The sequence below is a fragment of the Lagenorhynchus albirostris genome, chromosome 4 (assembly GCF_949774975.1).
Source record: "Lagenorhynchus albirostris chromosome 4, mLagAlb1.1, whole genome shotgun sequence".
Taxonomy (NCBI): Eukaryota; Metazoa; Chordata; class Mammalia; order Artiodactyla; family Delphinidae; genus Lagenorhynchus; species Lagenorhynchus albirostris.
The window spans coordinates 62,162,642-62,227,488 of NC_083098.1; the positions used below are offsets into that span (position 1 = coordinate 62,162,642).

Sequence of the window (64,847 nt, forward strand, 5' to 3'; positions counted from 1 at the left end):
TTCTTCTTTCTACTAATTTTGGGCATAGTTTGTTCTTCTTTTTCTACTTCCTTGAGGTGTAAAGTTAGGTTTTATTTGAGATCTTTCTTCTTTTTTAATGTAAGTGTTGATCATTAAAAACTTTCCTCTTGGAACAGCTTTTGCTGCATCTCACAAGTTTTGGTATCTTGTATTTTCATTCTTGTTTATCTTAAGATATTTTCTAATTTCACTTTTAATTTCTTCTTTGATCCATTGATTTTTCAAGAGTGTGTTGTTTCATTTCCACATATTTGAATATTTTCCAGTGTTCCTTCTACTATTAATTCCTAGTTTCATTCCATTGTAATAGAAAAGGATACTTGGTATGTTTTCAATCTTCTTAAATTTGTTAGGACTTGTGTTTGACCTAATATGTGATCTATTGTGAAGAACATTCTGTTGCTTTTAAGAAGAATATGTATTCTACTGCTGTTGGGTGCTATGTTTTATATATGTCTGCTAGGTCCATATGGTCTATTGTTTCATTTGAGTATGCTACTTCTTTATTGATCTTCTGTCTATATTTCTATCTATTATTGATAGTGGGATATTGAATACTATTATTGTATTGCTATCTATTTCTCTCTTCAGTTCTGTCAATGTTTGCTTCACATATTTGGGTGTTCTGATACTGGGTGTGTATATACTTACAATTTTTTATTTTCCTGGTGTATTGATACTTTTATCATTATCTAGTGTCCTTCTTTGTCTTTTCAGCAGTTTTTTATTTAAAATCTATTTTGTCTATGTTGTCCAATATCATTACAACTGCTCTCTTTATTTTAGTGTTTGATCTTTTAAAAAAATTTATTGAAATATAGTTGATTTATAATATTGTTAGTTTCAGGTGTACAGCAAAGTGAGTCAGTCATATATATATATATATATATATATATATGCTGTTTTTAAGATTCTTTTCCATTATAGGTTATTATAAGATACTGAATATAGTTCCCTGTACTATACAGTAGGTCCTTGTTTTATATATATATATATATATATATAATATATATATATATATACTAGCGTGTGTATTTTAATCCCTAACTCCTAATTTATCCCTCCCTTCCCCCTTTGATAACTATAAATTTGTTTTCTATGTCTGTGAGTCTGTTTCTGTTTTGTAGATAAGTTCATTTGTATCATTTTTTTTAGATTGTACATATAAGCGATATACGATACTTGTCTTTGTTTGACTTACTTCACTTAGTATGATCATCTCTAGGTCCATCCATGTTGTTGCAAATGGCATCATTTCATTCTTTTTATGGCTGAGTAATATTCCATTGTGTATATGTACCACATCTTCTTTATTCATTTATCTGTCAATGGACACAGGTTGCTTCCATTTCTTGGCTATTGTAAATAGTGTTACTATGAACATTGGGGTGCATGTATCTTTTCAAATGAAAGATAAAACTATAATGACTGTTCTCTTTTGGTACCATTTGCATGGAATAACATTTTTCATCCCGTCACTTTCAGTCTGTGTGTCCATATAGCTGAAGTGAGTCTCTTGTAGACAGCATATAGTTAAGTGTTTTTTAAAAAAATAATCATTCCGTGAAGTCATTTGCTGGCTCTAAGAATTAGCTAGACCTGGGAGGAGCAGCTCCAGGATCCCTCCAGGATCAAGGTCCCAAATACCAGAGCATCAAGTACACAGACAATAAGGAAACATAGTCAATACAAACACATAAAGAGAAAGAACACTATGTGAACAAGAAGATAGCCATCTAAATGCCAAGAAGAGAGATCCCAGAGAAAACAACTCTGGAAACACCTTGATTTCAGACTTCTAGACTTTAGAACTCAGAAAAAAAAATTTACTGTCTAAACCACACAATCTGTGGTACTTTCTTATGGCAGCCCTAGAAACCTAATCCAATGAGCATTGTAATTTACCACCACTATTAGATGTGGGGACTGATAGTCATGATTTCAATTCAGCTACATCATATAAGGTATTATTTTACAACTTCCATACAGGATTTGTTTCTTCATCCATGAGTTATGAGTTCAAGGTCTTAACCTAATCTGTTCTGTTTTTGTGTTTTTCAATTTAGTCAGAAGCACTCATCTCCAACTGAAACTTCCATTAAAATCACAGTGAGCTAATTTGAACTCACAAAGCTTACTCACTACAAACATTTCAACACATTTCAAATTATAACACATTTCAAACCAAGGTTATTTGAAGAGTCATGATACAACTTTATATAGACTGAATTGTGTCCCTCCCCAAATTTCATATGTTGAAGCCTTAACCAGCTTTGTGACAGTGTTTAGAGACAGGGCCTATAAGAATGTAATTAAGGTTAAATGAGGTCATAAATGTGGAGCCCTAATCCAATGGATTAGTGTCCTTTTAGGAAGAGACTATAGAGCTTGCTCTCTCTCTCTCTTTCTCTCTCTCTCTCTACACCATGCGAGGACACAAGAAAAAAGCAGCTGTCTGCAATCCAGAAAGAGAGCCCTCAGCTCTCACCAAAACCAGAATCAGCCAGCACCTCGATTTTTGGTATCCCAGCTTCCAGAACTGTGAAAAAATAAAATTCCTGTTGTTCAAGCCACCTTGTCTATGGTATTTTGTTATGGCAACCTGAGAAGAATAATACACCACTATATGAAAACATTACAATGTTTTAGCTTCTTCTGTCAAGGAAAGTATCTATATATTAATCAAATATGATAACAACCTCAGATTCTAACTATATAGTCTATTTCCTGAGGCCATGACTGCTACCAAATCAGAATCACTGAGTTTCCATGCAGATAAAAATTTCACCTCAGACATTTCAAATTGGGATACTTTAATGAAAAGAGTACTTAACAAATATCTGGACAATGTGAAGGGAACTGAAAGGAATAGTGAGGCACCCAAAGGCTAGCAAAAGTGGAAGCCATTAATATCCCATTAGGCTAAACCATAAAGTAAAGCAGTAACGTTCCAAGAAATTAGTGAGATTTGGAACATGGAGGAAGAAACAGATGGCAAAAAATGTAGTAATGGAAGGATAAAGAGATTGCTGAAGCCACGGTCCCAATCCAGGAATAGAACAGTGACAAAATACAATTACCCTTCCCCCATTGTCTAAATCTAGCCAGAAGCCACATAGCAGAGGAATTTAGTAGATATAGTGCACAAAGCTGAGCATCCTGAGATCCAAAATTAGAAAATAAAATTGAGGATAATAGATCTGGAGAGATAAATGAAGAGTAATTAAAGCATTCCAGGGTCACCATTGAGAGCAGAGACAGAGGAACAGGAGCTATGAAGTGAGAATAAGAAAGAGTGGCTAGTTATTAGGAGCAAAACTGGGGGTTCTGTTGTTAGGGAAGCAGGAGAGGATGATTCAAGAATAAAGGAATTAACAATTGTGAAATAATTTAAGTATTCTAATTGATACATGGTATAAAACCAAGGAAATTTGTGCCTTCGTTGACGTGAACTTGAACATGAAAAAAAAATCAATAAAAAGCACACTGCCATACAATGGCTATATCTGAGAAGTAGCTGAGCTGAACTTTGAATCATAGGCTAAACCACAAAATACTTATATAAACTAATTTTTGCAACAGCTCCCTTTAGAGCCATTGAAACAAAAACACTTAAAATATATTTGGATATTTTCTCATAAAACTGATTTAAATTTTAAAAATCATTTCCTTTAGTAAATGCTGTCTGGATGTATTAATTTTCTATTTCAAAGATAGAGTATAAGATTTTTTCACATTTCCTTCAAGTTCTACAGGCACTCAAGTGTTTTAAACTCAAGCTAGGCACTGCTTATGCTCTTCCATATACTGAGAAACACTCTCTTCATCTTACCTACCATCAAATTACAGCTGGCAGCACTTCAGAAACCTTCCAGCACTCCTGGTGAACTCTGTGTCCTTTGCCAGCTCTAGACAGTGACCTCTGCTCCTGTTCTACTGGGAGTGTGTCCAGGATTTATGAACCACTTCATACTCCCCTGTCTCCATCTGAGGCTCCACTTCTCTTTCTCCATATTCCGCCATCCTCATGTAGTAGTAAGAGAGGCTTGTGTCAATTGCAGTCACCACTCATAGTAAATGAGTAGGGGCTCCACAAAATAGAATTATTTTTGATTTCCACCTCCAGTGATAAGGACCAAACACTTATCAAAGTAAAAAAAATAAGTTCTTTTCATATAATCTTATCTTTTTCCCGTCATTTTTCTAAAATGTCAATGTAATCTCATATCTAATTCAGTGATGACCCTCGGGACTTTTGTTAGAAGTTAACACTACCTTTTTAAAACTCTTTCACTAACGTTTCAATTGTCCGGCTTCCTAAGTGCTGTCAGTCCTGTTTGTTTCCTTGTATATAACTGCTGGTCCTACCCATTAGCTTTTTGGAAAAGCAAACAAAGTGCTTGCACAGGCCACAGAATGACAAATACCACTACAGGCCACAGAATGACAAATACCACTACAACTGAGACTGTGAAGTGGAAATCTTTATATCTTGCTTTGGCGTTACTCATTTGGAATTAATAAAATAGCAGAGATGTGACCCATTCATTATCTCTGACTAATGAGGCAAAGTCTGTGTGGCTGTACAACTGTGTGAATAAAGCAGTTTGATTACAAAATATCCCATGTTTAACTTTCTTGATATGTTTTCTGATTTACGGACTTTTTTTGCAATAACTGTAGCTTGTTCGTTTTCACCATTGTAATATCCCATTACATCAATATACCACAATTATTTACCCAAATTTGTGTGTATAACTGTATTGTAAATCCAAAAAAGATTTCAATACCACATTTTCTTTATCACAACGCTGTAGATATAATCAAAATATCCACCTCAAGTTTTCACTTAATTTTACGCTTTTCATGTACTTCTATCAAAGTTTCCCTTATAGTTAAGGTGATGTTATTAGTTGCACTCACATAGAATTATTATAGTTTCCCAGTGAACTGAAAATTTTAATATTTTTTTCTCAGTGACTTTTGTTTTTGATAATGTGTTTTTAGTCTAAGTAAATTATTTTCTAATATCAATATAACAATATCTGCATTCTTTAGTCAAGTATATATGTGATATATTTTTCATATATTTACTTTAAATGTGTAAATGTTGTAATGCTTTAGCTGTTGTCTTTCTATCTAAAATATAATTAGATTTTTTTTTCTCTTTTTTTTTTTTTTCCGGTACGCTGACCTCTCACTGTTGTGTCTCTCCCATTGCGGAACACAGTCTCCTCCAGATGCACAGGCTCAGCGGCCATGGCTCACGGGCCCAGCCGCTCCGCGGCATGTGGGATCCTCCCGGACCGGGGCACGAACCCGTGTCCCCGGCATCAGCAGGCAGACTCTCAACCACTGCGTCACCAGGGAAGCCCATATAATTAGATATTTTTTAATCTACTGTTTATGGGTATTTTCTAAACACAAAATTTTAATCTGCATTTATTTATTTGGAAACTACTATATTTCATTGTCATTATCTTTTCATGGGTTTTCTGGATTTCAGATTATATTTTCCCATTTTTCTTTTGTTTTCAGAATTGGATGCTTCTTGTTTTGCTGTGCTTTTCTTTTTTTAATTTTTTTCTACTTATTTGGAAGTTACACACTATACTAATATCTAGGTATACCTTTTACCCAGTGCATAACTGAATTTTTATAACCTATGTAAGCTTTACATCTTTTACTTGGAAATTTTTATCCAGTGGTATATTCTAGTGAAACTGACATATTTTACTTTTATAATCATTTTATATATTTCTATTTCTCTGATTTTTAAAAATTATTTTTCTTTTTGGCTTTTTATTATGTTCTTATGGACTAGAAGTTTTATTATATCTTTTATTAAAGTATAAATGAATTACAAAATTATATTTGTTTAAGGTGTACAACAAAATGATTCAACATTTTTATGCATTACTAAATGATCATTAGTATAAGTCTAGTTACAACATGTCACCGTACAAAGATTCTACGATATTATTGACTATATTCCCTATGTTGTACATTACATCACTTTGACTTATTTATTTTATAACTGGAAGTTTGTACCTTTTAATCTCCTTCACCTATTTCACTCATTCCCCCAGCCCTCTCCCCTCTGGAAACCACCTGTTTGTTTTCTATATCTATCTATGAGTCTGTTTCTGTTTTCTCACGTTTGTTTGCTTTATTTTTAGATTTCACATATAAGGGAATTAAATGATATTTGTCTTTCTCTGTCTGACTTATTTCACCAAGCATAATACCTTCTAGGTCTATCCATGTTGTCACAAATGGCAAGAATTCTTTCTTTTATATGACTAATATTCCATTGTGTTTATGTATATATACATAAATGTGTGTGTATATATATATATATATACACACACACATATATACATGCACACGCATATACCACACTTCCTTATCCAGTCATTTATTGGTAGGCATTTAAGTTGCTTTCATACCTTGGCTACTAAAAATAATGCTGCAATGAAAATAAGGGTGCATATATCTTTCTGAAATAGAGTTTTAATTTTCTTTGGATAAATACCCAGAAGTGGAATTGTTGGATCATATGGTAGCTCTATTCTTAATTTTTTGAGTAAACTATATACTATTTTCCATAAAGGCTACACCAATTTACATTCCCAAAAAAAGTGCATGTGGGTCAAATAAATAGTTATACAGAAAGTGGAAATACTCTTCATATATTATCTAGTTTAAATTCCACTAAAACTTTAAAAATAAGCACTTCTTTAAAGTTGGTGTGTATACCACCTAGCTTGTTTTTATTCCTTAATTATTTAATTCTCTATATTTCTGCATTCTCTCCTAATTACTCACAAACTCTGAACTCTGATATTTATTTTAGCAAAAAAAAATTATCCTAATCTTAACCACCTGTCTCTACAATCTCAAATGTACAACGTTTTGTTCTTATTATTGAGAAAACTAATATATTTATTAACTTGAAGTTAATGATTATTACTACTATAACTTTATGAAAGCTAAACAAAAATCTTAGATGCAACTATTCAATATACAAATGATTTCCCAGAAGATAAACATGGAGCATGACAGGTCTTTCTTCAAATGATGAGTTTGTTAAATATATCTGACTTGTTATATATGTATCATCTTTCAAATGGTGCAAAATCCTCCTTTCATGCCTTGATACAAACCCAACACTTTGAAAATTCATTTCAAAACACATCAACACTCAAGATTCAAATTTGTTCCTATATACCACTGTACAAGTTTGCTAGAGCCAACGCTGCAAAGTAGTATAAGCTGGGTGGCTTAAACAATAAAAATGTATTTTCTCACAATTCTGAAGGCTTGAAGTCTAAAGTCAAGGTGTTAGCAAGGTTGGTTTCCTCTAAGATCTCTCTCCTTGGTTTACATATGGTCATCTTCCTCTGATGGCTTCACATGGTCTTCTAACAAGTCTTCCATATAAGGTGGGCCCTATATGACCTTCTTTTACCTTAATTCCTCTTTCAAAGTCCTATCTCCAAATAAACTCACATTCTGAGGCACTTGAGGTTAGTACTTTTTGGAGGGACACAATACAGCCCATAACAAACACCATTTAAAATTTCAAAATAAATTCTATATTTTGACCAAAACATCAGTAGTAAATTAGAGTATGATTCCTCAAAGTATACCACTATTGTCACTCCAATATTAAGAAAATACAACAGTGAGAGAAAATATTCTACTCAAATAAATATTTTTTTCAGATTTGAAAAAGCATGATACTCACATTGATTACAATAACTCTAAAAATGATTGTAGCATTGAAACAGTACCTAGTATACAAAAAATGTCATATATATACATATGTATGTATATATATTGGGTGGGCCAAAAAGTGCCTTCGGTTTTTTAAGTAAAAATAAAAGACACATTTTTCATTTTCATCAAGAACTTTATTGAACAACGTATCCAAACTTTTGTTCCACTACCTTCTGCCATTTTTCAGGCAACTTCATAATTCCATCTTCCCAAAACTCTTTATCTTTTTGAGTAAAGAACAGTTCCAGGTGACATTTACAGTCTTCCAGGGAATTGAAATTTTTTCCATTAAGAGAATTTTGTAAAGACCGAAATAAATGGAAATCTGAAGGTGCAATGTCTGGTGAATACAGCAGATGAATCAGAACTTCCCAGCCAAGCTGTAACAGTTTTTGCCTGGTCATCAAACAAACATGCGGTCTTGAGTTATCCTGATGGAAGATTTTGCGTTTTCTGTTGACTAATTCTGGACACATTTCGTTGAGTGCCATTTTCAGTTGGTCTAGTTGGGAGCAGTACTTGTTGGAATTATCGTTTGGCTTTCCAGGAGAAGCTCATAATAGGGGACTCCCTTCCAATCCCACCATACACACAATGTCACCTCCTTTGGGTGAAGACTGGTCTTTGGTGTAGTTGGTGGTGGTTCATTTCCCTTGCTCCATGATCTCTTCTGTTCCATATTTTTGTACAGTATCCACTTTTCATCATCCATCACAATTTGTTTTAAAAAGGGAACGTTTTCATTACATTTCAGTAGAGAATCGTATGAGGAAATATGGTCAAGGTTTTTTCAGCTTAACTTATGAGGAACCCAAACATGAAAGCAATTCATATAACCAAGCTGGTGCAAATTAATTTCAACGCCTGATTTGGATATTTTGAGTATGTTGGCTATCTACCTCATGGTATAACGTTGATTTTTCTCAATTATTGTTTCAATATGATCGGTATCAACTTCAACTGGTCTACCTACCATGTAGCATTGTCCAGTGAGAAATCTCCAGCACGAAACATCGCAAACCACTTTTGACACATTCGATCAGTCACAGCACCTTCTCCACATGCTACACAAATCTTTTTTCACGTTTCAGTTATGTTTTTACTTTTCTTGAAATAATAAACATAATATGCCAAAAATGTTGTTTCTTTTCTTCCCTTTTCAATATTACAATGGCTACACAAAAATTCACCAATTTTGATGTCTTTTTTTAAATGCACGCTGATATGACAGCTGTCACATGCAATCTAACAAAATTGTTTTGAATGAAGTTAAAGGCAACTAAGTGCTACTGGAGCCATCTTACAGAAAAAACTGAACGAATTTTTTTGCCCACCCTATATATATATATATATATATATATATATATATATATATATATATATAGTCACCAAGAACTATGGTTCCTGTAAAATACTAATAGCCAGATACTAGTATATAAAATGTGAAGTTCTGACATTGTATATATTTTTAGGAAATAAAACAAAATCCAAAACCATTTTTGTTACTGTTGAAAGTCAAACATGCCAAATAACTTAGCTATGGGCACTATCACCAAGTATAGCCAAACTTGTATGAGATGATCACTGGATACAAAGCTGGTGAACTAGGACCTGACACAGGTAAGAAAGTTGTACTCGTTCTAGGACAGGGTAGAAAACATGAAAACACCCTTCTACATAATTCACATTTCTTCCCCAGCCTCACTCTCCCTCCCCCAAAGCTTTCACAAAATGCCAGTGCCCAAAAAGAATCATAATTCTATAACTATAAAGATAAAAGTTTCTCCCAAACTTCCTTGATGTTGGGCTATAGGTGAATTTTAAAGTATGCATCAGCTAAACAAGGCCATCAGTCACCCATCTGGAAGACTGGTGCACAGTTTCCTCCTAGGCTAGCGGTATTAGAAAGTACTGCAGTTTTTGAATGGAGCCAGATTTATATGTTAGCTCTATAAAAGATTGAGCAACTGTAGCAGCAAATACAAAATTATGAAACAAAATAATTTTATTTAAAAATTCATTTCTGTTACATTAAAACAATTATTTTCCCTTCACATCTGTTTCCTTTAACCAGACATCAATTTCTTCTATTGCTGAATTATGGTCTATTACACTGCTGTGGAAAAAGGCAAATATAAATTCTGGAAAGTTTAAGTTTAATCTTAAAAATGTGAATTCAGGAATGTTAAAGTAAAAAAAAAGTCTGTTCTAAAAGTATCTCTCACATGTATATATATATTTAAATACTAAAATAGGCTACCTAGGATTTTTATAAAATGGCTCTTGAAAAGATAGCAGAGGCCCAAAGAAGCCATATAGTATTTTCTAACTGGGCATAAGTGTCACAAGGGCACCCTACAAAAAGACAGACAATCTCTAGCTGATGCAACAGGAAGCACCAGCAACAACAGAAAAAATCAAATACATTATTGGGACCTGAACTGCCTCAACGAAGGAACGCCCTAGCTAGGCCTACAGGCCTGTGGTTCTTCAAAAGCCTGCAGAGTCACACGAAGAACTGGGCTTTAGATGCAGTCGGAACGCAAGCCAACTTTCTCCCGGAGGCAGGGTGAATTCAGGCAAGAGGTCCTAGATGGAATGCCAAGCCGAGTGTTTTTCTCAGTGCAGCTCAGATTAGGGCAATGAGTCAGATTTCCACGGCATGGTGGACCTGCCAGAACGGTGTTCGTGAACCTCTGGGAGTGCTGGGGTTTTCAAGCTGTCCCAAGAAAGATTTCAGTGTGTTGCCCTACACTCGGCATACACAGAGTGGCTCTGAAGGGCTACGGGCCTGGATGTTGCTTATCAGGTCCAGGGGGGCCTGGGGGTACTCAGCGTTCTGGATGGGAATAGGGTGCCCAGGCAAGGCTCCTAGGTGTCCTGAAACGCATACGGCCATGAAGATAATGCAAATTTTACTCTGTTAGGGGTTGTTGTCTTTAAAAAAAAAAACTTGAAATATAAGCATTAGAAGCCATCGTTTTGTATAAGGAAAATGAATAAAGTTTATCATCTTACTCCTTCCAAACACCTGATGGCATTCACTTCAGACACCTGAAAGATGAAGAGCAGTGCAACTTTCAATAATTTAATGGACCAGTCTCAGTATGAAAGACTTTACGTAGCATTTGTCAACTTGAAAATTAAATTGATAACTGAAATAAAAGAAAGCACTTAGAGAAAACATAATTATAAACTAATCATAGAAAAGTTTCTTTCTAGAAAAAACAAGTGTTTCTAGGAACTGCATGAAAGGTTTCCCATCTTTAAATGAACACAGTCTCTGCTAATACCAAGGAAATAGCATGTGTTTTGAGGAGATGACAGCGCCTCTTAATGTAGGGAACATTGATACTTCCACAGCAGATGATATAATTTAGTAACTTAAACATTCATTTACAGGATGATTTCTTAACTTGTTTAATTGAATAGTGACGTCTTGATATGGTTAGACCAGTATTTGGGAAAACAAGGACAATTTAATAAACGTCATGACACTGTAGGGCCTCAAATCCTCAAGAAACAATTTTATCAATAAATCATCACAATTGAGCCTAGGGCTTTAAGTTTAATCAGCAAAATTATTCAGTTTAAAAGAGAAAGGTAATAATCAAAGAATCTGATTTTATAAACCAGGCACTTCAAACTGAAATTTAAAAATTTTAGTTTAAAAAAAATTTTGTTAAGTTTTCTGTTTTCAACCAACTGTCTGAACGCTTAAATTCTTTATAAACCATTATGTACGAGAATCTTGGTATTCGTCGAAACTGGCCTGGCCCCTAGGCAGAGAGAGATACGTAACCGAAGTAGCACATATACTTTAAGGCAGTCTCGTTTTTTGGATACTGCCAAATCGAGATGCCAATAACATCATCGCCTGACATCTCTGCAGAGACAATTTGTAAAGATATGGAAATATTACCTTTTTATCATAAAAATATAATCACTATGATGTAGTAGAAATATCTAACTGTATTAGTTGAGTTTGAAGTTAGAAAATAAAAGTACAACTATGATGTCACTAACAGTCTTCCTCCCATAATTTGACATAGGCTTAACTCTCCATTAATAAATCTTAACATATTTATAATCTAAAAATGAAATACCCATAGAATGTCTGCTCCTTAGTAGAAGCTGGAAATTGGTTCAATTCCACTTCATTGTTAATCTGAGCCATTATTGCTTTTGGCAAATTATTCTTGCCAAGGACCTACCAAATAAAAATACACTATGTCACCAACATTTTGTCAAGCAAAAATGACACTGAAAGAAAAAAATGGGTATAGGCAAAATAAGGAATAACTTAATTTAAATTTTGATGATTTGAGCTTAAAGCCTATAGGAGTAGGCTTAGCTGTAAATATTCTTCATAGACATGGTTACTGTAATAAAGCTCCCCCGCAATTCTGTTCCACTGATTCAGAAAAGAAAATCTAGTTTGTATGTATGTTTCTCTCAGTAACTTTCAAAATCTAAATATATTATAAATAAATCATCTTATGTCAATAACTTACACTGAAAACCACATTTACTACCTTTTAGCAACTTTGGGTACTTTCCAGATGTGAATTTTACTAGTTTTTTCCCTCACTTGGATCTATATTTCAAAGCTATAACTTCACATTTTGCAGATGACTGAAAATAGAGTAAGTACTACACAAAAGTTTCTAATTCTTTTCATCAGTTCCTTAAATCTCAAAGTCCTTTCAGTTACAATATTATAATTTTGAGATTGTTCATTCATCAAATAATAAGAATAATTCTCTCTGTGTGGTATACTAGTACAAATTGCCATTACATTATAAAGTAATGTATTTCTCAGGGGCTACAAAGCTAAAAGAAACTAAAACATGATCTGAGAATCTTCAAAGTAATAGCCACTAAACTAGATAACTGCCTTCTATTTAGATTAATTATGAGAAAAAAATAATAAGAGATAAAATAAAAGACTGAAAGAGTTAATACAGCTTCCAAAGTCTCCCAGGGAATCATTTATACATCAGGAGAGACTGGTTCAGTAGTTAGAAGGTAACAGAGTCACCAATGATAAGTAGATAAGTACATTAGATGTGTTGGCTTGTTCATTCCACTTGGTAAAATAGTTTAACAAAATGGAAGGGTTTTTTTTGTTTTTAAAACCAAGGGGCATGTGTCATAACATGGAACCAGAATGCAAGTTCCGTAAGCCAGAATGGTTGCTGAAATGTTAAAATGTAAGAATGAATGTAGCTATTTAAACATTTTAGTATACTTTGTCTCACTGAAATTGAGAACTTTAAAAACTGGCAATGTAACTAAATATATAACTATGTATTTAAAATAGAAATTAATAAGATTACTTTAAATTCAAAGTAAGAAATACCCATTTAAATATATTTGTGGGTGATAACCTCCAACTGTACCCTTTTCTCAAAAACTTAAAGGTCAGAAAAATGAAAACTAATATTAATGGGTTTTTTCTGAATTAGTACAATCATTGACATGCTAGATGTTTTCCACTGCTAGAATACACCCTTAAAAATGGAAAGAATGACTGCAGGAGCTGTAATATCCAGTATCACAGCAAACATCTTTGCTCATTTCTAAAGTATGGATATCATACCTATTTGATAGCTTTAAAATGAAAAATAAATGCTTTTCCTATATAAAATGCTTGGTTTAAAAAGGCCATTTATCTTGCATCCTAAAATTTAAGCCCTTTAAATATCACAAAGTTACCCTCTTGGACCTTTAAGAAAGATATCTATCCTAAAGTATTCTAAACAGGATTTTTTTTTTAATGTTTAGTTATACTGGTTATTTCTAATGGATGGGATAATATAACTGACTTTCATCTCTTTGCAATGTTTTCCATATATTCTGATAAATACATCCAGGCATCCTTCTCTTAAATGAGTTTTAAATAAATCTAAATAACATTATATACAATTATTCCTTGCAGATCAGTTTCTTAAAACAGATCCATAAGCTAAATATCCTTAAATTGTATCATGAAAAATGTAGGGCCTCACTGAAATAGAAAAAAAGAAAAGGCCTTTGTTTGTATCATATGGTAATTACCAGTTAGTTACCTGTATTGATAAGATTTGGGGAGCAGAAAACCAGAAATAGGCATTTTCACAGTAGATTCAAATGTTTCATAAAACTTGGAATCTGTATAATTTGTAATTACCAAAGAAAATCTAAAGTTTCCAATTGGTAAAAAATAGACAGTGATGGTAATCCTATATTTTGAAAACACAGAACACCTCAGAGCTGCCAAAATTGTGTAAGACTCTCTTAATGCAAAATTCTCAGGACAGGTGGTGTGCTAAAACATTTTCAACCAACAAATCTCCAAACGGTTCTGATATATTTATTCTCATTAACCCTATTTCTTTTCCTTCTTTTTTTTTCCTTTTTCTTTTTTAAAAAAATAACTCTTAGAACTGAGGGCAACAGTGACTCCTGGTCATAATTTTACCATTCTTTGTCTTGTCCATATAAGATTTTAAAATTAACTTTGAGGTTTATCTACTGGTATGCATAACAGTTACCAAAGAATCTATGTGACATTAAAAATAAAACTTCATGATCTTTCCAGTTGAGAGACAGCAGTACTGCTATTAATAAGTATCACAGTCTGTTGAAAAAAGCATAAATAATGGAAGGCCATCATAACCAGTATATGTTGATTTTCCTAAAGGTACTATGTTTTGGAGCAAAGAGGAAGCAACAGATTCATGAGTGAGAAAAGGAGTTGGAAACCAGTAAAAAACCAGCAGAATATGGAGAGACAGAAAGAACTGTCTAGCCTAAAAAATCTTCAGGGAGTTCACTTTCCCTTTCTTTACATCTGTAAGGGATAAAATAAGTTATAGAATTAGCCAATTAAAAATGAAACAGTTAAATTACTATAACTTAAAAAAATTATTAGTAAGGTTTAGCACCCAGACAAAACTGAGATCTTGTGTTTTGAATAAGAAACTGTATTTTCTTTTTCTAATCTAACCAGGTGCTTTCATAATTATTAAACTTCAGGTATATACATAGAAAAAAAGTTACTCAAAAGTTTATTGTTGGGCTTCCCTGGTGGCGCAGTGGTTGAGAGTCTGCCTGCCGATGCAGGGGACACGGGTTTGTGCCCCGGTCCGGTAGGATCCCCCTTGCCGCGGAGCGGCTGGGCCCGTGAGCCATGGCCACTGAGCCTGCGCGTCAAGCTCTTCAAATGAAAAATTAAAGTGACTTTAGGATTTTCCTCTGGGTTGTAGTCTAATAAATGACAGACCATTTGTAACACCTGTTAGGGTACCAATGAAAAGAAATACACACACACATACTCACACACACATATACACTTAAATATGCATAATTCCAGAAGGTTTATACTTAAGTGTTTTAAAGTAATTATAATAATATAATATATTACATTATATTAATACCAAACCACAGGAGAAAGATTTGAAAACCTCAGTTTTTGTAATTCGTTTCACATTGTTGGTCATTTCTGGATCTGAAACATTCCTTATTCATTAAAGTCCAGAGATATAAATGGATTTATATTGTGGTAATAATTTTGCTCTTCAAAAGTAAAATAAAATAATAAAATTGTCTACCCTGACAGGCTTTAAACAGAAATCTGTTTTCAAACCATTTTTCCATACCCAGAAACTAATATTGTCATCATGTACATCAATATTAATCTTCTTTATTCAAACCACAAATACCACAAAAATTGCTTGAGAAAAAAATATACCTATGCTGTTTGGTAGCTTTTCTCTAAATGTATTCTATAACATCACCTCATGGTAGATAAGCTTCAAACTTTAATCACTAACACTTATTTTCCTCATAAAAGTCCCATAGAGCTTCACCTGTATTTTTAATCTGTAATAAATTCTCATTCTAGCTGTTCTTTGCTGCAGCAAATTATGATCTACAGTGAATTCTGCTTTTAAATATAAATCTTGATTGTAGAACTTAGAATGTGAACATGATGCTAGAGATATAGTTTGCTCAATACAGAATAGAATAGGCTACTCTATGCTATATTAGGAATGACCTATCTTAGAGACTTGGTTCAAATTTCAGTTAACAGAATGCTCACTGCTAGGCAAGGGATGTCAACAGGTTGGCAGAATAGGATGTCCCTCACTCATATCCACCCACAGCAACAATAATATGGCAGTCATCCACAAACAAGAGTGCTTTTGTGGGAGATTTGGGATCTAGATGGTGAAACCCCTATGGAGCCCAAGACTGTGGAGGGCCATGTTTTTTTTTTTTTAAACATCTTTATTGGAGTATAATTGCTTTACAATGGTGTGTTAGTTTCTGCTTTATAACAAAGTGAATCAGTTATACATATACATATGTTCCCGTATCTCTTCCCTCTTGCATCTCCCTCCCTCCCACCCTCCCTATCCCACCCCCTAGGTGGTCACAAAGCACTGAGCTGACCTCCCTGTACTATGCGGCTGCTTCCCACTAGCTATCTATTTTACGTTTGGTAGTGTATATATGTCCATGCCACTCTCTCACTTTGTCACAGCTTACCCTTCCCCCTCCCCATATCCTCAAGTCCATTCTCTAGTAGGTCTGTGTCTTTATTCCCATCTTGCCCCTAGGTTCTTCATGACCTTTTTTTTTTTCTTAGATTCCATATATATGTGTTAGCATATGGTATTTCTTTTTCTCTTTCTGACTTACTTCACTCTGTATGACAGACTTTAGGTCCATCCACCTCATCACAAATAACTCAATTTCATTTCTTTTTATGGCTGAGTAATATTCCATTGTATATATGTGCCACATCTTCTTTATCCATTCATCTGCCGATGGACACTTAGGTTGCTTCCATGTCCTGGCTACTGTAAATAGAGCTGCATTTAAAAAGGTAGGTCTGGTAGGTCTGCACCCTGGTGGTAGGCTGGCCAACTATGATCCTAGTTACAGATCTGGAAACAGCCCCATGTTCCTATGGATTTGGTTAGAGCCCTGATTGGCCTTCATCTTGCTACTAGCATCATTCACCAAAGGACTCAGAGCCACACCTGCCCGTGCCTCAGGTCTGCCGATCTTGGTCCCTACTGCGGATCCTGAAGCAGCCCTATAACCTAGCTTCAGCCCCTCAACTAACCAACCTTAGCTGCAGCTGTGGTCTATATGTACTCCTGCCAGCCCAGGGACCCAGTGGGAGTCATGCCCATCTGTGCCCCTGGAGGCAGGTTCCCTGACCTCAACCTAACTGCAGGTCCTGCAACCCCTTTGATTCAGCTCCAATCCCTCCTAGTCACAGTCATGCCTGCCCAGGGATCTGGCAGGACACACCCTTATTCATGCCCCCAGAGGCAGGCCTTCAGATCTTGGACCTGGCTGTGAACCTTAAAAGCAGCTCTGTGACCCTGTTCCAGCCTCACTCAGTTGTGGTCCAGGGCTAGTCCTGCCTGCCCAAGGACCCACTCAGTGACCCTGTAGGAGTCCTCCCAGGAACCTGAAGAGAGTCAACCTACACAAACACCTGTAACAGTTCTGCTGTATGCGGACCCAATGACGAACATGTTAGAGACCATGACAGTGTTAATCATAAAAAAAGAAAAATGATAAATTGAAGCACATTAAAACAAATAGCTTCCACTCATTAAAGACATCATAGAAAGAGTGAATAGACAAGGCACAGAGTGAATGGGGTTTACAATGGATTTTAACATATGCCCCATCACCCAGAAGTAGCTAGCCTAATTGAAAGATGGAATGGCTCACTGATGAGTTACAGCAACACTTGGAAGGCAACACCCTGAAAAGATTTTTTGTTTGTTTTATAGGAGGCAGTGTATGCTTTAATTCAGAGACTATTATATAGTGATATCTCCCCATATCCCGCATACGTAAGTGCCAGAATCAAGAAGTGGAAGTGGGATTATACTCTTACACCTGCAGAATTTTTGCTTCCCATTCCATCGACTGACCTCAGTTCTCAATGGGGAACCTTTCTGTCACCAAGTCCAAACTTGTACTGTTCATCACACAAAAGGCCAACAAATTGAAAGATGACGTGTTGGGGCAAGGACTGAGGAGATGGTGGACTAGTGTCCCAAAGAACCATCTTACTCAAGCTAGAATTCAGGTTTCTTTTATACTGAAAGAGAATTGGATGTGGCTGGTTGGTGCAAACTTCTTGGTGCTGGCCAGACCCAGAGGGGATGTGATAATCCTTTGCTCTTGCACCTGTCCACATAGGTCTAGTCACAATATTCCTATAAACCTCCAAAAAGACAAATATTATTCTCTGTTTTGCAACTTTTTATCTCTATGTGAATGAAAAGTTTTATACCTTTAAAGATCAAGCCTGGGAGGCAGAGCCTTGAGAAAGGGCTATTATGTATATTCCAGGCTATAAGCAACATTCTTTTACAAAGGGACAGAGCCAGTATCACTAAGCACAGGCAACAGAGCACAAAGGTTAGAGCTAAAGGAATGGGTCCAATATGGAGTCAGGTTTGTTCTTCTTATTTGATTTCCACCAGGGGACTCAATAATGGTTCCACTGAATTGGAAGATGAGACTACCACCTAGTCACTTGGGGCTTTTTTTGCCTCTCAACCAAAAGGCAAAAAAAAAGAAAAGTTAATCTATTGTATGGAGTGACTCATTCTGATTATCAAGGGGAAGTTTAGCTGCTGTGACAAAATGGAGATAAATAGGACGATGTCTTGAACTCAGGGGATTCTCTGGAATGCCTCTTTTGCTTCAAAACCAAGTTGCAAATCTTAATGGAACACTAACAGCAACCAAGTAAGGCAAGTTGGTTAAAGAAGCACACCTTGTAGGAGTGGAGATTTGGATCACCCCTCCAGGTAAAGAACCCAGAGAAGTTTCTGGCTGAAGACAAGGAAGTATGAGATGGGCACGAAAGAAGAAAACCACAGATATCAACTATGACATAATAACCAATTTACAGAAATGAGGACTAAAGTATTTTTGATATTTTCTCTTTTCTTGTTACATGTATGTGTTATTTGTATATACTAACTGTTTTCTTCTTCTCTCTCCTTCCCATTTTATTTCATATATGAGCGGTTAGAGATTAACTCACAATATAATCTTTGAATAACAGAATATTTATGGACATGATGACTGAATTTAAAGTGTTTTTTAAATGTTTATCTTGGAGAAATTATACATATAAAAGTCAATTATTTACTTACATTCAAATGTAAAATTTAAGTGAATAAAAGTCAATGCACAGAATAAATGGAACAGGACTGAAGTAAGAATATTATTATGTACTGAATAAGTCTAATTTTATAGAACCATTACCTCTAATGATTAATTACCTTGGCCACACATCTCCATGTTGGAATCAGATGGCCCAGCATGTAACAAGTTCTCTGATTTTGGACAAGATACATATTACCTATAAAAATATTACTACCTATAAAATCTGGATGGCTTAGGGTCACTATAAGGATAAAATGAGATAATGTACACAACGAACTCAGTTCAGTGAAATTGGTAGACATTTAATAAATGTAAGTCATCCATTCATTCATTTTTCTCATTCAACTTATTTACCTTGCACTTACAGTGGAATAGACAGTCTGTTAGGTACTGACACCTCTTTTCATGGAAATTAAAGTCATTTATAGGAGGAGGTGACAGATATTAAACTTCCACTTCAACAATTTTTACCTAAATTGGTCTCACTTCTCCAAACCTGTTTGTTTCTTTTACAGCATTTATGATCATTTTTCCCTTGGTTTTTGCCTGTTTCCTTTTTCTATCTTCTTTTTTAGACTATAAACTTAAAAAGGCAGGGATTCTTTCTGAACTGTCTCTCAGTCATCACAATGCACAGCACAGTGTATAACATCTATAAATAATTGTTGTTGAAGATTTTTAAATAAACAAATTATCATTCTAATACATAATTACATATAAGTACTCTAAAAAGTTGTAACAAGAGACTCTAAAAAAAATAACGAACAGAAGTGACAAATGAGAAGAAAACAGAAACAAAAGAAGATGCCAAGTTTTCCACTCTAAAGGAGAAAATGGAAAAACTGTTGCAGAACAAAACTTGGGTTCATTCACCTGATGTGCAGAAAAGCTAATCTACTGACACCCATTGGTGATGAAGTGGACTACAGCATTTATTGCAAGGCATCAAACAAGGAGAAGAGACAGCTAATGCTCAAAAGACCTGAACTCCCTAATGACTTTCAGAAAACGGTTTTTAAAAAAAATTATGGGACTTCCCTGGTGGTGCAATGGTTAAGAATCCACCTGCCAATGCAGGGGACACAGGTTTGAGCCCTGGTCTGGGAGGATCCCACATGCCGCAGAGCAGCTAAGCCCATGCACCACAACTACTAAGCCTGTGCTCTAGAGCCTGCAAGCCACAAGTACTGAGCCCACGTGCCACAACTACTGAAGCCCATGTGCCTAGAGGCTGTGCTCTGCAACAGAAGCCACTGCAATGAGAAGCCCACACACCGCAACGAAGGGTAGCCCCCACTCGCCACACCTAGAGAAAGCCCACGTGCAGCAACAAAGACTCAATGCAGCCAAAAATAAATAAATTTATTTTTTAAAAAAATGCACCTCAATACATAAGGCAAATACTGACAACCATAAAAGGGGAAATCGACAGTAACACATTCATAGTAGGGGACTTTAACACCCCACTTTCACCAATGGACAGATCATCCAAAATGAAAATAAATAAGGAAACACAAGCTTTAAATGATACATTAAACGAGATGGAGTTAATTGATATTTATAGGACATTCCATCCAAAAACAACAGAATACACATTTTTCTCAAGTGCTCATGGAACATTCTCCAGGATAGATCATATCTTGGGTCACAAATCAAGCCTTGGTAAATTTAAGAAAATTGAAATTGTATCAAGTATCTTTTCTGACCACAACGCTATGAGACTAGATATCAATTACAGGAAAAGATCTGTAAAAAATACAAACACATGGAGGCTAAACAATACACTACTTAATAATGAAGTGACCACTGAAGAAATCAAAGAGGAAATCAAAAAATACCTAGAAACAAATGACAATGGAGACACAACGACCCAAAACCTGTGGGATGCAGCAAAAGCAGTTCTAAGGGGGAAGTTTATAGCAATACAAGCCCACCTTAAGAAGCAGGAAACATCTCGAATAAACAACCTAACCTTGCACCTCAAGCAATTAGAGAAAGAAGAACAAAAAAACCCCAAAGCTAGCAGAAGGAAAGAAATCATAAAAATCAGATCAGAAATAAATGAAAAAGAAATGAAGGAAACAATAGCAAAGATCAATAAAACTAAAAGCTGGTTCTTTGAGAAGATAAACAAAATAGATAAACCACTAGCCAGACTCATCAAGAAAAAAAGGGAGAAGACTCAAATCAATAGAATTAGAAATGAAAAAGGAGAGGTAACAACTGACACTGCAGAAATAAAAGAGATCATGAGAGATTACTACAAGCAACTCTATGCCAATAAAATGGACAATCTGGAAGAAATGGACAAATTCTTGGAAATGCACAACCTGCCAAGACTGAATCAGGAAGAAATAGAAAATATGAACAGACCAATCACAAGCACTGAAATTGAAACTGTGAGTAAAAATCTTCCAACAAAGAAAAGCCCAGGACCAGATGGCTTCACAGGTGAATTCTATCAAACATTTAGAGAAGAGCTAACAGCTATCCTTCTCAAACTCTTCCAAAATATAGCAGAGGGAGGAACACTCCTAAACTCCTTCTACGAGGCCACCATCACCTTGATACCAAAACCAGACAAGGATGTCACAAAGAAAGAAAACTACAGGCCAATATCACTGATGAACATAGATGCAAAAATCCTCAACAAAATACTAGCAAACAGAATCCAACAGCACATTAAAAGGATCATACACCATGATCAAGTGGGGTTTATTCCAGGAATGCAAGGATTCTTCAATATACGCAAATCTATCAATGTGATAAACCATATTAACAAACTGAAGGAGAAAAACCATATGATCATCTCAATAGATGCAGAGAAAGCTTTTGACAAAATTCAACACCCATTTATGATAAAAACCCTGCAGAAAGTAGGCATAGAGGGAACTTTCCTCAACATAATAAAGGCCATATATGACAAGCCCACAGCAAACATCATCCTCAATGGTGAAAAACTGAAAGCATTTCCACTAAGATCAGGAACAAGACAAGGTTGCCCACTCTCACCACTCTTATTCAACATAGTTTTGGAAGTTTTAGCCACAGCAATCAGAGAAGAAAAGAAAATAAAAGGAATCCAAATCGGAAAAGAAGAAGTAAAGCTGTCACTGTTTGCAGATGACATGATCCTATACATAGAGAACCCTAAAGATGCTACCAGAAAACTACTAGAGCTAATCAATGAATTTGGTAAAGTGGCAGGATACAAAATTAATGCACAGAAATCTCTGGCATTCCTATATACTAATGATGAAAAATCTGAAAGTGAAATCAAGAAAACACTCCCATTTACCATTGCAACAAAAAGAATAAAATATCTAGGAATAAACCTACCTAAGGAGACAAAAGATCTGTATGCAGAAAATTATAAGACACTGATGAAAGAAATTAAAGACGATACAAATAGATGGAGAGATATACCATGTTCTTGGATTGGAAGAATCAACATTGTGAAAATGACTGTACTACCGAAAGCAATCTATAGATTCAATGCAATCCCTATCAAACTACCACTGGCATTTTTCACAGAACTAGAACAAAAAATTTTGCAATTTGTATGGAAACACAAAAGACCCCGAATAGCCAAAGCAATTTTGAGAACGAAAGAAGGAACTGGAGGAATCAGGCTCCCAGACTTCAGACTATACTACAAAGCTACAGTTATCAAGACGGTATGGTACTGGCACAAAAACAGAAAGATAGATCAATGGAACAGGATAGAAAGCCCAGAGATAAACCCACGCACATATGGTCACCTTATCTTTGACAAAGGAGGCAGAAATGTACAGTGGAGAAAGGACAGCCTATTCAATAAGTGGTGCTGGGAAAACTGGACAGCTACATGTAAAGGTATGAAATTAGATCACTCCCTAACACCATACACAAAAATAAGCTCAAAATGGATTAAAGACCTAAATGTAAGGCCAGAAACTATCAAACTCTTAGAGGAAAACATAGGCAGAACACTCTATGACATAAATCACAGCAAGGTCCTTTTTGACCCACCTCCTAGAGAAATGGAAATAAAAACAAGAGTAAACAAATGGGACCTAATGAAACTTAAAAGCTTTTGCGCAGCAAAGGAAACCATAAAGAAGACCAAAAGACAACCCTCAGAATGGGAGAAAATATTTGCAAATGAAGCAACTGACAAAGGATTGATCTCCAAAATTTATAAGCAGCTCATGCAGCTTAATAACAAAAAAACAAACAACCCAATCCAAAAATGGGCAGAATACCTAAATAGACATTTCTCCAAAGAAGATATACAGAGTGCCAACAAACACATGAAAGAATGCTCAACATCACTAATCATGAGAGAAATGCAAATCAAAACTACAATGAGATATCATCTCACACCAGTCAGAATGGCCATCATCAAAAAATCTAGAAACAATAAATGCTGGAGAGGGTGTGGAGAAAAGGGAACCCTCTTACACTGTTGGTGGGAATGTAAATTGATACAGCCACTGTGGAGAACAGTATGGAGGTTCCTTAAAAAGCTACAAATAGAACTACCATATGACCCAGCAATCCCACTACTGGGCATATACCCTGAGAAAACCATAATTCAAAAAGAGTCATGTACCAAAATGTTCATTGCAGCTCTATTTACAATAGCCCGGAGATGGAAACAACCTAAGTGTCCATCATCGGATGAATGGATAAAGAAGATGTGGCACATATATACAATGGAATATTACTCAGCCATAAAAAGAGACGAAATTGAGCTATTTGTAATGAGGTGGATAGACCTAGAGTCTGTCATACAGAGTGAAGTAAGTCAGAAAGAGAGAGACAAATACCGTATGCTAACACATATATATGAAATTAAAAAAAAAATGTCATGAAAAACCTAGGGGTGAAACAGGAATAAAGACACAGACTTATTAGAGAATGGACTTGAGGCTATGGGGAGGGGGAAGGGTAAACGGTGACAAAGCGATAAAGAGGCATGGACATATATACACTACCAAACGTAAGGTAGATAGCTAGTGGGAAGCAGCCGCATAGCACAGGGAGATCAGCTTGGTGCTTTGTGACCGCCTGGAGGGGTGGGATAGGGAGGGTGGGAGGGAGGGAGACGCAAGCGGGAAGAGATATGGGAATATATGTATGTATATAACTGATTCATTTTGTTGTGAAGCTGAAGCTAACATACCATTGTGAAGCAATTATACTCCAATAAAAAAAATTATTGAACTAAAAAAAAAAAAAAAAAAAAAAACTGAAAAATACAATTACCAACATTAAAAACTCAACGGATAAGCTCAACAGAAGAATAGAAGGGACGGAGGAAAAGAATCAATGAACTTGAAGATCAAACAATATAAATGACCCAAGTTGAAAAGAGTAATTTGGGTAAATACAATAGACTTTCCTTCTCCTCTTGTTTTCTAAATTATGTTTGAAAATTAAAGCAAAAGGCATAATATTGTCAAAAAAAAAAAAAAAAAAAAAAAAAAAAAAAAGAACATTTGGATCTAAATCTCCCTGCCTTAACATCTCAAAGTGTGCATATTCTCTCCTTCTGGCAGTAAGTGATGGCCTCATTCTTATCTGCAATATTTGGCAGAATTATCAGTATGAGAAACACTACAGAGACCATTCTGTTCAAAAGAACATTCAAATAAAACCAGAGAAAAGGATCCAAACAATCTAGTCTTATTTGAATATGCATCAGATGATGATGGATTTTCTTAATATTATTTAGAAATTATTATGGATTTGTGTTTAACTTCACACACCCTTTTTTTGATATCCTCTAAAAGAAGTTTGGTAACTCTCATTCTGAGGTTTGTTTTTTCCTAACTTATTTTATTGACTTTATTGACATTTTTTTTCCATCAAGGCACTTGCATTTCATTTTACTCCTCAATACAAAGTACACAACTCAAAGTTCAGCCCAACCTACTATAAATTGATTGGGAGGGTCAAGTACAAATCTTTGGATTGTGAGTTTCATGCACTTGGTTTAAGCCCAGATTTAGTTTGAGCAAACTTAATATCATGAAGACTGTGAAAGGCTTCTGTGTCTTTTTCATGCTGCATCTATGGTTCTTTGACTTTGGAAGGACTGGGAAGGTACTTGTATGGCCCATGGATTTTAGTCATTGGATTAATCTAAAAGTTATTCTGGAAGAACTCCACCTTCATGGACATGAGATAACCATCCTGGTACCTTCAACAAGTTCTCTGCTTGATCATACCAAGATTCCCTTTAATGTGGAGATACTTCAACTTTCAATAAGTAAAGAAAGTTTCATGGAAGAATTCAGTGCTGATCTCTATACACTTTCTTTTGAACTGCCGAAACTTTCATGGTGGGACAGGCAAGTGAAAATGACAAAAGTTATAAAAAATTTTTTAGCATCAGCTAAAAGAGTATGTGACAGTGCTGTCACAAACAAGGATTTACTCAGCAGGCTACAGGCAGCTAAATTTGATATCTGTATTGCTGACCCTTTAAGCTTTTGTGGGGAATTGGTGGCTGAACTCCTCAATATTCCGTTTATATACTCTTTTCGGTTTTCCTATGGGAATGTCATTGAGAGATTGTGTGCCAGGCTTCCTATGCCTTCTTCATATGTTCCTGGCATCACATCAAGACTGACAGACAACATGACTTTTATACAGAGGCTGGAGAACTGGTTATTGTATACAATGAGTGATATGATGTCTTCATACTATGCATTTGCAGAATGGGATGAGTATTACAGCAAGATTTTAGGTAAGAGAAATTTGCATGTAATAATGATTCATATTTCATATGTAAAATGTGAATATTTATCTGACTGTAGGAAAACTTACAAAAGACTTTTTTTTTTAAGTGAGGACCCAAGCTCCTGTTGCTTAACTGTTTTGAGTGAAAACAATAAAAACAGCTCTTTTTCTTTCTTTTTTTAAATTTTTCTTTTTCTTTTTTTTTTTTTTAGATCATTGAGTACTGCAAACATATCAGAGAAGGAATATTCTCTATATTTCTCCATAAATTCTATTTGATGCTACTAATTTTTTTTCCAGAGTATCTGGAAAAGCCAAATCTGACGTGTGCTTAAGTTCCATAACCTTAGACTACTTCTCTCTTGTTTACTTCTCCTTTTATACACTTGTTTTCTTTCTGATTAACCTGCTGTCTCTCAGGCTTTCTGTTTGCATCCTATCAAGGCTTGATTGACTGATTCCTGGGGTTGGAAAGTGGTAAGCATGAAACTGGAAAATAAATAAATATATCTTGATTTCATTTGCTCTTGTCTTCAAAAGGAGAAACAAGGAAGATTTTTCTCTAAAGGACCATGTTTCTAGACTTTTAAACTTATCCCATTGTTATCTTGTTATTGTTCTATTCATAATTGCATTAGAGGTCAACTAGAGAGCTTTGACCCTGAGCACAAAGCTTTTCTCAATTTAAGCAAGTCTGTAACCACTTTAATTTTTCTTTTGCATAATTGATTTTTTATTAAAGAAACTTTTATTTAATTGTGTTAAGGATGATTTTGCATAGTATATTAGTTATCTTAGAGGAAGCAGTATCCTATTTATATTATTTAGATTTTTTGAGATATAATTAATATATAACATTGTATTAGTTTCAGGTGTGGATGAAAAAGTTAATCAATAGTCAATCTAAGAAATGGACAACTTTATTTGAGCCAATGTGGGGGTTATAACCCAGGAGACAGTCTTTCAGAAAGCTCTGAGGAATGTTTCACCCATTAGAAGTCAAAGCACAGTTATATGTTTTTGAGACAAAGGGTTTTACATCAAAGGGTTATACATCAGAGTAATGTATTGACAGTTTACATAGGCCAACAAAGCGAGTAATGAGTTACTGTGACCCTTTAGGGGATTAAGGAAGGAATGTTATATCCTAAGGAGTTACCTTGTTGGCACCAGGAGGAAACTGGCTTTTTTGTTTGTTTCATTTTTTTTTTGTTTATGAGCAGACATTCCTGTGTCTTCTAAGGAGATCTTGTTAATGTACAATGCAGATGCAAAATGGACACTAAAGGGGAGCAGGGTAGTAGCTCAAATGGCAGAGAAAATTTTACTTTAAATTTTTCTTGTCCTGCCTTAAAATCATTTTGTTTCATCACAGGTGGACAACATAATGATTTTATATTTGTACATATAGTGAAATGATCACCACTATAACTCTAGTTAACATTCATCACCACACATAGTTAAAAGTCTTTTTTATCTTGAGATGAAAACTTTAGATCTATTCTCTTAGCACATTTCAAATATTCAATACAGTATTATTAGCTATAGTCACCATACTATACATTACATCCCCAGAACTGAAAGTTTATAACTTTCATCCACCTTTACCTATCTATAGTGCCCACCCTCCAACCGTAGGATCTTGCAACAACCAATCTATTCTCTGAAACGTTTTTTTCTTTTTTTTTCTTTGACGTTCCACATCTAAATGATATCAAACAGTATTTGTCTTTCTCAGTCTGACTTACTTCATTTACCACAATTTCAAGTTCCATTCTTGTTTATGCAAATGGAAGGTTGTCCCTTTTTTTCATGACTTAATATTACTCCATTGTTTATATAACCATGCTTTCTTTATCCATCACCCATTGGAAAACAGATTGTTTCCATATTATGGCTATTGTAAATAATGATGCAATGGACATGAGAGTACAGTAGGAATTTTATTTTGAGTTTTTTGAGGAACATCCATACTATTTTCCAAAGTACCTGCACCAATTTACATTCCCACCAACAGTGCACAAGTGCTCCCTTTTCTCCACATCCTCACCAGTATTTGTTAACTCTTGTCTTTTCGATGATAGCTATCCTAATAGGTGTGAGGTGATTCCTCATTGTGATTTTGATTTGCCTTTCTCTGATGATTAGTGATGCTGAGCACCTTTTTATGTATTTGTTGGCTATTTGAATATCTTCTTTGGAAAGATGTCTACTCAGGTCCTTTGCTCATTTTTTTAAATGAATTATTTGCATTTTTGTTTGTTTGTTTTTTTGCTGTCAAATTCTATGAGTTCCTTAGACATTTTGGGTGGTAATGACAAATCAGATACATGGTTTGCAAATATTTTCTCTCATTTCATCGGTTGCTTTTTCATTTTGTTGATCATTTCTTTTGCTCTTCAGAAGCTTTTTAATTTGAAGTAGTCTTCACTTTTTTATTTTTAATTTTATTGCTTATGCTTTTGGTGTCATATTTTAAAAATTATTGCTAAGACCCATGTCAAGGAGCTTTTCTCCCATGTTTCCTTCTAGGAATTTTATGGTTTTTCAGGTCTTATATTTATGTTTTTAATCCTTTGCAAGTTAATTTTTGTAGCAGAGTAAAATGGGGGTCTAGTTTCATTCTTTTGCATGTGAATATCCAATTTTTTCAGCGAAAATTATTTAAAAGACTGTCTTCCTCCACTATTTCTGGCTGCCTTGTGAAATATTAGTTGACCTTATATGCATGGGCTTATTTCTGGGCTGATCAATGGGTTTGTTTTCATGCCAGTACCATATTGTTTTGATTAGTACAGCTTTAAAATATTGCTTGAAATCAGAAAGTGTGATGCCTCCAGGTTTGTTCTTCTTTATCACAAATGCTTTGGCTATTTGGAGTCTTTTGCACTTCCATATGAATTTTAAAAGTGTTTTCTTTGGTACGTATTTTAACAGAAGTATCTCTAATACCCTATCATTACTAAAAATTAATTTTATTCCTAAAGAATTAAAATTTACCCTTTTGGTTGTGATCTATTATTTTATGTAGCCACTTCCATTTTTCTTTTTTGGATGTCTGTTAAAAATTTCCTCTGAGAAATTATTTCTTCAACAACTCACAAACAATATGAGTGCTTCTAATGAAGTATGCTGCCCAGGAATATGCCATATATTCAAAAAAGGCATATGACTTAATCAAGGTCGACATGTTGCACTGAGGATTTTTCTGGGCACTCTGTGACAGAAACAGGTGCTTATATCTCTAGACTTGACCCTAAAACAAAAATAAATGTGGACAGAAACTGCTGTACCCATCACTTACCCAAAGTCACAGTCCAAGCTGCAAAAGGCAAAACCGAAAAAAGATAACTTAAAATCTCATCCTAGTGACATTTTCTGAGCCATGGATCAAGCAGTGACTGATCTATAGGTGTATTGAAGTTATTTGTTTACCTCTGGTTCCAGCAATTTTGTACTCAGTTTTGGAAGCTCTTTTATAGTGAGACATAAGTTATAGGACACAACTCTGTCTCTGATTCCTTGCTAGCTCTTGGCACCTTAGAACATTCTTTTGGGGAATATATCAATAATCTGAGAAAGAATAATAAAGTCTTGGTAAATAGAAGAAAAAAATTTCTTTTACTCTCATAAATTTTAAAATGCTATTAGATATAGATTATCATTCAGTATCAATTTAGTATCTCCATTATAAAATGTATTCCAAGTATATTTTTCAAATTTCAAAACTGTAACTCATAACTTATACAATTATAAATTGAATCATGTCATCGATATGTTCAAATAATTGAGGAGAAAACAAGTAAGAAGGTATCTGGTTCAAACCATATTTTGAAGAAATATTAATATAACATTTTGGGAGACAAAGGAATGTTAGGATAATACTATTGGGTTAGACACAAAAATGGTCAATGTCTAATAGGGCAATAAAATCATAATTTAGGGGATGATATTTTCTACCAGACAGAAATATACACACCAACTTTTTAACTTCACAGTGTCTGAACAAAAAAGTCCAAAATAAATCAATAATAACAAAATAAAATGTAGGCACACTTTCCTGAAGATGTAAATAATCCTTTAATCATTCAACAAATGCCCCAGCATTATATCAAATGTGGCATTGCTTTTGGAAATTTGGAAAAGTTTTTCCAAATTTGACATATTTTCTCACAATCTCCTTATTCAGATCAATTATTTTTTTATTTCTCCTACAATATTATCTTCATTTCAATAAGATGCATTAATCACACCAGATTACTAAATCAGTAGTGGAGAATTAACAGGAAAAAGATATCATCTTGATATGAAAGAAAGTGAACCAAACATATGACCCTGCAATTCTACTCCTAGGTTTATAACCAAGAAAAATGAACACATATGTCCACAGAAAACATATACATGAATGCTCAGAGCAGCATTATTCATAGTAGACAAACATGAAAACAACCCAAAAGTTCACCAACTAATGAATGAATAAACAAAATGACGTATATCCTTACAAAAATATCATTCAACAGCAAAAAGTAATGAAATACTGATACATACTACCACGTGGATGACCCATGAAAAACATTATGCTAAATGAAAGAAGGCAGCAAAAAAGACCACATAGTATATGATTTCATTTATATTAAGTTAAATAGGGTTTTTCTGGAATAGGCAAATGAAGCAAAAAGTAGATTAGTGGTTGTCACGGGCTGGGAAGAGGGAGAAATGAAGAATAACTGCCAATGGATACAGGATTTCTTTTGCAAGTAATAAAAATTTTTTAAATTTAATAATGGTGATGGTTTCACAATGTTATAAATGTACTAAAAACTACTCAATAGTTTATTTAAAAAGAAGAATTGTACGGTATATAAATTATACCTCAATAAAACTGTCATTAAGAAAAGCGTGGGTGTAAAGCATCACACAAAGAGAATAAAATTATACCCATGGCTGATACAAATAAGGCTCCAATATGGGGTCTGTACTGGGTCTGAAACTGGATTTTGAATACTTTTGTCATTACCAGAATAAAACCCCTAAATTACTGAGATTTGCTTGTGATCTCTTACATAGATAGATTGTCCTGGTAAGATCAAAACCCTTATATTTTCTGATCAAAACTTTACCACACTTAGAACATCAAGGAGAATATTCAAAAAGCCATGCAGTGAGAAACCAGATAGCTATAGTTTCCTCCTATCAGTGATATGGAGTACGTATTTCAAAAGGACACCAAAACTCTGGGTAAGGTTTTTATACCACAGTAATTGAATAGAATTCAAAAATGAAGCTCTAGTTCCCAACTAAGTAAAATGATTTAATTCAGAGTCACTAACCTGAGTTCTTATTCTGTTAATGTTCACTTGGTTTCCACTTCAGTTCAAAGGTAACCCTTTTGTACTGTTTACCAGCTAAATATGTCAAAATAGCAAATATTTCATCACCAAATTATTATGCAGTGCTCTCTCTTCACCAAAGAGGACAAAGTCTTGTAAAACAGGAGCTATAATTATGTACAGCAAAGGAATAATCACTTTTAAATGTTTATGAAAAGATTTCCATTCCTGATAGGATATAATAAGTATGGAAGCATAGTCCCAAACACCAGAAGAAAAGATGGATACATTTCAAAAGCTGTTTTTAAAAGATATCAGAGGTTTTGGAGCAATGAGGATGAGATAAATTGGAATTCCAGAAGAGGAGGAGACTCTACCATAGTAGGCTGGGATCACTGGCTGAATTTCTTGTTCATTGCTAGGAGCACATGCTGATTCTGAGCTTGGAGTGGGACTCAGGTATGCTCAAGCAGAAAGAGTCTGTTGGCAGAGAGAAAGCAGCAGGCTTTTGCCTTGTTCCATACTTAAATCTGTGTTTGGTTATTCATAATCTCAGTATTGTGTACTCTTGGGGGGCAAAGTCCTATTGATTTCTCATGGGTTGCATAGAACTAATATTGCTTCTTTAAAGATTTTTCTTAGAAAATTCTATCATAAAACATGTCCCACTTAACATATCAGATTGTTTTCCCTCTATCGTCTTTTATTTTTGTTCAGGAAAACGTACCACATTATGTGAAATTATGGGGAAAGCTGAAATGTGGTTGATTCGAACATACTGGGATTTTGAATTTCCATTCCCTTACTTACCTAATGTTGAATTTGTTGGAGGACTGCACTGCAAGCCTGCAAAGCCCTTACCTAAGGTAATTAAATGTGCTTCTTTTTGCTTCTCTGAGTATTTACCTCCTGGAATCATTTCTAGTTTATTATTTTTTAGTATTTGACCCTCAAACTGAAAACCTGGACACAGGAATTATCCACCTTAGACTATTACATTACCATTAAGTATTTACTACATTATTGTGGTAATCATTAGTGATGCTTATCAAATATGCCACATATTTGACAACAGTAATGTCCCTAGCCCCTGAGTTTAGTGGAATTGTCCAATACTCTCAGGGCAATGAGAATGAACTGAAGTGACAGGTATCACTTCCAGGTCCAACACAATTATCAGGTGCACTTACTCCAGAGTTCTCTTTTCCTTTGTGATGTCTTTGGGCTGTGTTCCAGAGTAGCTACTCTGCCAATCTGAGTCCTGGTTAAAGAATATATATAACAGTTGCAGCTCAATGATGGACATATGACATGAGAAAGAAATAATGTAACAGGGAAGAGCCAAATCTTGACTACATGTTGGATCTGTTTCTTTTACTTTAACCTTTGCTTTCCGCTGCTGTTGTTCACTAAAAGGATACTGTCTATACATAATGGCTTGCCTTGGGGAAACCTACCCCTCTGCCTGAATGTTAAACCAAAGTGCCTTTGTTCAGGCAAACATCCAGACCCTATCCACCTGTGGATGGCTGCAAGAAAGAAGAAATTAACACATCCCCTCCCCGAGGCTGGCCGTTCCAGGTGATATTTGCAAAACTTACGGCCTTTTTACTTTACTCCCTCATATCCCCCACACACACTTTGTGCTATAAAAGAAACTGGCATCCAGACCCTGATAAGATGGTTATTTTGAGACTTTAGTCTGCCATCTTCTCAGTTTGCCGGCTTTCTGAATAAAGTCATATTCCTTGCCTCAGCACCTCGTCTTCAGTTCATTGGGCAGTCCTGCAGTGAGCATAGCGAGCTTGGACTTGGTAACAATAAGGTGTTGTTTTAGGCCACTGAGATTTTGGAGCTGAAAGTTATTTTGCATAACCTAGTCTAAAAACTGGACATAGTAGGGAAATTATAATAGTTTGAGAAAAGATCAAATAGAGATTGATGGCCCACCCAAAATCCTGGCATAAGTTCAGTAATGGTGACCTGTTTGGTTTGAATAGAGGAGAGAAATTAGCCTGGAGAGATTATCGGAGGATAGGTTATAAATAAACAAATGGGCAGTACTAAGTATTCTTTACTTCAAATTTAAGGTCAATGAATGATCAATGTATACTTTTTAAGCAGTAACGTGATACAACTTACCCTTTCATAAATATTATCTATTGAATTGTTTGGAATGGAGCAAGATTTAAAGGAGGGAAATGAGCCGAGATAGAAGTGCAATAGTTCCTGCAAGCCATTGTAGAGATCCAAACTACAATATAACAATTTTGAGTATAAATGGAGAGGTTTAGGAAGTATTTACAAAGAAAGTCAATAGGATTTTCTGATAGGCTAGAGATTAAGGGAGAGATTTCCAGAATTAATCTTTGGCTTTTTGTTTCTTTGTACATGTCATTTCTTTACATTTCTTTATTTATTTTTTGTACAGGCAATTTAGTACAGAATATTATCATTTACGAGGAGAAGAAGGAAAGGGGAACAGTTGTGAGGGAAAATGATTTGTTCATATTTGCATATGTTGAATGTGGTACAATGCAGTGTCTAGCAAGCATCTACCAAATACATTGGTTTATCTCAGGGGACAGATTTACATAGTATTTATGGTTTTTTAAATTAATAGACTATTTTTAGAGACACATTCACAGCAAAATGGAGCACAAAGTACAGAGAGTTCCACCTATCTCTTGCCCCCTCCCATGCACAGCTTCCCCAACCATCAATATCCCACACTCCTGCAGCACATTTGTTACATTTTATGAACCAACATTCACATTAATCTCAACCAATGTCCACTGCATACAAAAATGTTAACTCTTTGTGTTGTACATTCTATATTTTGATAAATACATAATGACATGTATCTACCCGTATACTGTCATACAGACTCTCCACTGTCCTAAAAATTCCCTGTGCTCCACTTCTTCATCCTTCCCTGTCCCTAAATCTCTGGAAATCACTTTTTTTTTTACTTTCTCCATAGATTTGCCTTTTCCATAAGCAGTAGTCTCACATTAGTAGTCAAGGAATAAGAACTCATGACTTTTTACTGGCTGCATTTTGTGAGCATTACATCACCCAGAGTGAAAAACAGAACTTGGGGTGGATCAAAATACTATAAACTAGGTGCCTAAGGCTTCTGTGAAGAGGGGTTATTCCTGAAAACCTGACCATTGACATTAGAGAAATAGATGAAAGTATAGAATAAAGACATAAAGACAAGTATACTTTTTTAAAAAATTGAACTTTTAAAAAATATTTTATTATTTTTTTTTACTAGGGTATACTTGCTTTACAATGTTGTGTTAGTTTCTACTGTACAGTGAAGTGGAGTTCCCTGTGCTATACAGCAAGTTCTCACTAGTTATCTATTTTTTACATATTAGTGTATATATGTCAATCCCAATCTCCCTATTTATCCCACCCCCCTTTCCTCCCTGGTTGTCCATACATTTGTTCTCTACATCTGTGTTCTATTTCTACCATGCAAACAAGTTCATCTGTACCATTTTTCTAGATTCCACATACATGTGTTAATGTGTGATATTTTTCTCTTTCTGATTTAACTTCACTCTGTATGACAGTCTCTAGGTCCATCCACATTTCTACAAATGACCCAGTTTCATTCCTTTTTATGGCTGAGTAATATTCCATTGTCTATATGTACCACATCTTCTTTATCTATTCATCTGTCGATGGGCATTTAGGTTGCTTCCATTACCTGGCTATTGTAAATGGTGCCACAAAGAACATTGGGATACATGTGTCTTTTTGAATTTTGGTTTTCTCTGGGTTTATGCCCAGTAGTGGGATTGCTGGGTCATATGGTAATTCTATTTTTAGCTTTTTAAGGAACCTCCATAGTGTTCTCCATAGTGGTTGTATCAATTTACATTCTCACCAACAGTGCAAGAGGGTTCCCTTTTCTCCACATCCTCTCCAGCATTTATTGTTTGTAGATTTTTTGATGATGGCCATTCTGACCGGTCTGAGGTGATACATCATTGAAATTTTGATTTGCGTTTCTCTAATAATTAGTGATGTTGAGTAGCTTTTCATGTGTTTTTTGGCCATCTGTATATCTTCTTTGGATAAATGTCTATTTAGGTCTTCTGCCCATTTTTGGATTGGGTTGTTTGTTTTTTTGATATTGAGCTGCATGAGCTGTTTGTATATTTTGGAGATTAATCCTTTGTTGATTCATTTACAAATATTTTCTTCCATTCTGAGGGTTGTCTTTTTGTCGTTTTATGGTTTCCCTGCCTGTGCAAAAGCTTTTAAGTTTCATTAGGTCCCATTTGTTTATTTTTGTTTTTATTTCCATTACTCTAAAAGGTGGGTCAAAAAGATCTTGCTGTGATTTATGTCAAAGAGTGTTCTGCTTTTGTTTTCTTCTAAGAGTTTTATGTTGTCCGGTCTTACATTTAGGTCTTTAATCCATTTTGAGTTTATTTTTGTGTATGGTGTAAGGGAGTGTTCTAATTTTATTCTTTTATGTGTAGCTGTCCAGTTTTCTCAGCACCACTTATTGAAGAGGCTGTCTTTTCTCCATTGTATATTCTTGCCTCCTATGTCATAGATTAGTTGACCATAGGTGCGTGGGTTTATCTCTGGGCTTTATATCCTGTTCCATTGATCTATATTTCTGTTTTTGTGCCAGTATCTTTGGAACATGGTCTTTTCTTCTTAAACTTTAGCCGCATCTACTGAAGAAATACAGGGAGAATCACAGTTAATCATGTATGTGTGTTCTTATAACTCTCAGCACAACAATCCTCTAGTGAATGTGACCCAACTAGGGATCTGCAGTAAGACTCAGACTTTCATCTCTTTCTTGTAAGGAAGACGTACGAAAACGTTGGGGAGAGGAGTGAAAAATTTCCCTCGCAGTACAACATGATAAAAATGTCAGTTTGATTTTGAATGCCACAACATAAGTTTGTGGAATTACAGAATTTGTTTTTCGTGCATCTCAGGGCAACAGAATGTATTAATCATACTCTCAGTTCATTCCACTCCATAATCAGCCCATGGCAAACATCTCTTTTGATTAATTTTTCTTACATTTTTTCTTTATCTTCTTCTCTTCCATTACCCCACAACCAGTGGGCATCCAGTCAAATGAATTTAATGTTTATCATCTTATTTCAATTTAAACAGATAACTGTGTATCCTTAAACTATATGTAGAAATGATTTGAGTTGTTTAATTATATAAATGATGTTATGCTATAATTCACATTTTCTCATTCTTATTAGTATATATAATTTTTTTCATATGTATCCAAGTTTCAATTTGTAAATTCATTTCATTCATTCTGACTGTAGCAGAGAATTTTGGTATCAGGAATGCTTAGGGGGTTACATCTTCCACATTTTATCTAGACCTTGATGATTATTCTATTTTCTAATACGGGTCAGTTTCACAGAGGTAAAGGGATATCACACTGATGAATTTTATTTGTAATCTCCATTTATAGCAAAGTTGAACATTGTTTCAGAAACTTATCAATTATCCTTATTTTCCCTTTGTGAAACTCATATATTTTGTATATTTTTTGGATAATCTTTTTTTTCCAAGTAATATCAATTCTTTCCATCATTTAGAATATCTAGGTATAAATCCTTGATCTAGCCATTGCAAATATCTTCTCCTATGACTCCATATATTTGTTAATATTTTCTCTAATTACCTTTTTTAAACATAAAGTACCAAATTTGATGTAATCAAATCCATCTTTTTATACATTATGATTTGTGCTTTTAAAAATCTCTCATTTAAAATACTTTTCTCTTTACTAAGGTTAAAAAGACATTCTCCTATATTTTATTGTTAAATGTATAATATTCTATTTTAACATGATACATTTAATCCATTCAGATTTTTTAAATTAATACATGATAGGAGGTAAATATTCACCTCCCTTTTTTGTCTGAATAATGAACATATTATTGTACCACCAGTTAATAAACCATCCACTCAGTGTGATATTTTCTCACTGATTATCCCAATGAATTATATCATCTTATCATACAGGAGGGTTTCACATACTCATGGCTCTCTTTCTGGCCTCACTACTTTATTCTATTGTTGACTTTGTTAGCAGGTCAGTAGATTTCATTTTGTATTGTTTATTATTATCGGATTGAAATAGTCTCCAGTACTCCTTTTTCTTTTTCAAAGTTTATTCATTTTTTATGAGAATATGATGATATAATTGAAAATAAATTTGAAGTGATTGATAGCTTTACATATTATATCAATCCATCTATAAATACAGTGTAACAGTTAATTTTATACATCAATTTACCTGGGCCAGGTACCCAGATATTTAGCCAAACATCACTCTGGAAGTTTCTGTGAGGGTATTTTTTTGATGACATAAACATTTAAATATGTGGACCTTGAGTAAACAAATTGCCCTCCATTATGTGGCTGAGGCTCATCCAATTAGTTGAAGACCTGAATAGAACAAAAGACTGAACACTCCCAAGAAAAATAAGAGTTCTGCCAGTAGACAGCCTTCAGACTTGAACTAGAGCAATGGCTCTTATCTGAGTCTCCAGCCTTATGGCCTATTCTGCAGATTAAACTTTCCAAACTCCATAATCATGTGAGTTAATTCCTTAATATAAATTTCTTCCTTGTCTTTCCACTTTAAGTCTTACACATTTTTATCTTCTCTTATTTGGTTGAATTAGTTTTGCTACTAGTTCAGCATAGGATGAAAAGATTTTTCTTTTACTTCATTATAATTAGATATGATATTTTTATTTTTAATGGAAAGCCATATATTTCTACTATATTACTGTTAACCTCAGAGTATTCATTATAGTTCTTTCTGCATGTCTTATATGGTCAGGAATTTATATGTCTACCTCATTTCTAAATGTGTTTGTGGAAGCTTATACGAAGAGAAAATGTAACCAAAATAAAAGAAAATTGAAATTTAGAAAACAGAAAAAAGTAAATATACAAAAAATATGTCATTATACTGACTGTGATTCAGCAGAAAAATGAATGATAATCTTATTAGCATCCAAAACTAAATATAAAGTGAAGCACCAGAACTATTTAACTTAAACTAGAAATTTGGCTCTGCCAGCTACTGCTGCGTAGACTTGGACAAATTACTTAACCTTACTGAGATAGCTTTCTCATCTGTAAATGTATACATATCTCTTAAGATTCCCGTATATCTAAGTTAAATCAGACATGTAAAGAGCTCTGTAATTGGGAGAAGATAACATGTAGTCAATAATTTGTAAACACACACACACACTCCCCTCTATCATGCTGAAGGGAACCTCCATTTAAATCATTTTTAATTTGCTTAATAACCAGTGATTTCAGGTTATATTTTGTACACTGAAATGGTTAACATACGAAAAAACAGAAGTGTTCTAAGAATTCAGACATATTGAGAAAAGTGTGTGACATTCTTGTAAATATCAACTTTCATATAACAAAGACTATTTCCCTCACAGGAGTTAGAAAAGTTTGTTCAAAGCTCTGGAAAACATGGAGTTGTGGTGTTTACTCTGGGGTCAATGATCAAAAACCTCACAGAAGAAAAGTCTAATGTGATTGCATCAGCCCTTGCCCAGATTCCTCAGAAGGTCAGATAATCTTACTTTTTCAGTAACAGCTTCTTTAAATTCCATGAAGATATCCTTAAAAGTGTGCTTAAAAACGTAGGAAAAGTTATTGGTATTGTTAGTGTCAATTTAACTGAACTGTAAAGAAAAAATACTAAATGGTAAAACAGGATATTTGATTCTTATCTTGCTTTAAACCTGACATTACTAACAGGAAAACATATTGCACAATTTTCTTTAAATAGTGACCTAAAACTTAATCATTCACTACTGTCAAACAATCAGTCAGCTTTGTGTCTAGGTTTTAAGGCTTCCATGTAATCTAACATTGTTTTTTGGTGTTTATTGAGTTTTTTGGTTTGTTTCTTCATTTTTTAATCTGAGACATATACACAAGTTACAACTACCTTGATGGAGAATAAAGGAATAGATATTCAAAAATACAGCCTTAATTCACTGGATGCCTTAGGACTATATTTCCTTATAATTAATGGATTTGTGCCAGGCCATGGTTGAGCCTGGAATTGACAACTTAGATTCCTGGAATACTCCTAAATAGATACTCTTCATTTTAAACAGTTAAAATCTTTAATAATACAGTACAAGATTTATGCAGTTCACTCCTTGAAGTTCCCCAAAATTATAACTTTTTATATATACCATTCTAGGTTATAATTGAGTGGCACTGTTTTTAAACCACCATGAACACTTTTTTCCCCTACATTAGTTAAAATAGAAAATTGCATGTAAATTTAAGTTACAAATGCTCACGATAATTATTGTATTCATAACCAAATTACTTTCAATAATTGTTTTGTGGAAGCAGCACCCATCTAAATATTTAATCTAAATTCCATCTTCATAAAAATATTAAACTTTCAATTGCATTAAAATACAATGTTTAGGGGTGAAACCAGGGTAGACTAGGAAGCACTAAGACCTGTCTCTCTACCTAAACAAAATTGTACTAGCAAAAACTGTCTGAAGTAACTATATTGGAACTCTGGACTCTAACTGAGCACTTGCAACTCGCAGTGGAAAAACTGAGTGGGAACTGTGGTTAATTTTAGTCAATGTCATCCCTTTAGAATAGCAGCATCTTCAAAGTCTTCATCACTCTGTCCCATGGCAGCCAACATGCCTGCATTCCTGGTGTAATTTGGTGGAACCGGTAGACAATAAGACCTTATCCTCCAAATACTGTGGTTCTGCATTCTAATTGCTGATTACTGCCCATGGTCATTGAGGTATATGCACAGAAGCTGGGCACAGTTGTTTCAACATTCATTAGAAGAAGCAACTTCCAGGGGTTTTAAAGGATAAGCTTTTTTTTTTTTCTTTTTACTTTTTTCTCCATTTGGGAGCGAGGCATTAGAGAATTAGACATTTTAAAAAAACAACCTCACAAATAGTGGAATTTACAAAATTATGTGCATGTCCAGAGAAAAACACTGGCTCATAAAATACCTGAGAAGACCTAAAACTTTAATCTCACCCTGATTTCTAGCAAAGAGAAACACTTCAACAACAGCAACAACAAAATCAAACTCTAACAAGGGGCAAATCTGATGTCTGAAGATAGAACATTATAAAAAGCAAATGTACAATACTCGAAAAATATCACAAGGCATACAAAGATAGATGAAAGTATGGCCCAATCAAAGAAACAAAATAAACTGAGAGAAACCATTCTTGAGGGAGCCTGGATTTTGGAATTACTAGAAAAAGCCTTTAAAACCACATTTTTAAAGATGTACAAAGAACTAAGGGAAGACAATGACAAAGAGAAGAAAATGACGGAGGAACAAAAGGAAATATTGATAATGAGAAAGAAATTATTTTTAAAAAGAATCAAAAAGAAATTCCAGAGGTTAAAAATTACAATAACTATAATGAAAAGTTCACCTCAGGGGTTCAAAACCAGATATGAGCAGGCAAAATCATCAGCAAACTTGAAGAAAGGATATTTGAAATTATCGAGTTCAAGGAAGAAAAATGAATGAAGAAAAATGAACAAAGCCTAAGGGACTTGTGGGACACCATCCTGTGAATGAGCATACACATTGTGGGAGTCCCAGAAAGAGAGAAATGGGCAGAATGGGCGGAAAGAATATTTAAAGTAATAATGGCTTAACATAGTCCCAATTTAATAAAATACATAAATTTACAAATCCAAGAAGCTTAGTGAACTTCAAGTTGGATAAACTCAAAGACACCTACACCAAGACACATTATATTCAAGTTGGTGAAAAACAAAGATAATGAGTGACTATTGAAAGAAACAAGGGAAAGAATTCATCACCTAAAAGATATCTTCAATAAAGTGACCAGCCAATTTCTCATCAGAAACACTGGAGGCCAAAAGGCAGTGGATTGATAAATTCAAAGTGCTGAAATACAAACTTGTTAACTGAGAGTTTTATATCAGGCAAAATGTCCTTCAATAATGAAGTAGAGACTTCCCTGGTGGTCCAGTATTTAAGACTCCACCTTCCCAATGCGAGGGCCATGGGTTTGATCCCTGGTGGGGAACTAAGATCCCACATGCCACACAGTGTGGCCTTAAAAAAATTTTTTTAAAGAGTAGAAATTAAGACATTCCCAGATAAACAAAAGTTGAGGGACATCATTAACTCTAGACTTTCCCTGTAAAAAATGCAAAAGGGAATACTTCTTGTTGAAATGAAAGGTTGCTAAACAGTAACACAAAACCATAAGAAGAAATAAAGATCTGCAGTGAGGTAAAATTGCACTAAAGGCAATAATAAAAACTAGTATTATTGTTATTTTTGTTGTAACTCCATTTATTAAAATTTTTTCTTGGGCTTCCCTGGTGGCGCAGTGGTTGAGAGTCTGCCTGCCGATGCAGGGGACACGGGTTCATGTCCCAGTCTGGGAAGATCCCACATGCTGCAGAGTGGCTGGGCCTGTGAGCCATGGCCACTGAACCTGTGCATCCGGAGCCTGTGCTCCACAACAGGAGAGGCCACAACAGTGGGAGGCCCGTGTACCACAAAAAAAAAAATTTTTTTCAATGATTAAAATAAAAATTTATAAAAACAATTATTGATCTATGTAATTAGGAACAGTATGTATATGTATGTAATTTATGTCATCAATTATAGAGAGATGGATGGATCTATAAAGGAGCACATGTTTTTATGCTATTGCAGTTAACCATCAATAGGTCAAAGAATAAGTTACAAAAGTAATATGAAAATATTTGTTTAAATGAATGAAAACACAAGAGACCAAAGCAAGAGATGCAGAGAAAGCAGAGTTCAGAGAGAAATTTATAGCTGCAAGTACCTACATTGAAAAAGAATAATGATCTAAAATCAATTACCTAATCTTATATTTTAAAGAACTATAAAAAGAGGACAAACTAAACCAAAAGCTAGCAGAAGGAAAGAACTAATAAAGACTAGAGCAGAGATAAACAAAACAAACAAACAAAAAACAGAGAAAATCAATAAAACCAAAGGCTGGTTCTCTGAAAAAGTCAGGGAAATTATCAAAACTTTAGCTAGATTCGCAAAGAGGAAAAATCGAGTATATGCAAATAATTAAAATCAGAAATGAACCTAGGGAGATTACTAATGGCTGTACAGAGATTAAAATATTATCAGAGGATATGATGGAGCTGTGTCCAAGATGGAAGAGTAGGAAAACCCCAATCTCACCTCTTCTCACAGGCACACAAAAATAGCTCTGATTTGCAGAGCAACTACTGATGAGAAAAAGAAGATGAGCAGAAAAGATCTTCTACAACTAAAGATATAAAGAAGGAACCACAATGAGCCAGATAGGAGTGATGGAGAAGCAGTATGGTTAAGAGAAAAGAACAAAGAACCAAAATAAGAACAAAATAATGCCATTTGCAGCAACATGGTTGGACCTGGAGATTGGCATACTGAGTGAAGTGAGTCAGAGAAAGACAAATATATGATATCGTTTACATGTGGAATCTAGAAAAAGGCTTCAAGTTACCTTTATCTATTGGCTTGGCCAAAAAGTTCTTTTGGGTTTTTCATACAATGTTATGGAAAAACCCAAAAGAACTTTTTGGCCAACCCAATACAAAACTGAAATAGAGTTACAGATGTAGAAAATAAACTTATGGTTACAGGGGGGTAAGAGTGGGGGAGGGATAAATTGGAAGACTGAGACTGACACATATACACTACTATATACAAAATAGATAACTAATAAGGACCTACTGCATAACACATGGAATCCTACTCAATACTCTGTAATGGCCTATATGAAAAAAGAATCTTAAAAAGAATGGATATATGTATATGCATAACAGATTCACTTTGCTGTACACATGAAACTAACACAACATTGTAAATCAACTATACCCCAATAAAAATTAAAATAAAATAAAACAAAAGTCATCTATAAAAAAAAAGATTCGTATTTCCAAGTGAGCAAATTAGCAGAGGTTGTTTCCAAGATGTGAACAGTTTGAGCCAAACATTGGGCTCCCCAGCACACATCTCCCGCACCAGGAAGTCAAGCCTTCAGAACACTGGCTTTGAAGGTGAGTGGGGATTACTTTCAGAAGAGCCAAGGGCTCATAGTACTCAACATACAGCACAGAAGATCCCAAGAAGCCCAAATTGGAGCTGCCCTACAGCATGTAGCTCTCATTACTAGAAGAGAGTGCAGTGCTTGGACACATAGGATGTCTCCTGCAAAAGGTCACTTCTCCAATGTCAGGCAATGTAACCAACCTACCAGATATACATAAAAAAAAATCAGCAAATTAGATGAAATAAGGTGACAGAGGAATATGTTCCAAATGAAGCAACAACATGAAACCCTAAAAAAAGAACTAAGTGAAGTGCATATAACAATCTACTTGATAGTGCAATGCAATGACTGTAAAGATGTTCAAAGAACTCAGGAGAAGATTAGATGAACAGAGTGAGAAGTCAGAAGTTTTTAACAAAGAGTTAGAAAATATAAAGAAGAATAAAATGGAGATGAATAATACAAAAAATGAAATGAAAAATATACTAGAAGGAATCAATAGCAGATTAGACAATACAGAGAAAGAGAGCAGTGAGCTGAAAGATAAAGTACTGGAAAACACTGAAGCTGAACAGAAAAAAAAAAAAAAGATGGAGAGATATACCATGTTCTTGGATTGGAAGAATCAACATTGTAAAAATGACTATACTAGACAAAGCAATCTATAGATTCAATGAAATCCTTATCAAGCTATCAATGGCATTTTTCACAGAACTAGAACAAAAAAATTTCACAATTTGTATGGAAACACAAAAGACCCTGAATAGCTAAAGCAATCTTGAGAAAGAAACACAGCTGGAGAAGTCAGGCTCCTGGACTTTAGACTATACTACAGAGCTACAGTAATGAAGACAGTATGGTACTGGCACAAAAACAAATATAGATCAATGGAACAGGATAGAAAGCCCAGAGGTAAACCCACGCACATATGGTCACCTTATCTTTTTTTTTTTTCCAGTATGCGGGCCTCTCATTATTGTGGCCTCTCCTGTTGCGGAGCACAGGCTCCGGACGCGCAGGCCCAGTGGCCATGGCTCACGGGCCCAGCCGCTCCGCGGCACGCGGGATCCTCCAGGACCAGGGCACGAACCCGTGTCCCCTGCATAGGCAGGCGGACTCTCAACCACTGCGCCACCAGGGAAGCCCCTCGTCACCTTATCTTTGATAAAAGAGGTAAGAACATACAATAGGGGAAAGACAGCCTCTTCAATAAGTGGTGCTGGGAAAACTGGACAGCTACATGTAAAAGAATGAAATTAGAACACTCCCTAACACCATACACAAAATTAAACTCAAAATGAATTAAAGACCTAAATGTAAGGCCAGACACTATAAAACTCTTAGAGGAAAACATAGGCACAGCACTCTATGATATAAATCACAGCAAGATGGTTTTTGACCCACCTCCTAGAGAAATGGAAATAAAAATAAACAAATGGGACCTAATGAAACTTAAAATCTTTTGCACAGCAAAGGAAACCATAAACAAGATGAAAAGACAACCTTCAGTCTGGAAGAAAATATTTGTATTTGAAAAAACTGACAAAGGATTAATCTCCAAAATTTACAAGCAGCTCATGCAGCTCAATATCAAAAAAAACAAAAAACCCAATCCAAAATGGGCAGAAGACCTAAATAGACATTTCTCCAAAGATATAAAGATGGCTAACAAACACATGAAAAGATGCTCAACATCACTAATCATTAGAGAAATGCAAATCAAAACTACAATGAGATGTCACCTCACACAGGTCAGAATGACCATCATCAAAAAATCTACAAACGGGCTTCCCTGGTGGCGCAGTGGTTGAGAGTCCGCCTGCCGATGCAGGGGACACGGGTTCGTGCCCCGGTCCAGGAAGATCCCACATGCCGCGGAGCAGCTGGGCCCGTGAGCCATGGCCGCTGAGCCTGCACATCCGGAGCCTGTGCTCCACAACGGGAGAGGCCACAACAGTGAGAGGCCCACGTACAGCTAAAAAAAAAAAAAAAAAAAAAAAAAAATCTACAAACAATAAATGCTGGAGAGGGTGTGGAGAAAAGGGAACCCTCTCGCACTGTTGGTGGGAATGTAAATTGATACAGCCACTATGGAGAACAGTATGGAAGTTCCTTAAAAAACTAAAAATAGAATTACCATATGACCCAGCAATCCCACTACTGGGCATATACCCAAAGAAAACCATAATTCAAAAAGATACATGCACCCCACTGTTCATTGCAGCACTATTTACAATAGTCAGGTCATGGAAGCAACCTAAATGCCCATCGACAGATTAATGGATAAAGAAGATGTTGTACACATATACAGTGGAATATTACTCAGCCATAAAAAGTAAAGAAATTGAGTTATTTGTAGTGAGGTGGATGGACCTAGAGACTGTCATACAGAGTGAAGTGAGTCAGAAAGAGAAAAACTAATGTTGTATATTAAAGCATAAATGTGGAACCTAGAAAAATGGTACAGATGAACCAGTTTGCAGGGCAGCAATAGAGACACAGACGTAGAGAACAAATGTATGGACACCAAGTGGAGAAAGTGGTGGAGGGGAGTGGTGTGATGAATTGAGATTGACATATATACACTAATATGTATAAAATGGATAACTAATGAGAACCTGCTGTATAAAAAAATAAATTAAATTAAATACAAAACTTCAAAAAAAAAAAAGAGTCATGGACCACAATGTTCATTGCACCTCTGTTTACAATAGCCAGGACATGGAAACAACCTAAGTGTCCATCGACAGATGAATGGATAAAGAAGATGTGGCACATATATACATAAAAAGAAACGAAATTGAGTTATTTGTAGTGAGGTGGATGGACCTAGAGTCTGTCCTACAGAGTGAAGTAAGTCAGAAAGAGAAAAACAAATACCATATGCTAACATATATATGGAATCTAAAAAAAGAAAAAATGGTTTTGAAGAACCTAAGAGCAGGACAGGAATAAAGACGCAGATGTAGAGAATGGACTTGAGGACATGGGGAGGAGGAAAGGTAAGCTGGGACGAAGTGAGAGAGTGGCATGGACATATATACACTACCAAATGTAAAATAGCTAGTGGGAAGCAGCCACATAGCACAGGGAGATCAGCTCAGTGCTTTGTGACCACCTAGAAGGGTGGGATAGGGAGGATGGGAGGGAGATGCAAGAGGGAGGAGATATGGGTATCTATGTATATGTATAGCTAATTCACTTTGTTATAAAGCAGAAACTAACACACCATTGTAAAGCAATTATACTCCAATAAAGATTAAAAGAAAAAAAATCTTTAGCATTACTGTGAACTGGAAAATTAGTCACCCATAGCTTGTAGACCCCAAGTTGAAATTTTAATACAAAGAGAATTGGTGAGGGAGTTATATTAAAACATTAAACCTGTTAATATGTGAACTCTTCAAAAAAAAAAAAAAAGTAATGAAGCCATAATAGCTGAAAACTTCCCTAACTTGGGAAAGGAAATGGTCATCCAAGCAGAGACAATCCCAAATAGAATGAACCCAAAGAAGACCACACCAAGACATGTTGTAATGAAACAGCAAAAATAAAACATAAAGAGAGAATTTTAAAAGCCCAAGGAAAAAGGAACAAGTTAAGTACAAGGAAACTCCCATAAGGCTAAAAGCTGACTAGTCAGCAGAAACACTGCAGGCCTGAAGGGAGTGGCAGGATATATTTTAAATAATGAAAGGGGAAAACTTACAACCAAGAACACTCTACCCAGTAAGGCTCTCATTCAGATTTGATGGAGAGTTCAAAAGTTTTACAAGCAACCAAAAGCTAAGAGAGTTCAGCACCACCAAACTAGGTTTACAAGAAAAGTTAAGGGGACTTCTCTAAGTGAGAAAGAAAAGCCCACAACTAGAAACATAAAAATTGCAAAAGGAAAAATCTCATTGGTAAAGGCAAATATACTGCAAAGTCAGTAAATCAGCCATGTATTAAGCTAGAAGGAAGGCTAAAAGACAAAATTATACAATCATGTATACTCACAATAACTAGTTAAGGGATACACAAAACAAAAAGATTTAAAATATGATGTCAAAAACAGTAAGTGTGGTGAGGGAAGTAAAAAGGCAAGGTTGTTTAAAATGCATTTAATCTTAAGAGATCAGCAACTTAATCAAGTACATATAATTGTATTTATTTTGCTAAGTACAGTGTGAGGAACATGGACAATAAGTATGTAATATCTTCACATGTTTTAACTAGACTTATCATGATAATCATTTTGACACATATAGAAATACCAAATCACTATGTTGTGTAACAGATACTATCATAGTGTTGTAGGTCAGTTTTATTTCAAAAACAAAAAAGAAACAAACAAACTCACAGAAAAACAGATCAGATTTGTGGTTATCAGAGTCAGGGGATTGGGGAAGGGACAATTGGAAGAAGGTGGTTAAAAGGTTCAAACTTCCAGTTATAAGATAAATAAGTACTAGGGATGCAATAGACATCATAAATTTAGGTAACACTGCTGTACTTTATATGTGAAAATTGCTAAGAGAGTAAATCCTAAGAGTTTTCATGTCAAGAAACTTTTTTTTAAATTTCTTTAATGTTATACCTGCTGTGAGAATCATTTCATAGTGTATGTGAGTAGAATCATAATGCTGTACACATTATACTTACACAGTGCTGTATGTCAATTATATCTCATAAAACTGGAAGATAAAAGAGGATATTATGAAAAGTTGCACAACAAAAATTAGACAATCTAGAAGAAGTGGATAAATGCTTTGAAAAACTCTATTTACTTACACTGACTAAAAAAGAAACAGATTACTTCAACAGACCTATATCAAATTAAGAGACTGAATTAGTAATCAAAGACCTGCCAAAAAGGAAAAATCAGGGTCAGATAACATCAATGGTAAATTCTACCAAATGTTTAAGGAATTGAATAATTAAGGTAATCCTTTTCAAATATGCAAAAAATGTGGAAAGAAGGAAACAATAAATTACTCTATGAGGCCAGATGTTCCCTGTTACAAAAGCCAGATAAAGACATCACACAAGAATAAAATTACGGACCATGATCATCTCTAAATATAGATATTAAAATACTCAAGAAAATATTTGCAGATCAGATCCGCTAGAATGTTGAAAACAGTATTCACCGTAGTAAAATAGTATTTATGCTATTTATGCAAAGTAAATAAATATTACATTCATTGAATTACCAAAAGTAAATCAATCAATGTAATACATTACATGATTATAATGAAGGGGAAATAAAAACACTATCAAATGACCATTTCAACTTACACAGAAAAGGAAGTTGAGAAAATCCAACATTCTCTGATGATAAAAACTCTCAAGAAACTAGGAATAGAGGGAAAAGCCCTCAAAATGATACAGGGTATTTCTGAAAAACCCACAGCTAATATCATACTCAATGGTGGAAACTAAGATCAGGAACAATACAAGGATGTATTGTTTCACTGCTGTTATATAACCTTATACTAGAAGTTTTAGCATGGGAATTATACAGGAAAAAGAAATGAAAGGCATCCAAATTGGAAAGAGAGAGGTAAAACAATGTGTATTTGCAGATGACATGATCTTATGCATAGAAAATCTCAAGAATTCAGAAAAAGCTACTAGAACTAATTACCAAACTTAACAAAAGTGCAGAATACAAGATTAACATACAAAAATCAGTTTTGTTTATATAAATGTCAGTGAACACACTGAACATGAAATTTTTTAAATTCCATTTACAAAAACAACAAAACAAATACTTAAGAATGAACCTAATTAAGGAAGTAAAATATTTGCTGCTGAAAACCACAAAACATTATTGCTGCAAGAAATTAAAGAATACCTAAATACTTGGAAAGTCATCCCATGTTCATAGATAGGAAAGCTTAACATGGTTAAGAAGTCATTACTATCCAAAGCAATCTACAGATTAATGCAATGCCTATCAAAACTCTAACAGCCTTTTTTATAGAAATGAGTAATCCAATCCTCAACCTCATATGGAACTATAAGAACTACAATCAGACAAAAAAATCTTGAAAAACAACAAAGTTAAAGGAGTCACATTTATAAACATTGAAATTAGAAATATGCTATAATACCTACAGTAAATTAACACTGTTGTACTGGAAGAAGGACAGGCATATAACCCAATGGAACAGAAGAAAATGCAGAAATTAATCCTCATATATATGGTCAATTGATTTTCAACAAGAGTGCAAGACCATTCAATTGGGGGAAAGGACAGTCTCTTCTCAACAAATAATGCTGATAAAATCTTGATATCCACATGCAAAAGATTGAAGTTGGATCCTTACACTACACCATATGCAAAAGTTAACTGAAAATGGATCAGAGACAAACTTTAGCAGTAAAACTGTAACACTTTCCCAAGAAAATTCTCAGGGAAAACTTTATCACATTGGATTATGTCAGGATTTCATAGATATAACACCAAAGCATAAGCAAAAAAAGTAAAAAAATAAATAAATAAATTGGACTACATCAAATGCAGAACTTTTGTGCATCAAAAGATACTATCAAGAAAGTAAAATACAATGTACAGATTGGGAGAAAATCTTTGCAAATCATATCGCTGACAAGGAATTAACATGCACAATATATAAAGAACTCCTACAGCTCAACAACAGCAACAAAAACCCAATTGAAAAAGGGGAAAGTACTTGAATAGACATTTTTCCAAAGAAGGTATACAAGTGGTCAAAAAGTATATGAAAAGATGCTCAACATCGTTAATCATTAGGGAAATGCAAATCAAAGAACAAAGAGATACCACTTCACATAGGACAGCTATTATTAAAAAAAAAAAACAAGTGTTAATGGAGAAATGAGACCTCCTGCATTGCTAGTAGGAGAGCAAAATCATGAATCTTCTCTGGAAAACATTTTTGTCGTTCCTCAGAAAATTAAACACGGAGCTATCATATAACCCAATAATTCTAATCCTGGCTATATAGCCAAAAGAATTGCAATCAGGGGCTCAAACAAATACTTGTACACCAATGTTCACAGCAACATTATTCACAATAGTAAATGAGTGGATAAAGAAAATGTGATATACACACAAAACAGAATATTATTCAGCCTTAAAAAGAAAGGAAATTCTGGCATGGTACAACATGCATGACCTTGAAAACAATGCTAAGTGAAATAATGTTAAGTGGGAAAAGGGCAAATACTGTATGATTCCACTTATATCACATGTCTAGAGTAGTCAAATTCAAAGAGACATGAAGTAGAATGTACTTTACCAGGGGCTAGGGAGTGGAGGAAATAGGGAGTTAGTTATTGCTTAATGGTACAGGGTCTATGTTAGGGAAGGTGAAAATATCTGGGGTATAGATAGTGCTTATGGTTACAAACATTATAGATGTATTTAATGCCACCAAATTCTATACTTACAATACTTTAAAATGATAAATATCATTATGTATATTTTACTATAATTTAAAAAGGCAATGCTTGATTCTATATTAATGTGTGTGTGTGTGTATATATATATATATATATATACACACACACACACATACATATATATATATAACAAAGGTCAAAGCACTAACAGTTTCTTAGTGAGGTAAATAACATCTCTCCCCTTTGCCTCTGAAAACTGTTTCAAAAATCCTCTTTACCAGAATGGCTTAGTAACACCACTATGTAATTGTTTCAGGTACAGGTTATCTTTTTTCTTCATCTCCTAAGTAAGAATTAACCTGATGATGATAGCCTATCGATTAGGATTATTGCAAGCATTTGTAAACATGGTTATAGCATCAATGGTTTAAAAACATTCATTACTTAATCACTTCAGGCCTCAGTTTGCTTGTGTATTACCTGGAGGCACCGAACCAGATTAATTCTCAGTCAGTTGCTTCCTTCTGATAGGATGTGATTCTAAAAATTTTCTAGAGTAAAGGCATTTATCTTAACAGGTCCTATGGAGATACACAGGAAAGAAACCAGAAACTTTAGGAGCCAATACCCGACTATATGAGTGGATTCCACAGAATGATCTTCTTGGTAAGACCAAAGAGAAGCAAAATTAAATGGAAGTGAATGAGGGATAATCTGAATGATTACTCAATAACAAATAAATCCAACAAATTTCTATTCAAAATAAGGAATAAACAACAACAACAAAAAACCCTTGATGTCTTCTTCACATTTCTTGTGGAGCTTGTTAAAGAAAAAATTATAAACGGCACTTGATAAAGACTGTAAGGCACACATTATTCAAAACCATCATGATACATATAGCTACTACTGCAATAGACTTCTACAGTAAGTCAGAGAGATTGGGCTCAACTCTGAGTGCAAAATGGAAAAGTGGGAAATTTGTAGGCAAAGTTCAGAGTAGGGGGTGTCACTGGATGGCAGATTACTAAGGAAACCTCAGGGCCAAGTGGGTACCCTGGCAAAACTGCCTGAATCAGATTCTTGCTGAAGGCAAACATCACTTGGGGGATGGTGAAGTATGAAGCAACAGCTACATAGGGTGATCAGATATCAGGTTGGAAGAGTCTCGCTAAACTGACTTAGTAGGATGCTTGCTAAAATTGGGCAATGCAGAGATAAACAAATAAACCCCCAAATCAGGGCCTAGTTGAGAAGAGAGTTCAGAGGAGTTTGACTAGACTTTGGTCAAGGATAGAATCTTTGTTAAGTTCTAACATAAATATGGAATTTATAATTCTCGCATTTATGATACAATCTCTCCCTCCTCAGAATCAGAGTCAAGGAAAGTACCTTTAGATCAGGCTCTCATTAACTTCTGTATACAATATTTCAGCATCATCCTGACTCTGTATCCATTTTCTCCCACCTCTCTTCTCTTTTTCTCACTATAACTATTTGAAAAAAATCTGATAAACCATTTCACCAACTATAATGTTATAAATGGTTCCATATTACTCAAAATAAAGGGCAAATTCCATTTTCCTAAACAGAAACCTCATGATCTTGCCCTCATCTATCTTTCTAGCCATTCTCACATTGAAACCCTGCATATATTACCCCCCTTCCCCAACCACAGAAGCATTTTTTTCTTAAATCCCTCAGTCCTGTTTACTAAAGAAGTCTCACCCCAAAAACTTGTCCAAAGGCAAGTATTTTTCATCATTTAACTCTGTGCAAACCTTTCACAGGCTTATGGGATCACTTAATTCCTGGAATCACTAGTTGCTGCTTAGCATGGAATAATCAATTGCTGCTTTCTTTAGAGTTTATAGGCATTTACATATGGCCTCATGGCACAGAATTATATAGAAGATGCTTCATAATTGAATTATTTATACAAGTGTCATGATTTTCTGTTTCTGAAACTCTTACAACATAGAAAAATGATATATATTTTTTTCTTTTTAGGTCATCCCAAAACCAGAGCTTTTATTACTCACTGTGGAACCAATGGGATCTATGAAGCTATTTACCATGGGATCCCTATGGTGGGAATTCCTCTGTTTGGTGATCAGCATGATAATATTGCTCGTATAAAAGCCAAAGGGGCAGCTGTTGAAGTAGACTTGCAAAGAATGACAAGTTCCGATCTGCTTAACACTTTGAAAGCAGTTATTAACAACCCTTCGTGAGTATAGAATATATTCTTTTCTGAGAAGCATCAGTATTTTAAAAGGAGTAAATTGTTTTATTCTACTAAATTGATTACTTTTACATAATCACCAGGGGCTGGCTAACATTAAATAATGATTGGCTTATACCTTTCAAATTTTATGAATGCATTTAGATTCACCTGGGCAATAGATTACTGGGCAACAACGTACAATCTCAAAGAAATACTAAATTTGTTTAAATAAACTAAGCTATTACTAAATATTATTATTTTTATTAATAGTGTTTGTTGTTTATTTCTTAAAAATTGCAGATATTACCATTATAAAGAATTCAGGCAATATGACAAAAACATAAGGAGATAAAAATGAAAACCCACTTAACTCTCCTCATGTAGCTATAACCAATTACCAGTAGAAATATTACCTCAGCTATTTCCTTGTGCTAATTAATAAATAGAAAAGAAAAATAATCCTATAAAAATGGGATCATGTTACTTTTTAATTAAAAATATTTCAAGAGAAAGTCAATGAAGTAAAATTGAGAGCTCCAAGTGGAGACATAGAAGACCCCAGCCTCCCTGTCCCCTGAAAAAGATCAACAATTAGACACTATCCATGAATAAAAATATCTCTGGGAGAGCTCTAAAGTTCACTTAAGAAATTTTAGCAACAATGTGGAACAAAAAAACTCTGAGAATAATCACACAAGAACAGTGAAGACAGCTTATTTATGCCTGCATCATCCCATCCCCAGGCCAGCATTGCTCAGCACCAACAGAGAAATTCTCAGCTAGAAAGAGTTCCTCACCAGGAAGGGAAGAGTGAACTGAGTGACCAGCTTCTAAAGCCTTTTGGGGCACAGAAGTAGAAAAACCAATCCTAAATTTGTATGAAGCCACAAAATATCTCAAATAGCCAAAGAAGTCCTGAGAAAGAAGAATGAAGCTGAAGGCATCCCACTTCCTACTTCAAACTATACTGCAAAGCTATAGTAAATTTAAAAGTATGGTATTGGCATAAAAATAGACACATAGACCAAAGGACAGGATTGAGAGCACTGAAACAAACCTTCAAATACAAAGTTGAATAATATTTGAAAAAAGAGCCAAGAATAATCAATAGGAAAATGGTTGTCTCTTCATTAAATGGTACTGGGGTAAATTGATAATCATATGCAGGAGAATGAAATTTGGAACTCTATGTTCCATCACTTAGAATCATTGACTAGAAATGGATTAAATAGTAAAACATAACCTGAAACCATGAAACTCCCAGAAGAAAACAAAGGGGAAAAATTCCTTGACAAGGGTTTTGCCAACAATATTTTAGGTATGACACCAACAACACAAGGAACAAATGCAAAAATCAACAAGTGGGACTACATCAAACTTAAAAGCTTCTGCACAGCAAAATAGATGATCCACAAAATGAAAGGCAACTGGCAAAATGGAAGAAAATACTTGCAAAGTACATATCTGATAAGAGGTTAATATACAAAACATATAAAGAACTCTTATAAAGCAGAGTTACTGAATAGATACTTGTCCAAAGAAGACACACAAATGGCTAACACGTACATGAAAAGCAGTTTGATGTCACTAAGCATCAGGAAATGCAAATCCAAACCTTAATAAGGTATCACCTCACACCTGGTAGAATGGCCACCATCAAAAGACAAGGTATATTGTCTTTTCATCTTGTTTATTGTTTCCTTTGCTGTGCAAAAGCTTTTAAGTTTCATTAGGTCCCATTTGTTTATTTTTGTTTTTATTTTCATTACTCTAGGAGGTGGGTCAAAAAAGATATTGCTGCAGTTTATGTCAAGGAGTTCCTACGTTTTCCTCTAAGACTTTTATAGTGTCTGGTCTTACATTTGAGTGTCTGGTCTTTAATCCACTTGAAGTTTATTTTTGTGTATGGTGTTAGGTAGTGTTCTAATTTCATTCTTTGACATGTAGCTGTCCAGTTTTCCCAGCACCACTTATTGAAGAGACTGTCTTTTCTCCATTGTATGTTCTTGCCTCCTTTGTCGTAAATTAGGTGACCATATGTGCATGGGTCTATCTCTGGGCTTTCTATCCTGTACCATTGACCTATATTTCTGTTTTTGTGCCAGTACCATACTGTCTTGATTACTGTAGCTTTGTAGTATAGTTGGAAGTCTGGAAGCCTGATTCCTCCAGCTCCGTTTTTCTTTCTGAAAATTGCTTTGGCTGTTTGGGGTCTTTTGTGTTTCCATACAAATTGTAAAAATTTTTGTTCTAATTCTGTGAAGAATGCCATTAGTTTGATAAGGATTGCATTGAATCTGTAGATTGCTTTGGGTAATATAGTCATTTTCACAATATTGATTCTTCCAATCCAAGAACATGGTATATTTCTCCATCTGTTTATGTCATCTTTGATTTCTTTCATCGGAGTTTTATAGTTTTCTGAGTACAAGTCTTTCACCTCCTTAGGTAGGTTTATTCCTAGGTATTTTATTCTTTTTGTTGCAATGGTAAATGGGATTGTTTCCTTAATTTCTCTTTCTGATTTTTCGTTGTTAGAATATAGGAATGCCAGAGGTTTCTGTGCATTAATTTTGTATCCTGCAACCTTACCAAATTCATTGATTAATTCTAGTAGTTTTCTGGTGGCATCTATAGGATTTTCTATATATAGTATCATGTCATATGCAAACAGTGACAGTTTTACTTCTTCTTTTCCAATTTGTATTCTTCTTATGTCTTTTTCTTCTCTGATTTCTGTGGCTAGGACCTCCAAAACTATGCTGAATAAGAGTGGCAAGAGTGGACATCCTTGTCTTGTTCCTGATCTTAGAGGAAACGCTTTCAGTTTTTCACCATTGAGTGTGATGTTTGCTGTGGGTTTGTCATACATGCCCTTTATTGTGTTGAGTAGGTTCTCTCTATGCCCATTTTCTGGAGAGTTTTTATCATAAATGGGTATTGAACAAAAGCTTTTTCTGCATCTATGGAGATGATCATATGGTTTTTATTCCTTAATTTGTTAATATGGTGTATCACATTGATTGATTTGCATATACTGATGAATCCTTGCATCCCTGGGATAAATCCCACTTGATCATGGTGTATGATCGTAAGGACAACCTTCAGAATGTGAGAAAATATTTGCAAATGAAGCAATGGACAAAGGATTAATCTCCAAAATGTACAAACAGCTCATCATGGAGCTCAATATCAAAAAAAAAAAACAAAAAAGAATCCAATTAAAAAATGGGCAGAAGACCTAAATAGACATTTCACCAAAGAAGACATACAGATTGCCAACAAACACATGAAAAGATGCTCGACATCACTAATTATTAGAGATAAAATCAAAACTACAATGAGGTATCACCTCACACTGGTCATAATGGCCATTATCAGAAAATCTAGAAACAATGAACGCTGGAAAGGGTGTGGTGAAAAGGGAACCCTCTTGCACTGTTGATGGGAATGTAAATTGATACAACCACTATGGAGAATAGTATGGAGATGCCTTTAAAAACTAAAAATAGAACTACTATATGACCCAGCAATGCCACTCCTGGGCATATACCCTGAGAAAACCATAATTCAAAAAGAGATATGTACCACAATATTCATTGCAGCACTATTTACAATAGCCAGGACATGGAAGCAACCTAAATGCCCATTGACAGATGAATGGATAAAGAAGATGTGGCACATATATACAATGGAATATTACTCAGCCATAAAAAAAATTGAGTTATATGTAGTGAGGTGGATGGACCTAGAATCTGTCACACAGAGTGAAATAAGTCAGAAAGAGAAAAACAAATACTGTATGCTAACGCATATATATGGAATTAAAAAAAATGGTACTGATGAACCTAGTGGCAGGGCAGGAATAAAGATGTAGACATAGAGAATGAACTTGAGGACACAGCGGGGGAGGGGGAAGCTGGGGTGAAGTTAGAGTAGCAGCGACATATATACACTACGAAATGTAAAATAATTAGCTAGTAGGAAACAGCAGCATAGCACAGGGAGATCAGCTTGGTGCTTTGCGATGACCTAGAGGGGTGGGATAGGGAGGGTGGGAGGGAGGCTCAAGAGGGAGGGGATATGGGGATATTTGTATGCATTTGGCTGATTCACTTTGTTGTACAAAAGAAAGTAACATAGATTGTGAAGCAATTATACTCCAGTAAAGATCTATTAAAAAAAAAAAAGACAAGTTATAACAAGTGTTGGTAAGGATATGAAGAATGGGGAACTCTAGTGCACTCTTGGTGGGAATGCAAATGGTGCAGTGACTATAAAAAAAGAAGTATGGAGGCTCCTCAAAAGATTAAAAATAGAACTACTACACTCTCCAGTAATCCTACTTCTGGGTATGTATCTAAAGGGAATAAAAACAGAATATGGAAGAGATATCTTCACTCCCATGTTCATTGCAGCCTTGTTCACAATAGCCAAATATAAAAACAACCTAAGTTTCTGTCAGTGGATGAAAGGATAAAGAATATGTGGCATATGTATATAAAGGAATATTATTCAGCAAAGAGAAAATAGGAAATCTTTCCATTTGTGATAATATGGCATCATGCTAAATGAAATACGTCAGAGAAGGAAAAATACTGTATGATAGCACTTATATTTGTATATAAAAAGTGAAACACACAGAAACAGATACTAGAGTGGTGGTTACCAGGAGCTAGGAGTTGGAGGAATGAAGAGATGTTATACAAAATTACAAACTTTCAGTAAATTGAAACTTACTTCAGTGAATAAATTGTGGGGAACTTTGAACAACATGAAGATTAGCTGTAATCATAGATAAATAAATTCCTAATGATGAATGATTATATTTATTATGTTATTCTTTCTCATAAAAATCAAATAAATATACTCTGTGAGGAAAAAACATTAAAATTAAAAGTATTGCCAGACTTTGGATAAATATTTCTTTAATATCAGATAAATTCTTACTAAAAATTTCATATAAATCTATGAAAAAATTTTGACAGTAGAGATTAGAATAATTATTTTGTAAATGTTTCCAATTTTGGTCAGTATAGAATGACTTTTACTTGAAGTCAATTCTCAACTTCCAGTCCATGTCTCTTAAACATCACATGTTAATTTCTGTCAGCTGCATTATCATTACAACATTATCAAAGCTTACAACATACACATCTTGTCCATGACCACATTTCCAACATTGTTTAGCATTAGTTTGGTGTTTATATGGACTTGATGTAATTCATGTTTTATTACAGTATTTTTATTCCTGAACGATTTTATTATTTTTTTATCTGACAAATATTTTGTTTCTGTGTCTTGGAGCTTTTGTTGTTGTTGTTTCCTTGTTTTCCTGAGATATATCCAGAGGTATTTACTCCTTAAATTCTTGTGTATTAAGAAAGGCCTGTAGTATTTTCTTTTTAACCAAAGAGCAACAGGACTTTGTATAATTTTTTTTTTTTAGCCACAATTATCTTCCTCAGAACTTTCTACATGCTGTTCCACTATTTTCTATAATTTAATGTTCTGTATTCTCCATCAATGGTGACTGCACTTCAGTGTGGGAGAATAACCTCCCTTCTTCATGTCCTTCACAAACCCAAGGAAATCCTTTTTCTAAGTCAGCCGTTCAAAAACTTAAACCAAAACCAGGGACTGGTCTTCTGTTCCTTGACTAAAATTAGAAGGGTTAGTGTTCTAGTTATTGCCATTTTTCCCTCTCATCACTGCACTTGCATCCCTCTGTTGCTTGAAGCAAAGTTTCCAGCATCTACTCAATCTCAGGCCCTACTTCTTGCCCATAGGGTCATATTAAGCTTTTTGTTTTCAATTGAAATATCAGGGCCATGAAGATCACAGACTGAAATCTTTCTTGCTACTGTTGAAGACTAGCTTCTTGTTAACACTAACACTCCAGACAGAACCTGGGGAAGGTTGAGGGGGAAGGGGAAGGGGTTCCTTTCTCACAGACCTACCCTTCAATGCTGCTTCCTGTCACTATCATGTTCCCAATACCATACTCAGCAAATGAGATCAAATTCTATATTCTCAACTCACATATTCTACATTCCTATTTCTGAACATTTAAAATTCTACTTCCAATTAGAAATTATTTTTCCCCTACCTCCAATCATTACTAAGACTATGAAACATCCAATGAATTCCAGCTGATAGACCACCTTATCTAGAAATATCTCGAGGAAACAAACTTTCATGTGCATTCTGTGCCCTTAGTGATATATTTATGAAATAATGTATTAATAATTATGTAATATACCTTTGATAATATATAAAAATTTTAGGTATTTCATGTCCTTAACAAATTTTTCAAGTGAGTATCTACATATTTATTCAATCCTTAGCTATAAAGAGAATGCTATGAAGTTATCAAGAATTCACCATGATCAGCCTATGAAGCCCCTGGACCGAGCAGTCTTCTGGATTGAGTTTATCATGCGCCACAAAGGAGCCAAACACCTTCGGCCAGCCATCCACAACCTCACCTGGTACCAGTACAATTCTTTGGATGTGATTGGGTTCCTGCTAGCATGCGTGGCAACTTTTATATTCCTGGTCACTAAATGTTGCCTGTTTTGTTACTGGAAGTTTGGTAAAACTGCAAAGAAGAAAAAGAAAGAGTAGTGGGGTTTTTTTTGTTTTTTTAACAGTTGGGCTGGAAACCTTGATAAACTCCATCTGAATTAATCCAGCCACTGATTTGAACAGATTCCTCTCCTACTCTCCTGGGTTCTTATCCATTCCTCAGCTTATCAGGTCAAAGATCAAAGACTCACCCCCAAAATGTGCCACATGATTTAGAATTAAGGTTTAAAATAATCTATTCTCTAAAAAGAGATGATAAACAAATAAACACATGGAAGTTGCTACCATTAAAGACTTAGTGTTTTACTTCATTCATTGCTTTCAGCTCAACAAATTGAGATGCTGCTTGAGGCCTTAGGAACATAATGATTAACAATTTTCAGTACTGATCATATTGAATATTTCCTAAATATCTAACATCATTTTGGGTCCAGCATGTAAGAATTATTACATATTATCTAAAGGAACTTTACAAGAAGTAGTGTAGAGCATACTCTCTCTAGTCAGAGTTTCCCTTCCAATCAGGAAGGTCAGGAGACTGTTAGGGTTTCTACTCTGCTATTAAGCACATTTTACACCATCACTTTCCTTTCATATGACACACTGGACTTTGTCTCTCTTAGAATACAAAACACTATTTTTGTCTTTGATTTGAAGATTCTCTTTCATTTGGATATTAATAATGATAGTACTTCATTTGTATTGTAACACTTTGTGGCTTCAGAAAACTAGCTAATTATCATATGTTAGCATGGTTAATAGTATGATGGAGCAAAAGTAAATGATTGGAATTTAATACCCACTTTTTAAAAGTAATTTAATTTTTTAAAAAATTCTTTCCTACATTAATTTTACTTAAAATAAACACATTTGGAAATAAGCAAACTTCTTAGACTACACTGCAGATTCTTTGGGGGAAAAATGCATTTCTCTGAAATACTATCTGCTGTGAGGATGATTTCTACATATAATCAGAAACTCGGTGAGTTTTCTCATTTCTTCCTTTTCTTTTACTCCATAACTTCCCCTGGTCTTCTCACAAACTGTATTGTGATCACTATACGAAGCACAAGTACTTAGGCTTCTTATTAACTAGTTGTCAGCCTGAAATCTGCAGTAAACATGAAGACAACATGTTGAATTTTAATAGAAAGTTCTCAAAAAAAAAAAGAATATTCCCTCTCATTCTTCTGTAACCATACAGGGTCAATTTTGGGGAGTTCTGACAGTGATTTTATTTTGAAATTCTGCCAAATTCTCCATTTAAAAAAAAGTCTCTTTCTTTCATTTCCAAAAAGTCTATCTTCAGTATGCTTGCCAATAATTTGCCCATGAGGTCAAAAAATTATTCAATATAATACATATCAACCAAGTTCAGTAATAATTTACTATGGACTTTGATATTTATAACCCAAGCAAAATAGACTGAAAGTTACTATCATAGAACAAACATAAGTCTATCAAATATAAAATTATTTTAGAAAATAATATAAAATTATCTTAGGACAAATGAAAATTATTTGGGCATTTATCTGTTTTTTTTAAACAGGAATAGTGGCACAAATAAGTACAATGTAAATATAAATTTATTCTTAAATGGAAAATTAACTATAAAGAAATATAGCAGAAAAAATGTATTTTCTTAATTTTATGAGATTTGAAATAAATAATTATTATACTTTAAGGTATAAAGTTTCAAAAATGTAAGCACTAATGCTGTTTGTTTTAAGATCTAATTCATGTAATCAAAACAATAACTTACCATACTTCTAAATCATTTATTCTGGCAATAAGGTAATGTCCTTTCCTATAATAATCTTTAAAATCATAGTTTAATCTTAATGTCAAGATATCTCTTTACTTTTTCATTCTTATAAAATGATTTAATATAAGGGAGTTTAAACTCAAGATTTGGATACGTTGTTAGCAATTTCTGTTTATTAAAAAAAACTACTCCTAAAAATAAATGAATATATTCTATTTATAGAGACCAAAGCTTTTCTTAAACACAAATATTTACCTATTTATATTATCTATGCATCATTATATTAACTAAATTAACAATCTGGTAATAATTTTAGGTATGCAGAGGTTAAACCTTTCTAATATGCTACATTTTTCCAGTTTAAGTTTCAATAAGAAGATTTTTCCTGGAGTTTGATGACCTCTGGCTTTCCTAGTCAGTTAAAACAATATGATTTAAAATACTCTATTTGTAAACTACATATAATCTATATTATATAATCTATATGTTAGGAAATCCTGCTCAAATATCTTCTGTGTCATGACTTATTTGAAAATGATAATAGGTGTATGCAGGTATTTTGTACATGTGCACATGCATATATGTGTGAACACAAAGTGAAGCTCTATCTGTTATAAATAAAAAGTGATTCATATGGTTGTATGTCTTGATTGTCAAACTTGCTTCCTTTTTCTGATGAGGAGTGTTTGTTACTGTAATGTTCTACATATTTTACCAAAAACAATGATTAACCTACAGCCTCAGGCCTACCATACTCCCCAAATTTATGGGACTATCAATGGTGATATTTCAAACGGCAATACAGTTGGGACTTTTGAGTCTGCTGCCTATGGAACAAGGAACTATCAGTTCAGCAATGCACATTGAATCACTACCTACCCTTGGCTTCTCAATGTCATTTCCTCTGCAGGTTCTTTGCTTATGAATCCCACTCCAAATCTACCATTGTTCTAGATTCTGGCTCTAATGTCTCACTCTCAATTCCTCCATTAATTTCCCACAGAGATGACCTTTTTATATCTTCAGATGTAAACCACTCCTATATGATATCAGAAGTCAACATGACACCATGAAATGCAGGCACCTGTTTTTCACCTTTGTCAGGTGGTAAAATCATGATTCTTCTACAGAGGGAAAGCTCCCCACATCGTGGATCATTTGCCCTGGTTAACATGCTTCATTTTAGATCCTGTCTCCTTTCCAGGACTCCTAGACATAAAATCTCATCATGCAGTTAGCAATAGTGATGATCCTAAAACTCATGGAGAGTTTGGAACAAATTAGACCTTTCTTCCTTTATTGATATAAAACTGCTATTTCATCATGCTCACTGAGAATGAAGAAATGCCCCAAGGTCGATATAAATGGTTAAATGAGAAATTGATTTCTAAAGATTATAATTTCTTCCATGCTAAGTATGGAAGTGCAGCATAAAGAATTTGCATCACTCACATGTGTCTCAATTTGGTCTCCAGTTGCACCTAGTCAGCCACCAGAGAATAAACAGGTTACACATGGGAAGGTGAATTTCCTTTTGGGGTGTAAAGAAAGGCAAGCAGAGAAACCCCAGTGGCTTAAGAGCCCTCCCTAATGATGCAGATCTCACCAGGAATCAACAAGTCTTCCCTTCCATAGCGAAAAGACTCATCCTCCTATGTATATTTTATAGAATAAAGGTTATTGCAGGACTAAATTCCTGGTTAATCCATGATCAGTAAGGTGAGTGATGAATGAGATGCACTAAGTGAAATGATGTCTTTCACCTCCATCTCCATGTCATTTATATATTTCTTCCTAGGTAAGCTGGAACTTCCTGAAATGTATTGATTGTTGCAATTTAATATAAACAAAAGGTTGCTTGATAACTGCCTGGAAAGAACAAGTCCATGAAGAAGTATAGCATGATTTAATCTATCAAATGTTTTCCCATATCTAAATTTGTGTCTCTGGTTTCAAGAAAAAATATAAGTATTGGAAAAACTGAAAAATATTACTAAGCAAGGAGGAATGGGTAAAAGAGAGATTCAACAGCAAAAAGCTAAAAATTAGCACTTTTATATATTATAGCTTGGTCAAAATATCTCCTTTGTCAGCTTCTATCCATAGACTAAATCAACAATGCTGTGATGGGTGCCTGTTCAAGGAATGACATAAAAAATCTGGAGAGTTAGGCTGGAGAACTGACTTGGTTGTAAAAGCATATTGGCAGTAATAGTAGAATCAGAAAATAGATACTTGATAATAATAATTCTAATGTTAATCCCCAAAGCTTTAGTTTTCCTTAGCAAATGAATTTTAATCCATTGAGAAGAAAGGAGTAATAACAATGCCCAGAGACAACTCATCCATAACTAAGCAATTTTCCTTCCTAATAGAGAAATAGCACAGATACAGTAATAGAAAAATTTGATCTGGAGAAGAGATATCAGAGATATCATTCTGAAAGCTGCAGGAACATCAGGTGTGAGCCCTTAGAAATGTTTGATTTGTAAGGCAAACAAACATAAAGTTTACATAAATTAGTCATACTTTCTTATGCTTAAAGTAGATTTTTTACTAAAACCATGTTCGAAAGATGTAGTTCCTCATGAGTTTATTTATATTTAATGAAGTTTCTTACTGCAGTATAATATAAATGGTTATGTTTTCTTTGTAACTCCTCCTGTCAAGAGGTGAAGCTACTTCTCCAGCCTTGAGTTTGGTCCTGCCTCATGACCCGTTTTAAAACCCAATAGAAGGTAGCAGTGTTTGTGATATATCATGTATTTGATAAATATGGAAAAAGCAGAAAATATGAGGAAAATGAAGGTACATGTTTGTTTCTGCAGAATTAGTGCTTTGGAAAATATGATAGAATGAGAACTTTAGACCATCGTATTAAGACTAAGTGAGAAAAAAAAAAAAAAAGACTAAGTGAGAAATCCAGAGGAGCCTCCTTGTCAGAATATAAAGCAATTCTCATCTCTTGCAGAAGGCAAAAGAAAAAGAAAAATCAGTTTTATTTTAAAATAAAACATTTCCAGTTCTTCTTAAATTCCCAACGTAGTTTTAACTTTTTTGAAGAGCAGGACCCTGGTTGAGAAAGAAAAGAATGCCAAGACATCAGAGAAATAGTTAATGTATGTGAAAATCTTGAATTCCTAGATTCCCCTGAGCCCACTCCTCTCTGTGAAGGGGTAGCACTTCTCCATTGTTTGAGGATGATATAGGGTCCTCTACCCTACAGAACATCTTATGTCCCTCTCAGTATCTGCTCTTATCTCCCCTCTTGGCCACAGGCCAATGACTAGGGTTAAGTCACAGTGTATAAAGCCAGGTATAAGAAGGATCAACCAAGGGAGGAAACATAGTATAGCTCAAAAGAACTGGAGGACCTATCCAATATTTACCAGCAGGAACTGAGAGATTATACATGGAACTGTATGCTGAAGAATAGGATTAAGGAAAGTAAAACATAAAGTTGTATAAGGAAGCATCATTTAAAACTGGAGCACTCTCAGGACATAGGATTTAATACCTGGGTTCAGACTCCAGGAGATGGTGGTAACAGAGTACTAAGATTCCTGTAGAAACTTGGAAAAAGTGATGGCCCACAGGAAGTAAAACTGATATGCTGGAAGTGCCATGATAAACAGTGAAAGAAGGAATCCAAAGGCTTAGAATAGTGGATATATTAAGATTTATATGCTTGTAAGTCT

General features: G+C 34.7%; 1 protein-coding gene across 2 annotated transcripts; it reads left to right on the top strand.

Moving 5' to 3' along the window:
• Positions 1-25,017: 25,017 nt before the first annotated feature.
• LOC132519314 (UDP-glucuronosyltransferase 2C1-like) lies at positions 25,018-59,423 on the top strand. Of its 2 annotated transcripts, none has more exons than XM_060147253.1 (6): positions 25,018-25,738; positions 31,779-31,927; positions 38,549-38,680; positions 51,148-51,235; positions 52,580-52,799; positions 59,144-59,423. In XM_060147253.1, exons 1-6 carry the CDS (start codon positions 25,018-25,020, stop codon positions 59,421-59,423), a joined length of 1,590 nt encoding a protein of 529 aa, XP_060003236.1. The 2 variants fall into 2 exon arrangements, with proteins under 2 accessions (XP_060003236.1, XP_060003237.1); XM_060147254.1 differs by having other exon boundaries at positions 25,414-25,471; positions 31,764-31,927.
• Positions 59,424-64,847: the final 5,424 nt, after the last annotated feature.

Bases quoted from the DNA above. Each gene is read 5' to 3' on its own strand.
- LOC132519314 (XM_060147253.1), top strand. From the start codon at position 25,018: ATGAAGACTGTGAAAGGCTTCTGTGTCTTTTTCATGCTGCATCTATGG. The intron at 25,739-31,778 runs GTAAGAGAAATT...ATTTTTGTTCAG, and splicing joins GTATTACAGCAAGATTTTAG to GAAAACGTACCACATTATGT. The intron at 51,236-52,579 runs GTAAGACCAAAG...TTTTCTTTTTAG, and splicing joins TCCACAGAATGATCTTCTTG to GTCATCCCAAAACCAGAGCT.